The sequence below is a fragment of the Chelon labrosus genome (genome assembly GCF_963514085.1).
Source record: "Chelon labrosus genome assembly, chromosome: 21".
NCBI lineage: Eukaryota > Metazoa > Chordata > Actinopteri > Mugiliformes > Mugilidae > Chelon > Chelon labrosus.
The window spans coordinates 954,375-1,026,463 of NC_140354.1; the positions used below are offsets into that span (position 1 = coordinate 954,375).

The following is a 72,089-nucleotide window of genomic DNA, read 5'->3' on the forward strand; positions in this document are numbered from 1 at the left end:
ACATTGTTGGCTTACGCTGGGACACAATGCGAAAACTTTCCATGAATCCCGAATGGAAAGAGACACAAACAAGTTCATTCACATTGAAAAAAATATTATTGAAGCTGGCTGTTTTTTGTGGAAAAAAATCACACCCAGCTAAAAACAAAAAAAACAACAAAAAAAACAAAGAAAACAGACTAATTTCTCCTGGGTGGCTTAAAAAGAGAAGACTAGTGGTTATGCACTATACATAACAATGTTCCTAACACATTGATATGGAGGTTGTGTTCTTGCTATACCAACCTAAATAACTTCATATAACATGCCTGCCAAGACCAGTGGGAGTGTTGCAGGCACAGGGACCTGGGCCTATCTAAAGCAAGGTTTGTCTTTAGTGTGTCAGATCTATGCCATAGTTACTCTATAGGTACAGTGTAGCTCTGTACCATACAGCGCGGCCTACAGCATAGCCAGCCGTGCAGCTCCCTGTGCGGCGACTCAACAGCACATCACAGTGATGCAGACTACAACAGCTGTTATAGCCGTTTGTCTGAAATGCATTTCCTCGCCCATGTCTCTCAGTGGCCAGACTATCCTCCTTCTGCTAAGGTTGGTGGGCTGGATTCTCTAGGGGCTGTAGTGGTTGCACGTAAAAATAACTGAGTAACTGAACTATGGCCTTATTGTGTAAAAAAAAAAACAAAAAAATAAAAAAAACATTAGTGGTTCTAACTAGGCCGACCTAACCACCAGAAAGTGAACATCATTTAGTTTGTGTCAGAAACAAACCGAACAACCGAAACCGAACTGCACTATTATTATCAAATCATGTACTGTGTGTGCAGGTTTCTCCTTAAGTGTGTGACAGCATGATTTCAAAATGGGGCAGGATATAAAAGTCTTGTAGTCTGAGCCCAGCTTTAGAGAGGGCAGGGCCTCCTGTGGAAAGAAATTCTTTAGAAAGATCTCATCAAGACGCACTCCTAATACTGATGTGTTGTACCTTGTGTACGAACTAAAACGGAACAAGTCAGTCAAACAAGTGGAGACTGTGAAAGCCCTCCTCCCACTCCTCTCTCCAAGCCGCCAAGCCAAGGTCAAGCTGAATAGCTCAATGGTGCCCATGGAAGGGAGATGGGGGCAGAAATTTGTTCCAGACCACCAGACAGACCTGTCCTTCATCAGATAAATCTAAACCACATCCATGAAGCTCTGTATAGCAGCAGATTTTCACTTTTCAAAACAAACCTAATTCACATGCCTTCAGAGCTGTATCTGTAATAACTTGTCTAAGCTGTCAATCTCTGCGGAAGTGTGTGCATGGACAAATGAGTTTACATGTGAATGAAAAAGTGGAAAAGGGCCAGAGAAGACAGCAGTTAGCGTGGGAATCGTAGGGTCACAGCTGGGGGTCGACTCTCTTAGCAGACGATCGCAGCACTCATGGTCTGACTGCAAGAGAGACCACAGGAAACGCAGAACGAGGGACAGAAACTTAAAGCACATCTGCATCACTTCATTCTGACAGTAATGCTTCTCAAAAACTAGCGCACGCTGCACTGACAAACAGACCTTCTGAATGATATGTACAATTATAAGTATGACTGACATGCCGTGATATGGACGTGGCTTTTCTCAAAGCAGCAGCACTGCGCCATATGAGCACCCTGGAATGTCTCCAGAGAAAATGCTACTTCACTTATACCACCATTGCATATTTGTTTGACCAAATTATACGTCAGCCAATTTCATCAAATATATGCCATAGGAATGTAAAGTTAGTTATATTTGTATACATGAGGCAAAACTGTATTTTTAATACAAATTCCTAGCCTACAAGAAGTGCTCTATTCCTGCCCAAATGTTATGTCTATAGCCGCTGCTTTGTGGCTATGACTAAATCACGTGAGCATCAAAATAAACCTCAACAAAGTACTCAGTGAGCAGAATGACTGACTTCAGAAATATATATCGCTAATTTTATTTACTTTACATACTACTGGGTAGGTTACCCTGTAAGAATATAGCATAATTTGTTGATTGCTATTTTATATTTGGAAAATAATTAGTATTTAAAGCTTTAAAATAAAGATCATATTTGCCTTCAAAACACAGAATAGGGGTAGAATAGAAAGCAGCAGAACATGGACATTCTTGGGTAAAGTACTTTAAAACTGTATAGTAATTATATAAGTAAATATACTTACAATAATTACATTCCACAACCGGAAATAATGTAGAAGTAAAGTGAATGGATGGTTTTACTTAAACTGAACAGGCACTATAAAAGCATCATGTCAGAACTGTAATTTCATATAGCCTAAGTAATTCTACAGTCACTTCTCAGCACCATAGACTGATGCTAAATCTGTACAGTAGCTGCCAGCTTCAGCTTGGGAGTCAAAAATCACTTACATAATGAACATGCATCCATTATGATTTCAAAGCTCAGCACACACACCTACAAAAAGCCTCACAAGAAGACTAGACACTTCTTACCATGACAAGAAGTCAAGATCAAGAACAGAGAGAAATACTGACTGTCTAGATAGTTTGTGTTTAAGACGAATATACGTTGTCACTTCTTGTCAGTTCTCGAATGTTGGTGCATTTTGTGTATTGGAGCACCTTCTTTGTGCTTGATATGTCCTTTGTGTATTCTGTCTGGAAGAGGAGGGTTGACACAATGGTGCTGCAGGCTCTCTGTCTGTACCATTTGAAGTCACTGACCTAGATGGACAAAATGACCTCGGGGGAACGTGTTGGGGTTGGAAGGCCACATGTAGCTAAAATCTGTATCAAAAACAGGGAGAAAACCGCCCAGAAAGAAAATGATTCTTAAGATCACACCATTTGCAAACATCCCAACAACTGCCAGTGGTGTACAATTGTTCGGTTATAGGCTAGCACAGACACTTACACACATGCTCCAGCAATTAAGTAGCCAAATGGCCTCAAGCAGATAGGTATCTACCATGCAACTCAGTTAGCAGGCCTGAATATGTCATTTAGGACGAAGCAGCCGAAGGACAAACAGTGGAAATCACATTATCTCTCAATCAGGGAACAACAGACATTACGCAGATGATGTCCTCAGAGATGCAGCAATAACAGACAACGTGCTGGTCTAATGTCCATTTACAAATAAAGCCCTCCTTCTTACACTGACGCCAAATTTAGCCGTTGCTTAAATGGTCCAATCGCGGCACGCTTGCGGTGTTATGGATTTTGCTGACACTGAAACATGCTTTGTGCTTGCTTTGTGCCCTGTTCACGATAAACATATGTATAAATAAATGTACATGTTTGCTTTGTTTTTGTGAGCACCTAATTCATCATACACATGTTTGCTCTTATTTACCAATGTGAAGATGTGAAGCTATTTCGTCTAACTTAAAAAACATGTTTTAGGGTTTTAGATTGTTGCTCGAACAAAATCAAACCGCGAAACCATGCACACTGAAACATAAATTTTCCAGAAACAGACTAATTTGGATTGATTTGGAGATTTAAAAATTCCTAAGAATAAGACAATTCCTCCAAAACAATGCTTCTACAGGCTGTGTATTATCTGTGCCCACTGTCACCTTACAAGATGGTGTGAGGCGGTCTCCTTTGCTAATGGGCCTGTTCAGACCTTGCTTTAAGATGCAATTTTGGCGATCCGATCACATAAAAGACAGGTGTGAATAAACCCAGAAGCCACTGAGATCACATTGGAGAGATCCGATCTCTGACCACATTTGAAGTTGGTCTGGGAGTTTTGCTCATTCATTCGGAAATAAACAACAACACACGACTGCTATTATAAATGATTACCTGAAAAGAAAAAGCAGCCTAAGTAATGTCTGTTCATTTGTAATGAGAGCCTTTTAAAATATTCTGTACATGTAGCTGTTAACTAACTAAATATAAAGTATTTTACAAATGAAAATATTTAATATGAGATCACGAGTGTGATTCTTTGTTAATTATTGATCCAGTCATGTTGATGTATGAGGAGCCCTGAGTGGTTAAGTTGATGTTGGGGTTTATTTGCATACAGAGCGCGAAGCCGATATCGGATCTGGAGACGCAATTGGAGACTTATGTAAATGCCAGGTCTGAACACACATACCTAAAGCTGGTCACTTGCAATCAGAGCAGGTCTTAACGGATCTGAATAGACCCAATGTCACACCTCACACAGTAGGCCCCTCTGCTTCATAATAATAATAATAACAACAATAACTGAGCTTCCCACTAAGAACAGTGCCTGTTGGTCTTTGATTTAGCATTCATGTTGGTGAGTACTACATCTGTAGCCATCCTGTGATCTGTGACTGGGATATTTGGAGTAAGCAGTTCACACTACATTAACTAACAAAGAAAACAGCAGAGTTTAAAGAAAACATTCCCTGTACTGATAAATGGTCATGCAGCTTAACAGATGAAGACCAGCACAGAAGGGAAAAAAAAGCTCTGACAGCTAATGAAAGAGTTCCTGGCAGAAAAAAGGCCTGCAGCAAGTAAGCTCCACTTGTACCAGCTGACATCTGTTACCCAAGAGGAGATGACTTGTCTCTTTCACATTTACAGTCAACACAGCTTCCAGAAACTCCATCTTTTTCTCTCTGTCCTGATGAAGATGACAGAAAAGAGTGGACGGCAGAATGCTGTACTTTGCCTTAGAATTAAAAGCATTTTGCTGGTTAAAAAAGTTTCGGCAAACATAATTTCCTTGGCTTTTCAATGCCTTTTTATACACAATGTTAGCACTCCCAGCTCCGATTTAATCTCTAAACAGAATCAAAGTGAGAATAACTACTGAAACTGCAGCCAGCAAGGCTCAACACAATCTAGTACTGGGCTTTCAATTGACCATTCTGGCACTATTCTGGCATTTAGAGTGTTTCAACATAACCAGCTGCAATGAGCAAAAACCAAGTTCGCATTGGTGATATTAACAATTTAGCCTGCAAGAAACAACCACTTAACATCATCTTTGAATACTTTTGGTAATGAGAACACTTTTCCAATCTGATCCAGATGCAAGGTCAACAACCAGACTCAGGTCATTTTTTGTCACTCTCTAGGTAAGTGCGCTATTAAAGTGCATATGCATACAGAACTGGGAGATATGACTAACCACAGAGATACGTGCTCCAACATCCGTCACCTCAAAACAGCAATTAGCCATCCGCTTGAATGTTGCACATACATACTGCTGCTGCACATGATGAAAGTGTTTTATGGCCAAACATGTTAGGGGGTACATCCACAGGAAGGGCAGGGAGAAAATGAGGCACTAAACCCTCCCATCTCTCCGGAAATCTTCTCAGCCTGCCCTTCCTGGCCGCTCAAAATACAAACAAGGCATTGCTCCATTGTGCTGTAATTCAGGCGGGCTATCCAAACAAATGCAGCCCATATCTCCGGCAAAGCTCAGTTTTAATAACCGACAGTGCTGGGAGCCAGTGCTGACTATATGTGTTCGACAACAGTAAATGCAGGATGTATCAGTGCGAGGTGTGCCTCTGATCTGGTTCCTTTAATTATTTTAGAAGATGAATGCAACCGCATAAGCTTCACAGCAGGTAGCTGAATCACTACAGCTGATGACGGTTCTCGCCGCAGGTCAAGTGTCTGTGCTATGAGTCTGTAAAGCACTGCAGAAGAAGAGCGAGGTCAAGTTTCTGAAACACCCAAGGGGAAAGAATGCAGGGAAGTTAGGGGATTGAGAGAATCTTGCTTTAAAGAGCATGCATGATATAATTACAGGGTCAGAAAAGCGAGAGGAAAAAAAAGATATAGACATCCATAAACGATGGGATGCCATGTTATTTTTTAATAAAACATAAGAAACTGACACGTGTCTGGGAAATAACAACCTGTAGATGTCTGTTGTTTCAGTTATGTGAACTCTGTGCAACATTGTATCTAGAAAACAGGACGGCAGTAGAAACTAAACATTTCCTCTGGGTTAGCAACCCGAGTACATACACTCACAAAGCAGCGTGCTGAATACAACCAGAAAACAATGCAGCCCAACAAAAGACACAGGAACAAACACAGCATTCACACACTGACATATGAGACACCTATAGAATGTGATGTTGGGACAACAAAGTTGTAAAAAAGGTAGGTGACAGTGAACTAATAAACTGTTTACCGATGTCACAACTAACTATAATCAATATATTGTGAGCCCTGGGAGAATGACAGTTCTACAAGAAGTATATCTTCCATTGAAGTGGAATTTATGTATCATTCATAGAAACTAAACGATGGCCACACCTCAACATGTTAATTAAACAATACGTCCATCAAAAGACCTGTCAAAGGCCAAAGTCCGTTCTCTGTAATAGTCCAGAAGTTCACTATCGCCGTCATCAGAGGCATTCCAGGGAAAAAAATAAATAAATAACTGTTTATACTGGTATTTCCTGGAATGTGAAGGGGCTGGACAGGACACACACATTGCCTCAAATGAGCACACAGACTCCAGACATGTTCAAACATGGGTGCATGACTATAACCTCAGTGGCCACAAATAACACGGCTTCACTCCAGCGCTAACAGTAATGTTCTGAAATATGGATTATGTCTAAATTAAAAGTACACATTTGCAAACTAAATTATGAGGAGGTTGCGTTTCCTGAGGTATGAGCCAGCAAATTCCATCTGCCCTGTGCTGTGCCCAATGACACATCGTCCAACACCACAAGGAGTAAGAATAACTTTCACCTTCAGGCATAAACGCGTCTCCTGGAGGTAACTGGGTGTTTTGTCATTCATAAAACAGAAGGCAGCAGATAGAGAAGAAACTGGTTGAAATGTTGTTTCTTCTGAAGGGCATTTTCTGTGCAAAACTAGATCTGGGTGATGAGGCTTGCTTGTTTGCTCCGTCATCAACCTGTATTGATCATACTGTCTGGGAAGGCAGCGCAGTATGACATCTCACAAGGCTCTTGCATCGAGAAAACAAACAAATCAAAAACAAAGAAAGACATGCTATTTGCCTCATAAGTAGAGATGGCATTGATTGAATAATGGCTCATAGACCTGAGGCCCATCACCCTATAATGAGTTTATCCAGTGCAAACCCAACCAAGCATTCTAAACAGACTGTGCAAGATGACGTAAAATGAGAGACAGCTAGGTGTTTCAAAATACTGGCATTGAGAAAATGCGCACTTGAACATTCCTGTTTCTTCATTATGCACTAACAGCAAAGAGCGTCACAGAACGCCCTCTTGGCCTAATTTTGATGATTTTAAAGTTTAGCAGTTGTTCTAAAACTAAGACTAGGTGGAGGTTTCCCTTTTCTATAAACTATTATGGAAAAGGAAATTACAGCCACTTTTGTTTCAAAACCTTCATAAATAAGCAAATATGGATTAATCTATGTTGTTTGCTGATGTTGCTCAATTAACTCCACAAACAAATGATAAAAATTATAATTATGAGTCTATTTAACGACATTTCCTCTTGTTCCTGGTCATACTGTGATCATACTACAAGCTCTGATTCTGAGTGGGTCAGTGGCAGGAGAACAATAACAGATGACAAAAAGCGTCTTCAGCCTCCCGCACCGTGCGCCCAGCGGAACAGCTGAATAAGGCCGGACAAAATACCATAATAAAATCTGCAAATAATACTAATAATAACAAAAGATACCTTTAATAGGGTTAAATATAAGTGCAAACACAAAAGAGAACACGCTTACCGAGCATCTCATTCATAAAAGCCGGCTGCTGCTCCTCTTTTAGGCCCCCAGCATGTCGACAAAGGGGGGTGCATTCATCAGAAGAAATGAGATGCAGTGCGTTCTCCTCAGCTCTTTCAGCTCCAGGCTGCTCTATCACACCGATGACGTCTGCCTTATTAGAGAAATCTAACTGCTGCTTTCACCACATCCTCGCAAACAGTCATTCTGCTCTGAAGTGCAATACTACAATGCATCTTGCCCTGTGCATGTGAACACGCCCTCTTTGCATGGCTCCTTAAAGACACAGGGTGCCAGCATGGGGCCACACAGACGGTGAGGACCTTTTAGTCTCCCCCTTTTGGCAGCGAGGGCGATTACACAAACATTGTCGACGTCTGTGTGTAATCTATGCGTAGTATGTCTCACCTCTGATCGGCTGCGGAATATGTGTCTATTTCTTCATGTCTTTGTTGCTATTTCTGAAAAAGAAAGTAGAATTATGTAGCACAGCTGATGGCTTTGGTTTCTAGAATGTGTTGTCTGGACCGGGAATGTCGCCACTGAGCCCAGATAAAAATAAATAAATAAATAAATAAAAAATAGCTTTTACTAATGCACAAAAGCTTAATCACCATTGTGTGAACTTTGGCAAACAGATCTACCCATGATGCAAAAATTCCAAACAACATATTTAAAGTTTTTTTTTAAAGGGCAGAGTCTCCGTGACATGAATCCAAAGAAATAAAAGAAACCAGGAAAATAAGTCACTTTAATCTGATTAATTACACTATGAGAAAAGCCTCCATGCGTGTCTCACTGTCTGGCATCACTGAAGGCTTTACTGAGTGACTGAACCATTTGTTTGATCTTGTGTATTCCTGGCTGATCTGCTGCCCTCGGTCAGTGACTACTCATTAGTACCTTTTGAAATGGAAATAGTTCAGAAGAAGCCAAGGTACATCCTGGTGCTCTGCATACTCACCCAGAGAATGTGTGAATGGTTGATAATCATCAAAGAGCAAAAGTCACACTACCTGAACAAAATGACGTTCACAGCCATTTCCCACTAACGTCTGCCAATCCATGCAAAATCTCTCTTCTTTCCCTAATGCACTAAGCTGCATGAATGTGACCATCACACACATTCAAAAGTTATTTCCTGCTTTTGGCTACGATCCCAGAATGGCCTGTTCCAAGAGTTGATGGGAGAAAATTGCTGTTTAAGACAAGAATTTGACTGCAGTGGCCTTTTGTACCCTTACCCCAAAAGAATAAATTTCACTGCTGTTATTCTAAATGGCTGACCTATACTTGAATGAATACTAAGTGTGCACGTTTACTGGAAGTTTCCCAGTAAGATTACTCTCAGTCAGTCCCAACATGCTTATTAAAATCTGCTCAAGACAGGAAATTGGATAATATATTACAAACACTGCAATTACGCCGTGACTATAACTCCACATTTATGTCAGTCATCAGATCTTTATCTCAGCCCTCATCCTGTAGTGATGTGTGAACATTCATTCATTCATCTTCTGTACCCGCTTATTCCTGTTGAGGGTCGCGGGGGTCTGCTGGAGCCTATCCCAGCTGTCATCGGGCGAGAGGCGGGGTACAGCCTGGACAGGTCGCCAGTCTGTCGCAGGGCCTGATGTGTGAACATCCCCTTTTATATGTATAAAGAGATATTTAATACAAAATTGCAAACCAGACACACATCAGTTGAATGGAAAGCCTCCTAGTGACATATAGGCAAAAGTCCAAGTAATGGATATGAGGTAACAAAAAAATCAATTCAGTCTAGTGGAAGAGGTTTCAGTTGAGGTCATATATTTCTTCAATAAGTGCAGTAATAGACCTATATCATATTTCTAGCGTTCACAGCTTTGTTAAATGGAATACCAGAAGAGGATGTTGCTTTGTCTTGTGGAGTATGATATACTCTGATGCTTGTAAGCCGTGGCAGTTGAAGTCTGGCTTTTTCCTTGTATCACCATTTCAGACTGGCCATGGTACCCCTTTGAATTTTACAGTTTTAGCAGTCAGGTACAACATGGTCGTATTGTGATGCCAGCAGATCCTGAAGTATTTAGCGCCATCCAGAAATCATTGGTTATTTACTGTCTAAAGACTGTCACTACTAGTTTCACCCTTTTTTTTGTTGTTTTTTTTTTTTTTCTGTGGCCTCTCTCTTGGGTCTGCACCTGCGTAACAAATATATCAACTTTTTCTCAAGCTGACGAAGGTGGAGCCAGTGGGGTGTACAGCTTAAAGGGGTACAGTACATTACTAACTTTCTATTTTGTATTGGCTACTAGCCTAGGGGTCATGACACACTGCAGTTTGCTGGCGTTGGGCCATCAAAGAACATTTGTAGTTTTTGTGGTGCATCTTGCAGACTCCTGATGGCAACTTCTCAGCTAATTCAGCATACTAGACTGCTGACAGAATGTGCCATGAAAAGAGATCCCTCTCAATGAATCATCAACCCAGTGAACCAGTGCAAAAGAAACGGATGTGAATGACGAAGACAACACGCATCGAAGGCTCCTCTCATTTTACAAATCTATCACAACACTAGATTAAAATATATTCAAATGATGTGGTCATCTAAAATTAATAAAATGTAGACCAACTGAAAAGCACGGTTTTGCTGAGGCCAGCTCTATAGAATGGTCCTCTTTCAGTCTCACCCTTAGATAACAAACACAGATAACAACCACAGCTGGAACTGAGAGTCATTTCCTGTCACAGGCGCTAAACACACGGCATGTGCTAGCTTGCTGTTGCCTTAACTCTTTACAATGTTTTCAAGTACAATTTTTTGCTTTATGCACATGTGACATGAGGTGATGTCATAGTCAGCCTTTTTCTGTCCATAGTTCTTCAATGTCAGTTTCATGTATTGGGCCATAAAAGCTTTTTTGATAAGGGACAGTAGGTAATGCATAACGGTCAGTGGCAATGCCCAAACATCTTGGAGGATGGAGGAGGTCTTTGCACCATACCTTTATGCCATACCTTTCCTGCCAACAGTTTCTCTGTGATTGGGAACCATGCAATTCTTGAGTCTTCTAGAGCCACCAGAGTGAAAACCCCCTGAATGTATACTCCCAGTGGAGGGACATTGTGTGCATTCCCATGGGGTGAACAGACCTCAGCAACCCTTGCTGATTGAACAGATACATGAAAATGTGAGCACACTGCCTTGTGGTGAAACCTAGTTAGAGTTGGAATATTCTCCAATTCATTCCAAAAAAACACATTCAGATGCATTGAACCTCAACAATCTATAGGTGAGACCAGGCACCCCCATCCCATAGCAATGACACTCCTTGATGGCAGCAGCCATATCCAGCTGTTTAGGAACAACTCAAAAAACATGAAGAACAGCACAAGATGTTGACCTGGCCTCCAACTTCTCACTAACAACATCCTGTAGCCAGACAACACAAGACACCCTCAGAGTGGTCATAATGTTATGCCTGATCAGTGTATGCCCAAATACATGAGGTAATGGTATCAAGATAAGAAAAGCTATTATTGCGTATGAGTCCTCCTCCTGCATACTCAAACCAATATTAGGATATTGCTATCAGGTGAAAACACATCTGGCAAAAATAGTCTCCTGTTATGTGATATATGTGTGAAAGGGCAACAGCTGATTTGTTGCTGTGGAACACTGTTGGGGAAGAAACTATTTATCAGACTTTTCACATGACCGATCACTGAAATGTAACTCAATAATTCAGTAATATTTGCATCGACATACTGATCAAAGAACAATGATCCACCCACTTAACTTGTCAGTGTGATTTATATTGAATTTAACCGTTTTGTGTTTTTGATGGGGGCAAAAGAATATGTTCCAGCAGCAAATACTATCTGCACTAGATATTTGTCTTATCCCTAAATTCTTTTCAGCTTGTTCCCTCTATTCTTTCTCCCTTTGATTTGTTTAAAATCAATGTTTTCTGGCCTGAAATAAGAAGATTATCCAAGCTGTCTGACCCTCTTCCAGGTTTTTAGCATGCCTGCACCAGATCAAGTTGTTCTTCAAATCTGTCCAACTCGCTGCTCTGCATACCAATCATGTCCCGTTGTAGGGTCGAGTACCACAAATTGCTTTGTATTCCAAAAATATTTGATAGTTGTCTGCAGGGTGTCATACCGTTTCTATTTTTTTATACCATCTATTTATACTGTTACAAGACAAATCTGTCAATCTGTCATACAATTTCCCTGAATATTTGCTAAAATATAACACTACACTATGTCCTACAATATTCTGATGATTCATGAAGACAAACTTTACAAAATAAAATCATTTATTTTAGAGAGCTACCATGTGTAGTATGGAATAGGGCCACACTGTTTCCTTCATGATGTATACAGTAATGTTCACATTGGAAATACGACAGATGGTGTTTCTGGACCTTGAAGACCGTTTAAGTCTTAGTTGGGTCCAACTCCAGCACAGCAATATCTCATTCAACCTTTGTATAGAACCAGCATATTCAAAAGTATTGTATAAAACATCTCAGCATTCCATATGTATACTGCCGTGTTAGCATAGAACATGTTTCCAAAAATCATACACATGGCCTGTTACACTGTAACACGATCAACATACATGTCACGTAAATTAGGAAAACATTCCACAAATAAAAACTATGTTCTGTAGCTGTCCATCCTTAAATAAATATTTTAAATAATCTTAGATACACAGTTTAGCTTCATCGGCTTAATGAGTAAACTGAAATTGTACTGTGGGAACACTTAGGTTCTTCTTCTGAGCATTTTTACAAGTGACCAATTGCATGTCATTGTACCCAGTAATCCTGTGCAGAAACACAAACAAAAAGAAACTGTAGTACTCTTGAAGTACCAGCACACAATCAACATCCTCAGACTACTATAAAGGTGCCACAATGCTTTAATGTGATTCACAACATTATCACTAGTGATGTTCTGAAAATGTTGAGCTTCAAGCTGATTGATATAAACATCTGGTAAACAATATGCGACAAATACATAGTAAACACGTGACGCGGTTGCAACAGTGATTAGGCAGCGTGAGAGTCAAAGGCAACTGAGGGCCAAGGTGACCATGAGTGCCTCTCTTCGAGTTAATTTTTCACTATCAGTTTGACCCTTGGTCAGAAATCACTTATTCTATTTTTTTTCCCCCCATAGGCCAGACTCAGCCAGTCAAATAATCCATTGTCTTTATGGGTCTAAGGTGGTTGTTGCCATAAACTTCTTATATTAAACAATAATACTGTGTTTTAAAAGATTTCATTTTCAGGTTCTGTTCTTCTTTGTTTACATGGTTGATCCCCCAAATAGATATGCCTTGAATTAATGCATAAAAACCTTCAAATGATTGTCTTTTTTATAAAATACATAATACATTAACCAAGCATATGTGCTAAACACAATCATACACACTCTTCACAGAGGAGAAAGCACTATTTAAGATGCCTGCAATGCTAATATTGGGCTACAACTCTGTAAGACAGAGCAAAAGATGAAAAAAAAAAAGAGCAAAATACAAATAAACAAAATAAACAACAACGAAATGAAAACTTGTCCTCATGGTCCTGTTGTTATTTCAAGGAGAGCTGTGTGTCAAACAAATGAGGAGAAGCCTGCGGTAGGTGCCTGAGCGGCACAGCCCAAGCTGCTGGGGGGGCGGTAGAGAGTGTTGTGCTGGCTGGAGGGTTCGGAGGACAGAAGGGAGGGTGTGGGAGTCCGGCTTCCCTTAGGCCTGAACAGGGTGCCCTGGCCCTGGCACTGGGGCTGTGGGGATGGGGCACTCTGGGGGATGAGAGGGGGCAGAGGCGGCACAGGTGGTGGGTGCTGCCGTGACTCTTGCTCCACCAGGGGCTCGGGCTGGGAGTAGCCGTACGCCGGTGGACGAGAGACGCCCTTCTGCTGTCTCCGCCAGGAGTTGTAGTAGGTGGGGTCGCTGATGTAGTGGTTGACAAAGGAGTGGGTCTTCTGTCGGCTCTGATCCATTTCATATTCGCTGTCGCTACCCTGTAAGTCAATCAGGAAAAGTTGTTAGAAGTCACTTCATCAGTAAAAAATACTAATACTAAATGGACATGGGATGTTTACTACAATGGATCACAGCTACATTTACACTCTCAAATCAAGACTAATTCTATTTTCTGACAAACTGCACAACACTGAGTCATAGTACAGCAGATAACATCTATTATCCATTCGCAATTCTATGGGGCAGACAGTTTTCATACGTAGGAGCTCACCCATAGCTCTGCGGAGAACAAACATGATAAGTGTACACAAGAGTCCCCTAAAATTGGAAAGAGATAATGTTTACTTGATTAGTTTGCTTCTCTTGTAATACTCCATAAAGCCATCAATCTTTTAAGGTACAAATGCTGTACATGTGTGGGTAAATCCTGTGGTTGTTCCACTACATTGTACTTGCTGAGAAACACAAACAGTTAAAAAGACAGCAAATTACTCTCACAAGTGCTTGCCCATCCGCTGCTTTATTGAGACACTACAGCTTAACAGATGTCGAGGCACCATTTATTTGCACAAGTGGCAGGTAAACAGTGGGAGGCTATGCAGAGAAAGAATAACGCTAGTCCGTGTCTCGCGGGAGAGCAGTGTTTGCACAAACCAGGTTAAACAATGTTTTGACTGTGCAGGTACCAGACAACTTGTCCAGGGGGATGTTGTGTGAGCGTGGAGCAACAGATGTTCAGAATCTGCTATAATCTGCTTCACTGCCTCTTGAATTTATTATCCCTCAACACTTTTAATCCCTCTCTCTCGCCACCATTCCACCCACGCTGAGCCGTTCCTGTCATCATATAAAAAGGCGAGACCCAGCAGTCCACATTAAGAAATAATTTCCTGTTTGAGGAATATTTATTTGTCGTGAAGATATCATAACACACGAAACACTAGGATTGGTTGTATTTGTCCTTCCCATGAGGGAATCCAGTATTAAAGGATCCAAATATGTCAGCCAAGACTAGGGTAAGAAAGTATATGTAATTTTGAGGATATTTAAATGTTCGCCCGGAGACAAGGTGTAAAGGAAAGTGGAATATGGTATTTTTTTCGTTGTTTGAAAGGGTTACAGCTTCGCCCTGGAGGAATTCAAATTGTTGAATGTATTTTAATTAATTCATTCTTGATGAATTGTATTCTTAAATTAATGTTTGTGGCTTATTCCAGCTGGGGATAGGTTAGGCTGAGGATGCTGCTTACCTGAGAGTCAGATATCTCAGAGGGTTTTTCAGTTAAACTGCTGCTCTCCGCTGGGATTAGATCATTATACTTAGTGCTGACATCCTCATCTGAGTAGTGCAGACTTCCAGGACTGGGTCTTGGGGGAGACCTGCAGGGATTAAGATTGTGTGTCAGTAATGAAAAGCAAGAGGGAGCAATACAGACCTGAAAATGAGATAAGGCTGTAAGGAAAAAGAAAGCACGTAATAATTTCCTTTAGAAACATCCAAACAGTTTTTTAGAACTCTCTCTTTTAGGTGAGCACGTGTGTAAACATGTGTAAAAAAAAAACAAAAAAAAACTTGGTGCTGTGACTGGCACCAATTAAGCTTGCAAAACGGTTATAGAAATGAGGAAGTTTCACATCTCACAGGGCATTCTTAGACAATGATTGCATAGTTCTGACAATGACGGAATTATCTGTGCATTTATGGAAGCCACTAATACACAATGCAGGAAGGACATTATAATTGGTCTTCATTAGTGAGCCTGACAGGGGAAGCCAAACAGGGGCCTGCATATAAAAAGAATAAGTGGACATCCTTTTGAAATGATTCTACATGGTGATTAAAGCTGAACAACTTTACAGACACAAACCTGACAACTAAGAATAGCTTAAACTCTGTGAGTATTACAAATGTCTTACATGGTTTCAAATCAAGTAAAAAGACCTCTTCTTTAAACTCTAGTCATTAAGTCCACGAAGTGAAGCAGAAAGAAACTTCTGTGAAGACAATTATTCTTTTTATTTTTTTTTTTTTGCAGTAATCATTGCTGCTGTATTCAAGGTTTGTTGAGATTGAACTGGATAGTCAGTGAGCCAAAAGTAGTCCTCTTCCCTCACATCAGTGTCATAAATGGCTTCAGTATGCAGCTCAGGATAATAGAGAATTAAGAAACAAGCTTCCTCAGTTGATTTGAGAATAAAAAGACTAAATAATTCTATAAACTAGGCATGGCCACCTGCATGCAGTAATGTGAATATTTAAATGATCGAAAATTGAAAATGTTGCATATGGGGACTGAATAGACAAGAATAAAATGCAGTGATGTCAAGTGTAATACCAAGGTAGAAAGCAGACAACCTTGACAGCCTAGAACAAGCCTAGGAGACACAACATGACAACGGCCATGAAAGGGTTGACACAACAAAGGGATGTCTCCTTTAGGTTAAAGGGGATGATGTGAGGGGGTGGACTGTGAAAAAATATTCAACAAGGTTGAGTCAGAAATGAAAGGATGGGGCTAGATGAGTGGGGAGGAGGGGCAATCAAGATTTAGAGCTTTGAATTATTTAGGAACACTGTATTTTTCCCTTGTCTTGTCTGTCTAATTCATCCTTTTTTTCTACACCCTTTCATATATCCCATAGGGAGCCCTCCCACTCTTCGTCCTTGGTTTACAGATCATTAGCAGCTCTTCCAAGAGAGGGAGCTACTCAAGGCCCTTTGATCCCCTCCTTGGCCTCCGTGGTCAAGGAGAAAATAGCAAGTTCCCCAGTTCTTCAATGCACCCCCGGCACATTCCACCATATTGTGGAAACTGTGTGCCAAGACTAACGTCTTGTTTCTGTGCTGTGACAAGAAGCAGACTCTGAACCCCCATCCCCCAACACAACCAATCAACCATCCACCCAGCCATGACTCACGTCTCCACGCACAAATTTCCCATGCGGCAGAGTTGTGAAATTCCTCTTATCAAATGTTTACATAAACATTAGTCCACCAAAGTCCTTCTAATCTGCTGACCATGAGCACTGTTTGTCTAAACAGTGATGGACCATAGACTGTATATAAATATGGACAATGCGTCCCCACTCCCTTGCACTGGCCGAACTGACGCTACTTTCCAGGGGATATGGTTGGCGCCATCGAGTGCGAGTTTGGAGCCAGAGTCTGTGCAGTACAGAGAGTGGACCGTTGCAGAGCCACATTATCGATGCCCCACCCATACTTCCAATGGACTCACTCGTCTTTCCGTTTGAGTAATACTGTGCTCTTCTCTACCTCCACCAGTTACAAAGAAATGTTGGATTATACACTGTACTTATTTATTTGTTTATGTTTTCCAACCCTCACAGCCCTACAGGACCACTTTGGAGCGGCTGGCATGGCAACTTGTAGTCATCATGATGTCAATAATCTAATAACCAATTAAAACAAAACTTATCAGAAAAATTGACACTTGAACAGCAGCATTATATGAAGTACTTAAAATGTACTATCCTTGAAAAAAATATTTACATAGCATTTACAGGCAGACGTACTTGAATGCTAAATAGCTGGTATTTTGCTGACCCCTTACAGAAACTGTTGTTTCACACAAACACTGAACATAAACTAGATGATAGGAAGGAGGCTAAAATCAGCAGTTGGGCATCTGAACGTTTGGTCTGCTCTCAAGGCTGGCATACAATTGTGTAGGAAGAGAGGAACACAGTGCTACATCATTGCAAAATTACAAGTAACACACTGAACTGAAGGAAGAAATACAGACTAAACTGAGCTAATAATGTGTCTGAGACATGAAATATTTGCCTGTGAGGGAATATTGGTCAGCTGAACACCATGGATAATAATGTGTAAAACAGACTGCATACTAAAAGTAATGGTGACTGACCGGGTGTAAATTCCGTTTTTGCGGCAAAAGGAGTTTTTCACAGACAGGCGTCTGTTGTTGAGCTCTAGGGATGGGAAGCGTCCCTCATCCAGACGTACCATCTCTCCATGGGTCAGAGGCAGCGCCGTGCAGTTGGAGTGGTTGCCTGGACAGGGGTATGAGGAAGACATTATTTGCGTTGTGGAATGCAATAAATGATTTGCAGTCTTTAATGAAAACACTCTTAAGGAGATAAACATGAACAATAAAAACAAAACTAGTTTTCCATAGGTTTTTTTTAATCACACCTCCCTTAATTTAGAGTATAACTGCAAGCTCCTTTATGACTCATTGGCTAGATCACCATCTTTAAAACTATCAGCCTCCGGTAGGATGAACCAGGTTCACATTGGGTTAGGGCCTTAGAAGCCTTATTTGTGTTCTCATACAAATACAGTCCTTGTATGTGCTGGCCAAAGCTCTGTTTACTGACCCCAGTGACCCTGGCCGGTTAAGCTAAAAAGTCACAGATACAAGGCGTTTGGAAGGCTTGACCTGACTCTTGACTTTGTTTCCCAAAACCACCTCTATTCTGCTTCAGTATTCTGTCCACTCCTACTTCTGGCTACTTCCTGCTGCTGCAGTCTTGGACTAACCTCTCCCCCACCCTGTGACGGTTACTTACTACAATTAACAAAGTCTACAAACACTGATTCATTTCCTCTGTGCGTTTGAAGACTATGACAAAGTAGTTTTAAGAAGCAGTAGCATCATCTGCGGTAAATTACAATCCTGAACATTGTCTTGTTGATACAGTGGTATGGCAGCCACTTGTGCTGTAGTTATATAATTACTCTCAGGCTGACTAATGATCTATGCATTGCACCTCTGCCGAGCCATTTATCCTGGTATTGATCCTCACTGTAGTTAAACGGGAACAATAATATTTATTCCTCTGCCTATAACACAGACAACAACCTTTATCTTTTCCCTGTCAGCCAAACAATGTGGGGAGATGTAGGTAATTTGTCCCATTGTGCGGGTCTTCAAATGTGTGGGAAGCCAAATTCTGCTCAATATCTTGAGTAGCATAAGCAGAGAAACTGAAAAGTTTGTCCTACCTGAGTCTGCTTTTTTGGTGTATTTTTTACTCTGCCCTCGGATGATGAGGATGAAAACAAGAAGGAGGATAAAGATGAGGCCCACCAGAGCGATAACGACCAAGAACCACCACTCCTCATAGAAGGGAGACACTTTCTGGGCTTAAAACACAACACATAACACATATCAAGACATAAATAAAAAGTTTTCTACAGTTAAAACAATGATGCATTAACTCTCTCTTCAGCTGAACGCAAACTAACCCGATATGGAAGGGGAGGGGGCACTGGGGGACCCATAGCCATAGTCGTTGACAGCAATAACTCGAAAGTCATAGGTGACTCCGTCTCGCAGCATGTCCAGATTAAGTGTGTAGGACGTCACTTCCTTAGGAATGTCTTTCACAAGGATATCCCACAATCCTTCATCTAAAGTTAAAATGAGAAAACAGACGAATAAAACCAAAGCTGAATGATGGACAGATTGCTATAGATATTTGCTGTTAACTATTAACTGTTGGTGCAACTGGCTCACCAGAAGGTCTAGCCTCAATAACGTATCGTGTGATAGGTGCACGGCCTTGATCACCACTTGTCCAATGCAGTGTCAAGGCAGTGCCATAGCGAGAAATAAAGGGTTCTCCAGGAGGGCCAGGGGATCCTTGTGAAGACACAAATGGTGGATATTTAAAAGGAAAGGCAAGAAATTTCTCTGAATATTATATTACTGACATTAACAGTGGGGGAAAAAGGAGTAGTATATAACAGCTGTAGATTATCCCACCTTCTCCAGGTCCAGTGGTGATGTTGGCCTCCACCTCAGGGCCATACGTGAGTGTTTTGGCCCGGATGCGAAAGTTATAAGTGACACCGTCAGCCAGGTCCTTGATCTTCATCCACAGGGGAGCGCTGCCTTTCACATCTACTGTTACTATCTTACTGACACCTGGAGTGCGAGGAGAGGAGTCTGTACAGGAAACACTAAGACTCTAGATACTGCTTTCTACAAGCACCAAATAGCCAAGCTTTGTGCACAAGACCAGACACAGAGGCCCCATTCAGCCTTGCACTAACATGGGCAATACAATCGCAAGTGGTCAGCTTAAAATAAAGATGTGAACACACCTGGGACACCTTGAAGACATATTTGAGTGATCTGATCTCACATTAGGAGGTGGTCTGTTGCCCATTTGACCGCCTGCCTTTGGCAGTGTGAACACACAACGCCTCCTGACTCACGTTAAAAACCACCACCAAGACAAAAAATACACAACTACTGGTATACATGAAAAGTAAAAACTGGCATAAATTATTTCTGTTTATTAGGAATAAGAGCCTTTTATAATATCATGTCCTTGAAGCTGTTAAATCTAATAAATAAATAACAAATTCAGTGAATAAATATGAGTATGCTGTGTGTGTCTCATCATTAAAAAATTTGGCTAATCATTGTGGTTAAACACTGATGTGATCATGTGTTAGCCTTGTGCTAAATTAGTAAAATTAGTGATTTCTTCAATAATGATTAATGTCTCAGTTTTCTGTTATTACTTGAGATTTTCCTTACTCTACGCTTACACTATCCGTGCAGTGGCAGAGTTTGGAAGCTTCCAGGGTTCAGTTATAATCTGAGCCGGTCTCTAAAATAAGTAACACCAATAAATAAATACGGTATATGGTCTTGTAATTATACTCACTTTACATTCACAATGACACACTGACCCATTCATTCAGAAAAGCACACACACATTCACACACCACATCTGTGGAAACAACTTGGGGATCAGTGTTTTGCTCAAGGACACTTCAGCATGTGGTCCCTGTACCAGGGGTCAACTGGCTAATCCGCCGGTTCGTGGACAGTCTGCTCTACCTACTGAGCCACAGCCACCACATGGTGCTACAACTTAGCACATATGCTTTCAGTGAAAGAGAGACTTTACAGTTTGTTCCAAAATATGTATCATCTCCCTAAGTCTGATACAGCGATAGGTAGAGATCCATTAGAGACAGCATCTGTTTCTAATATTCACTGCAATATATTTGCATACAGATCATTAAAAACATCTTGAGATCAACTCTCAAGTGCTGACTTTGGATGTATGTGGCATTTTAATGCCAGGTGTGACCACATGTACTTAAAGCTGGCCAGTTGCGATCGAGTTACCAAGGTCTGATGTTAATCCAAGGTCTGCAAGGTTAATACAAGAGTAACACATAAGACCAGACAGACAGAGTATGAGATACGTGGACACATTTGCATGTATAACACAAAATGTCTACTACTTTCAGCTGGCTTTGTCCAGACAGAAAAAGATAGCAAGACCTTTTTTATGAATGACTCAGATATTCAGTGTCTTTACTGGTCTGCTCACTTTTACTCTGGGTATGTTAGTGGATAGCCCAGGGACCACAGCAACCTCTGCTCCCAATTTACTTGACAATCTGGTCCAGGCAACCACACTTAGCCAGTTATGAACCATGTTTCTTTCTGTGAGAGTAGAAGCTGTGGGAAATCTCACCAGAGAATTCCAGCAAATTTAATCATGTCATATAGAGTATGTTACTGCAGGGCTTATAGTCATCTGTAACAAATTGAAGCATAGGTTTAAGCGGCATGAGTTAAAAATGAATATGGTTAACAGGCTAGAGGATGTAAATTAATGCCTGAGAAAGCCAGCTGGGGAATGTCAAGAGACGGTAGAGCTGTTAGGCTCCAGGCACAGTTTCTCACCATCAACTGGAGAGCAGGGTTCATAAACCAGGCGGTATCCCTCAATGATACCGTTGGCCTGCTTGGGCTCTCCCCAGGACACATTGACAGAGGTGGTGGTCAACTCACTGAAGTGAATGTAGCTGGGAGCAGTCGGCGCTTTTGGAGAGGAAAGAGGGAAGAGATATGATTAGAGTTGGATCTGAGAAAAAAAAACTACACACCACACTCTGTTGCAAATCTGAAATGTGTTGATCTGGATATGTCACCCTGGAATAAATATTTTAAAAAAGTTTGTGTCAAATAAGTTTTTAGAATAACATAATTGAATTGTAAAAGCATATATTTTTATAGTTTAGTTTAAATGTAGTCCTATTACATTTGAACATGTGGAACAGGTAGTGTGGTTTATCTTAGATTAAGGAAAGAATGAAAAACCTTGCATTACTGTCAGACAATATGAGTCACTAAAAATCAGCATAAAAAGTCAGCGCAAGGGTGTGCAAACTCATTCTGTGACCTTGAAGAAGAGCTTTAGGAATTCTGCCTGCTGACCCAACCAAGATCCAGCTAAGTGTGAGGATTTACCCACAATTCTGCATAAAAATCACAAAAGCTTGTGTTGGCTCACTTCCCAGAAGCCTGTGGTGCAATGAGCCAAAATTCCTGCTTGGGTTTGTAAGTTCTCAGCACTTTGTATCCTTTGCCAATGTCACAGCCTTCAAGGGGGTGGCAAAGACAAGAGAAATTTATACTGTAAACCATTCTTTTTTTGCTGAAACCGCAGTGGAAGGACTCTCACTAACTTGTAAACACAGATGTCTTTGTCAATTGTGCACCCCCCCTCCAACGCCCACTTTACTCTGTGCTCCTCTGTTGTCATTGGGCTTCCACCCGCATGGCTTGTACTGGAGGAGGTGCCAAAAAGCCTCCAATCTCTCAAGCTATATCTCTCAGGACACGCCATAGTAACAACTGCAGTTTGGAGTCTTGTCTAACACAGTGACTAAAGATGAAAGCACTCATTTATTTTTTGTTGGCACAAAAAGCACTACCCTTCACATGATTCACATGATGTTGGCAGAATGCCTTACACAAGGATAAATGGCATTGGCTTTTGAACGAATCACTGTAATATCCCTAGCCACGTGCAGCTTTAGTAACTCACCTGCTTGCTGAGTGCGCCCTCTGGTGGCCAGGGATCGGGGCCCATCCCCTGCAGCATTGAATGCAGCCACACTGATCATGTAGGTGGTGTAGCCTGTCAGGTTTTTAAGCTTTACTCCAAGCTCTGGCAGAAACAGAGTGCGCAAGCGCTCTGTCTCATTCTGGAGCTGAAACTCCCAGAAATAAATCTAAAAACAGAATAAAATAGAGTTGGATGCAGAATTGGCACCATTTCAGTGGATATATATTGTATAAATATGAAATGTATGATGCAAGTTTGGTTCGTTTTCCCGTAATACACAAAAGAAGACATAAATATTGGTACCTTGTAACCTTGTATATCTCCATTCTGTGCATCCAGTGGAGGTGGGTCCCATGTAACATCCAGCTGAGTGGCTGTTGAGGACTGGATGACCACATTTTGGGGAGGGGCAGTCGGGACTAGAATAGGGCAGAGTTTGAATAATTAATAATAAGTTTTAAGCAATATATTTGTTTATTGTATTTTTATTTGTATATGCCCGAATTAAAGATGCCTAGGTAGACTACACACATTCTGCACACAATAAAGAAAAGAAACATACCCGCCTCGCCAACAAACACCTCCTGCGGTGCGCTGCTCGGACCCTCTCCCACTGCGTTATACACACTGAGACGAATCTCATAGCGTTTGTGCTTACTCAAATCTGCAAGGGGACAATGCATAGCAACACTGTAATAGAAGAGTTATGATGAAGGAACAAAAAGAAGTTACTCCAGAGAGACACACAGTCATGCCGACTCCTGTGACAAGACAACATCGCAAATTGAACTAAAAGAAAAAAAAAGGTTGGAATTAGACAGAAAAGTCATGAAAAAACGCAGACGTTGTGGGGACACAGGGAAGTGTTGTCAAGGATTAAAAAGAAAGAAAACACGCTGAAATAATGGTCGGGCAGATTTGAGATTAAAGTCTTGTACACACATCTAAGAATCTGTCTCACAGGATGAGGCCTCTAAGGGTTCCTGGGAGGATGGAACTTGCTGGTATTGTTAAACAAATGGTATATTTTGTAGAAATAAAGAATAGAAGATCAGAATGTATGCAAACAGAGGGGGACAGATGGAGGTGTGAAGGGAGACATAAGACTTACTATCCAGTTCATATTGGGTGAGCGAGGATTCACTCAAGTTCCTGATGCTGTAAGGAGCTGGAGTTTGGACAGAAAATGGCTAGGGTCAGTAAGATAAAGGTAGTTTGCAGAAATGGGAAAAGGTGGCACATTTCTGTTGATTTTTTACAATAAACAGTAGGTCTTGATGAAGTGTATTTAAAACTACACACTGCACAGTTTTCTGCACGTGGCAGCTGATGGCTAAACAGTATATGGTCAACTCACCCGCAAGATCCGCCCAGTTGGTTGAGGGACTGTTTACCGTGCGGACAGTGAAACTGCGTATTCTGTCATAGTGTAATTCTCGGTACCTGACCCTGAACCCCAACAGCACTCCATTTATGTGATCCTCTGAGGGAGGCTGGGAGGAGAGAGGATCTGATAAATGTTCAATATTTAAGAGATATACACAACAACAACAGCTTGTAGTCAATAAATTCCACTTTCATCGTCCATTTTCCCGTTCACAAAATAACTGAACAGTGTACCTGCCAACGGACCAGTACAGACGTGGTGGTGTGAGGTGTAACAGACAGCACTGTAGGGGCCTTGTCTGGGACTAGACAAGATTAAAGGTATTAGCAAACCAGCATAGAGGACAAATGTGCAACAGCAGAGCAAGTATTCTTGTCTTGTGAAAATCCATGTCAACGTTCATAAGTTCCTGCACAACAACAGACACAGCAGCTACACAGTGTTCATGTCTACTTAAAGGTTCTTACCATCTTGTAGTGTTGTGATGGCCTCACTCTCTGTACTGTATTCACTGTCTCCAATGTCATTGGTGGCTTTAACGCGGAACTGATAAGAAGTGAATGGCTTTAACCTTTAAAGCGAGAGAGAAAAGAAAGAGTGTGTAGAGTCTGTATGTGTCCTGAAACAAGAGAACAAAACAAGATTTTTACAGGAATTACAGTGGGCTTTTAGATTTACCTGTCCACTATGTAGGAGTGTGTCTCATGACTGACTGATGCAGAGTGGACAGTCCAGTTGCTGTCTGGCAGCTCTCTGTACTGGACCGTATAGTAACGAACTGGAGACAGGCCATCACTGCCTGGTTCCCATGACAACAGCACTCTGCGAGCCTGAACTTCCTCTTGAGGCACCGTGGGACGGCTTGTGGGTTGGGGTCGAGCTGAAGGGCACACACACACACACACACCCACGGTCCATCTCCGACTTAATATTTGGATTGAATCATTGAAATAATACATTCTAGCTGCAGGATTTTATGCTTACCTCTCTTTTCTGTTGTGACCACCAAAGCCTCAGCAGCTTCCCCCCAACCCTTTCGCGTTTGTGCAGTGAGGCGGAACACATAAACCATTTCTGGTTTCAGTCCAGATGCTGTGTACTGTCGCGCGCTGGGGCTCAGCACGTCAACAGTGGCAGCATTGCTGTTTGAAGAGTTTCGTCTGTGTGTGATCTGATAGGCTGAGGAGACAAACCCATATCAATATAGAGTGTAAAAATAGATCAGCAGGGAAAATAAATCAAATAATAGTACAGATAATACCATATTTATGTAGAAATCGGAAGGAAAAACCTGCTTTGAACCGGCAGTTTACACTTTGTTGCTTCCATCTGCTTTATATTACATTTCATTTGGGACGACAGACTACTTCGTCCAGACTGCACTCTGGCTGCACTTTAAGTTTTATGTTCCTATTTTGGTTATTTATTTATTTTATTCCTTGTGCATCCCATGTGTCTTTTACATTGGTTTATTTTATTTATTTATAAATTATTTTTGTCTAATCTCTAATGCAATTTGCACAGGCTTTTAAATCACCAAGCTGAAAGACGTCAGATAGACACAATTGCATGGCCCTGCTTTTAACTCACAGTATTATTTAAAGGCACAAATTAATGTCTGCCTAATAAGGGTTGTACCAACTAGTCAGCTAGTCCACTTCACTGCTGTGCCATGACGCTTTAAGGAGAAAGTCAACTGGTCACCAGTCATGTGAAAATAACAACATGGATCCCTCCTAGAAGAAGACCGGTGAGGAGCCCAGTGGGTCATTGCAGCAAACTAGCAGCAGTTCATCAAGTGTGTGGAAATACTTCACTAAATGTGAAGCCCATTCTACCGTGACCTGCAGAAAATAGAACAAAAGTACTACTGCAATACACACTGACTCATCTGAAAAGATATCCGCTAACACTAATGGTCCAAACCCTCTTAACTTCACCAAACGTCCCGCAGTAACAGAGAGGAGGCTGCAAATCAACAATTAGCTGGTGAATTTCATTGTCTGAAGTTATTAGACCTTTAGCTGCTATACACGGAACAGGATTCAGAGATTCTCGGAGATAGTACTGTGAAGTACTATTAAATGCTACTGACAGTGCTGATTTATATAGGCTATACATATCTGCAGTGCACAGTATTGATAACTTCTTGTGTTTATGTTCAGTTCTGTTGTGTTCTATCAGTTGACATTGTTGCCGAGCGAGAGCCGCATATTATAAGTGTCAGCCTGATGGTGTTTATGGTGTTGACGTGGGCTACGACCTTCAGTTAGCTTGCAGAAAAGCCTCCTTTGTGTGAGATGGTACAATATGTATTCAGGTCAAGAATATAGATTTCATTGTTGCAGAGCATTTCTTTCTACTGGGTGTTTATGTGTGACGTCATCGACTAAAAGTCAACTCGACTTTCACCACATATTAGTCGACTTTAAAAAATCGGAAATTGTTCAACCCCTACTGCGTAGTGTTAACTCACCTAGTATAATGCCATTGGGCTGTGCAGGAGGTTGCCAGATGAGCCTGACTGAGGTGGTTCTGACTTCTGGGAACAGGATGCCGATGGGAGGGCCTGGTACTGTAATTTATAAAAATGACCAAAATAAATAATATGGCAATACTAATGTAATGGCTTGAAGCATTTCATAAAAAGTATCTTAAAATACAATTACACAGATTACACAAATTTTTAAGAAAAGTTCAACAACAGCAAGACTAAACTGGTACGTTAAACACTTTACCATCATCCAAGGTCCTTTCTAAGATGGATGGTGAGCTGCTCCTTCCATCTCCTATACGAGTGAATGCCAGGACCTGGATCTCATAGAGGACATACTTGCCCAGACCACTCAGCTGGACACTGTGACTGGTGTTTCCCTCTACTGTCCAGAAGTTGGGAGCTGTGTCTGAGTCCTTCTCCTTATACACAACCTAAAAGATGAAGAGTGGTCTATAAAGCTAGATGATGTTTACCGTAGCAGCAGTGATAAGATTAGTAGCACCATGAGTTACTTATAGATTAAGGTGATTCTGAATTATGTTATGAGCTGCGACCTTATAGCCGAGGATTAGTCCATTGCGGTCAGTCTCTTGGACTTCTCCCCATCGCACAAGTATGCTACTGGAAGTGGTAGCGAATGCTGACACATTAGTGGGACCACTGGAGGGCACTGTAGCAGGAGATAACGGACAACATTTAGAACATTTCAAGCTTGCCTGCATAACTTTAAAATGGCATGCGTCTACATATTTCCTTCCTCACCAGACTCCCTGGTCCTGCCATAGACTGCCTGGCTCCAGGGTCCAAAGCCAATACCGTTGACGGCCTGAACTCTGACCTCGTACTCAGTCCACTCTTCCAAGTCCTCTATAGTGAACTCCCTCTCCAGCCGGTCAATGATGATGTGGGAAAGAACTCCCCCTTTGGATCCTGCTTTGGAGTACTGCACGCGGTAGCCAACAAGATCTGGATTGCCATTGTACTCCCACTCTGGAAGAGGCTAAGATAATTTTTTGCTGTTTTTATCCCCCAGTTCTGGCAAGATTGATCATAACAGAGTACATGATAAAGTAATAAGCCATGAGAAGCTGTATGTTGCAATGATTTTACAACAGCTATGATTAAAGACAATGAGAAGCAGTTAACACTGCACAGAGTAGTGTTAACTTTAAAACCTGGTGATTTCATACTGCATTGTAGGAAAATAATAGCACTCTCAGTCTCAGTCAACAGTTAAATTCTGTAAATAATAATAATCTGTATCTTGAAAAGCAATTGAAACATGGTTGCTAAGCCTGTTTTCAGTGCAGTATGTCTAACATGTACATAACTGAGCGTGGCAAGTGAAAAGTGAGATATTAAACACCTAAATACGTCTGCAGGAAGCGTATTTAGTGTGCTTGAAATTAATGTCTTGATTCACGCTAAGCCACAGCCATTAAGTGGACCACAACATTTTAACACCAAGCTATTAAAAAGGGACACAGTCACTGAGCTCTGTCATTAATTTGTAGAGACATATCGCACATCTGACACCTCTCTACTTTTAAATCCCCAAATATCCATCATTTTTAGTCCAGCAGGGGCCAACCAGCCTCTGTGTCTCACAGCTCAGGCACTGGCACAGGCACAGGCACAGGGATGGTAATGGACAGATGTAAGCATACAATGCCTGAACACTGACACAGAAAGCAGCAGGAATCAAGGATACACAGCATGCAACACTTGTATTCATTCATATGGCAGCCCCAGGGGAACAAACATAAGGAAGAAAAGGCAACACCTCACACAGAAGAATATACATAGGAAGCTGTGTTAAACTGGTTAGCTATGAGTCACTTCACTTAAAAGCAAGCTGTTATTAAATGCTAAATTGTTAAGTGCATAATCTTCAAATTATGTATTATATTATGGGCAAAATAATGCCTCATGTCAATAACCCAAAGGCATTTAACTATACCCAACATACTTTCTACCATGTATGGGAGAAGAATAGAAATGTATTCAATATCAATTTAATTTATACATACCAAAATCAGCAGTGGAAAATTCACACAAAAGACCAAACATGCCTACCCTAATTGGTTTAATCAATTCTGAACAATAAAACTAACTAAATAAAACCACTGACTGTGGCAGCACCAATGTGCAATGAGGTGTGACATCTTACCACCCAGCGAAGCCACAGGCTGGTCTCACTTGCTGTGCGCAGTGTAACATTTGCTGGGGAGATGTCTGGAGGTGCCTGCAGGGTCTGGATCTTCCTGGAGGGCTGACTGGGGGGACTGGTGCCCACAATGTTAACTTGACGCATTCTGAACCTATAACAAAGGAAACCAGCTGATGGTAGATAAACCTGGGCATTAAATCATAGAATTCAGGTGATATTCGGAAGCATAAGAGTTGAGTATGTCGAGTATAATTGAGCAAGATGCATTATTATGCAAGCATAGCAGGGCGACAATAGCTGTGTGTGCTCACCTGTAGAAAGTATAAGGGTTCAGATCCTGGACCTCCAGTGATCTAGCATCAGGTTCATTAGCCAGCTGCTGAACCATCAGCCACTCTTCATTCTCTCCAATTATACCAACCTGAAAAGCACAGGGAAAGAATGGAGTATCACCCGCTAAGCAGCTGAAACAACGGTAAAGCTGTGCGCTAATATATTAAGGGAAAAAAAAACAACACACAGTTCTCATTATGTTAAAATACAGTGACAAGTCGTACCTGAGCTTCGACCTGCCAACGGGAAATGGATGTCTTGCCATCATAACCAGGTTTGAACTGCAGAGTGACAGAGCGAGGGCCTATGTTAGAGATCGCTAAGTTGGTTGGAGGCCCAGGCAACTCTGGAGAAGAGGATTAAAGAAAGACAAATTAAAATAAAACTTGAACTTTCACTGTTACGTTTTTCTTATATTCCAAGTAATCATAAATTCTCAACTTAATAGTTTATATATTTATATAATGATAATCATATACAGTACTTTGACCACTGACCTGGTGGTACTCCAGAGGATATAGTGGAAGCAGAGAGCTGGCCCTGGCCCTTGGAAGTCATGGCTGCTACCTGGATGGTATAAGTAGTGAGCGCAGTCAGCCCAGTAACCTTGTACTCTTGAGTCAGGTTGGGTAAATAATGGGTCACCCGGGTATTGGTCCTGTTGAATTCCTCCCAGGAGATGCGATAACCTGAAAGAGGAGGTGATTTTAGTGTAGTGGTACATGATAATAACATTAACACAGCTCAGTCAAAAACTGAGCAAAGCAGAGGAGACATAGTTATCTTTAATGGTTACCTGTGAGAACGCCATTTTTCTCTAGTGGCTCCTTCCAGCTGACTTTTAGTGAGGTGTCCAAGATATCAGTGAAACTAAGGTGTCCCACAGCACCAGGGGCTATCAGAAATAATACAAATAGGCAGTAAAGGAACAGAACAACAGTTTGGCACATTATTTGTAAGTGCTATGTAATCTCTTGACTTGTGACACATACTATCCTCATGAGTGCGTAACTGCTGAGGCGGACTGCGGGGCCCGTCTCCAGGGGTTGTGAAGCATAACACTGAAGTGTAGTACTCTGTGAACTTTTTAAGGCCGGAGATGAAACCAACATGAACGCTGTCCTGGAAGTTGGGGCGCACTGTGACCACAGTGACCTCGTTAGCATGGCTGGGTTCCCATGCTAAGAGCTGGAAATTACAGGAAAAGGGACTGGATGTTATCGTGCAGTCAGACCAGACATTTATTTTATTGACTCAGTAAAGTAAAACTCAAATAAAAAATGTTCACAGCTACAGATTTTATCACATGTACTGAAAATTGGGCTTTAGGCACAATCTGTCTGACAGTTATTGAAATAAGACTGTGACAACTAAGTGCCCTTCTAGCACTGACCACTAGAGGGCATCAGTTGTCAGAAAGGAGTTGCTTACCTTATACCCCTGGTTGATCCCATTGATAAACTGAGGACTGGGAGCACTCCAGGTAAAACGCACTGTGGTAGAGTTGACAGCCTCGACTTGCACATTTCCCGGTGGCACAGTGGGCACTGATCCACAGGAGGAGAAACATGAGGAAGGAGAAGGAGTGAAGAAAAAGGAGAGTGGGGGAGGGACAGGCAGAAGAACAAAAGGAAGGAGAGACGGAGGGGACAGGGATGAGACAGGGAAGGAATAACTTGAGAGTCTACAACAGGCACATTCTGACCGGCCTCATTTAGGGCATGAAAATCAGACTTTTTTCGGCTCATTTGGGGAGGTAAGAACACGCCAATCAAACTGGGTGTGAGAGCGGTTGCCTCAGGCAGTTTCCAGGTGAACCCTGAAGCAATTTGCTTGAAGTGTGCACGCCATTCTGATGTAACACCGGAAAACAGTCAGGGAGTTGCATGTTAATGACGCTGGCTGGCTGGCCAGCATTAGTTTTCATGTCCCAACTCTTTCATTAATTCCCTTTTAATGTATTTGAATGCACACCGTGATTTGCTCTTGTGTCTGTAAGGAGTGAGTGACGGGAACATCCAATTAATGAGAGCTGAGCTAAGCAACATGAACGGCTTGTTCGCTGTTCTTATTCACTGACAATGAGTTGGATGATGAAATTAATATTTATTTTTGCAAAGGAAGCGAAAGAGAAATAAAACTGATGTTTGCCATACCTTTGAGGTTTCGCAAATTTGCTAATTACACAGACTGATCTTTCTTAAAAAATGTGCTTCTTTAGAAATGTGATACACTTGCTTTGTCGCAGATATGACTGACTCTAATCTGAACCTCATCAATGACCCCACTGTGGGATAAATGAAAGGATTATCTTATGTTATCTTATTTAACTTTTTATTATCATTTAACATTATCAGGGATTTTAGGAAATACTGAGTCTGGGCTGTCCTTAACCCTGTGAATGGCATTTGACAAAATTCACTGAGCCAAAAGTGTGACATTATATACATTATCTGTATAAGCTCTGAAAATCTTGCTTAGAAGTGGAGTTTTCTATTTTTAATCTATTTAATTTATACACTGTATGTCAACAACAAAACTGTCTCCAGACATTTTAGAGAAGCCAGAGCCTGAAACCCCAGAGCAAGCAATAACTCTGTCTCTACAAGCTGGGTAGAGACAGAAAAAGAGAGAGAATAGAGGACAGCAGGAGAAGAGAGCAGCAGGTGGAACAAAATGATACATACATCTGAATAATCATACGAGCTGCATCTAAACATGAAGAAGTGAATGCAATGGAAACTGCACTGTGGAATAGAGTGGATGTAAGGAAACCATGTTGGGTGCCACTGAAATGAAACAAGTCCTTGACACAAGAGTTGCATGTTTTCGCATGTTTTTTGGGTTGTTCCTAAACCGTTTTTGTGGATGCGCCTGTGTCAGGCTGCATCCTGCTGGGGATGGCTGCTGCCATCAAGGAGTGTCATTGCTATGGGGTGGGGGTGCCTGGTCTGGTCAAGGTGGGCGATACATGTCTCAGTAACATCCACACGAGTGAATGCCAGGTCCAAATATTTCCCAGCAGAACATTAGACTGTCACAAGATGGTCAATGATATTAAGCCATATAAACAAATTAACCTACACTGGAAACCAGTGTAACAGCCTAAATGACACAACACCAAAAACAGCTGTAAAATTTAATAAAATCTAAAATAACTTCTTAGTCACACCTCTCTAATAACAACTTATAAGCAAGGGTATGAAATGGAATACACAATTAAAGCCCTGACAGTTTTCTTGTGGATGCTCTTGAACATATTTAGAGAGTCTGGTGTAGCAATCTCTCTTCATGGAATGGGTTTAACATGACAGGGATTCAGAGATATGTGAATGCATTAAGCCTTTCAAAGCTTCATATAAAAGTTAAAGGAATTTAAAATCAAGCTGGAAGTCAGTGCTGCATATCTGACCCAGAAGCAATATCCCCTGCCTGGTGTATGACAAAGTGTAGTAGCAGCATTTTAAATAGTCTGTAAGCTATGACTTTGACTTTCAAAAGCAAGGGAAGAAACCCCTTATTCAATCTTCTCGCACTGAAATTGTGGATTAACCTTTCAAAGTGCTGGTACAAAAGCTTTAGCCTACTTTGGAGGAAAAAGTCAGCAGGTTAATGTGCGCTTTAAAATGTTGAGTCACATTCTCAACATTGTTTGCCAGAATTTCCCTTTTTAAAAGTGGAAAATAAAAACAGTAAATGTAAAGAACTAAACTAAATACTGACCAAGAAAAAATGCTTTTCATAGCTGTCAAATTTAAAAGTGGGGTGTGCTGTGGTGAAGACATGTCGGTACAACTCCTAATTTCATCGTTAAAAAAACATATTAAACAGTTACATGGTGTGGGCTTAACATTTAGCAAGTGAAATAAATTCAATCTGCGGAACCAAAAACATGAACTCATGATTTTTAAATTCTAAAGCTGATGCCTGAACACAAACATTAACTTGGGCTCAGCTTTGCGGGAGGGTTTCATTAACACAGACCATATAAAGCCTGGGCATGTCGCTCACCTCCTTGCAAAGTCCACTCAGTGACTTTGTGGCTGTAGGTGCCCCTGCCTGCTCCGTTGTAAGCTGCCACCTCGATCTCATAGTTGGTCCAGATGATGAGGTCCTCCAGTAGCAGGCTAGTCTGGTCTGGGTTAGTGATGTTTTTCATCTGACAATCCACTGGAAGCCCTGACAGACAGTACCTGGCAGCGGAGAGAGCAATTGATAGATAGAGGGAGGGAGAAGAGAGAAGGACAGGGACCACACAGGTACAAACAATATAAATGTATTAGGACACAGATTCTCTGTAGAAATACAGGGTCGGAGAGAAATGCTATAAATGGTTACTGAAAGAAAGGTGACAACAAATTAATGGAGAAAAAGGTACGTATTTAATTGGTACCAATTATTCAACAGCAGCTGTAGCAAGAACGGGGTTCAATGGAGAGGAAGAAAAGGAGCTGACATAACAGTTATTATCACTTCTGAATGGCACCGGCACCTATCCTTGGACAAAATCTGACAGGTTGTCGTGGTCTTCTCTTACCTGATGATGTAGCCCTGGAGTGGACCATTCTGATGACTCTCTGGGGGTGGCTGCCATTGGATCATGATAGACTGATTGGTACGACCACTTGCGATGACCGTCTGAGGGGGTGCGCTGGGGGGTTCTTCGGGGAGGGTTAGGCTGCACAAGCACGGGAAGAAAAAAAAAAGGGAAAAGAGGAGACAAAGAGTGAAGCCATGCATTAATTATCTTGAGTTTCTGCATATTTCTATCCCATTTCATCATAGACATCAAATCACGATAAAGCTGGCTTTTTGTATTTTTAGAGGACCACAAAGGAGAGTTGGGCTGAGTGTGGCTGTGTCTTTGTCCAAAACATATTCTCAATAATACGGCCCGCTGAGGGATAGCTTGCTGTGGCCTGAAAAGGAGATCAAAGAGCCCTTGGTGTAAATGGAGCAACACAATAGAGAAACACTGTGCGCGAGACAAAGATATAAAAGAACAAGAAAGAGAGATCCAGGCAGAATTTTCCCCTTAAGTCAATTTAAGATGACATCTTGATTTCTTCCCAGTGCACCGGAGCACTGCTCTGAAGGAGATAAAGCAGAGTGTTTAGGATCAAAGAGGTGTGCCACCGATATACCTCAGAGAAGCCCTGCACTTAGTGACACTCAGTCACCCTCCTGTGGCGCATTTATGTCTGGGCAGATTCACACAGTGATTCATGTCTGTCTACAAGTGCATGAAGAAAATATTGTGTGATGAGTATGGTTTTCAGTTTGAGGAAGGTCAACACTGCAGGTATGGAAGAAGCACACGGGCTACGTCGATGTGGACAAGGTCTGACACTACTGTGTCTAGGTGGGCTATGATGAGCCAAGAGAGTGTGTGTTGGGGTGAGGGTGTACGACTATGATTATTTTGTCTTGCTTGTCAAGAGAATTAGCTTGAGATTAGAGTCTGAGTTGAGCTCTGCCACTTCCAAGCTGTTCTGTATTTTATTCATGAAATACAGCAAAGGCAGTTAATAGGAGGGAGAGAGATGAAGCTGGGTCAGTGCAGCCATGAAGTCTTCACAAAGCGCTATTTCAGCTCATTCGTAGTTTTATCTTGAAAAGCTGGCTCATCTCTCACTCACTCCCTCAAGAGCGAAGACCAAAAAGAGGACTCATAGAAAATAATCATAGAATTTTCTATTGCACTGACTGCCAAGATGAGGAAGAAGAGAGGGTTGTTTCAGAAGGGTAAAACCCCCTGAGGTGCAACGCGTTTCTTATCGCCATGAAAAGCATTAAATGACAGACTACAAGTAGCATTTTCAATATTCAGCAGATGCTGAACGGCTAATACCCACCGGTCAGTCTCTTTGCTGAACTGGCCTCTGCCCACGTCGTTGATGGCACACAGACGGAACTGATATGAGCGTGCTGGGATGAGGCCACCAACGGTAACACCAGTTGACTCTGGCTCGATGTTGGCCAACAGCACTGTCCAAGGAGCATCTAAAACAGAGAGGGCGCACATAGCCAGTCAATTGTAAATCAACTTGTGAGGCCATTAAGGTCCTCGAGGGAAATAAGATCTATTTAGCTCTTGCAAACTCAAACATTCATTGTTATTTTTGACTATTATCGCACACAATTGTTTCATTTTCAAGAATAATATAGCAGCTCCCGATAACAAAAAAAACAAAACAAGCAATCTATTTTTGTGTACACTCCCTCTAAATATCTGATTGCAATTCAATTATCCACAACCCAGAGCCCATCTGCATCCTAAGATTCATTTTTCTCTTAATGAGCAGTCATCTTTTCAGTTTGTCTGAGCTTCAATGACAAATGGTTGAACAATTTACTCTGTTGGTGAAAACAGTCCCATTCCTTTACTTTTTATCACGTAAAGGGAAGATAATAGCATTGGGCATCAACACAGTTTGGTTCCCCTGATCATTCATGAGGAAGAACACAAGTGAGACAATTGAATTATACTGATTGCACAAGGTATGGCAGGATGCAAATGGCAATTTAAGGGACACAGAGGAAATATAAAATAATAGTAGGGAAAGCAAATGAGTGCTTCTCTGGAGTATAGCGCATCAGTATTGCAACAAGAAATAACAAAATGCATGACACACTCACTGTTTTCTGAGACCTCAAGGATGTAGCGGATAAGGGGACTGTTGCCATCAAAGGCCTGGGCCCATGTGAGGTTGATGGACCTCTTTTCTATGGTACTCAGAACTGCTATTGGGTTTTCTGGAGCATGGGGCAGTTGCCTGTATACGCATGTGTGAGGGAACAAGTGATACAGAAAAAAAAACTAATCAGCAAGAGTCGCAGCTAATAACAGAATCAAATGACAGCTTGGTGTTGTTGATAAGAGAGGAAAGCAGAGATAAACCACAAACAGTAGGAAAACATCTATTCATTATGTCCTGGTCAGATTTGAAATTAAGAATAAAAACACAGACAGCAAGATAAGACGAGGGAGAGATGAGGCAAATATGCAGACCTGACTCGGAGGTGGGCACTGCGAGAGTCGTTGCCCCCCACTGAGGTCACCTTGCAGGTGTATGTTCCAATGTCACCCGACCATGTCTGGGAGATGTGCAGGGACCCGTCAGGATCCAGACGCAGGCGGGGCGACGTGTTCACATCAATCACTGAGCCGCTCTTCTCCCACACATGCCTGGAGGTATGTGCGTGAGCATGTCAGTATGTTAGACGCATTCACCAGGACACACAGGCTCACACTTTAGCAGTCTGTTGTGACAGCAAATTAGTTTTTCTCGCTGCCCTTGTTTCAGTTCATACAACAAACACAGAAGGTGCTGACGCCAATGAAAAGCCTTGTGATGCTGATAGCAAAGGGATTTGAATCTGAAATCATTTCTTTCTTTGTACAGCCTACCCTCTATGCATTTCAGTCCATGGTATATACCCACACAAACATATGGACACCCCCTCATTCAAACACATGCAAATAGACATGCACACACTGAGCTCCTGTGATTAATTGCGACTATCCGGGATCTCAAGCTAATCTCTTCTGTGTTGTGTTTAATTAAAGGCACTGTCTGAAGTTATTACTCTGTTTACATATTCATCTGTTTACCCCCGCAATCTGATCAATGTCGTAGGCCCACAGGTGACAGGCACTCTAATCACTGGGCTCCACAGACATCTCTTCAGTCCCGTACACACACTCATGCTCAAGACTTTCTGAAGGGTGGGGGGAAGCCGTTTACTAATTCCTCCATCTGACTCTAAGAGTTTCCGAATCTCCCCCATAGGAGGTCTTCTAAGGGGGGGATAAACACTACAAGATCTCTTGCTGATTTCATAAACTAATTAAGTATAACATTGATGCCCAAGCCTGTTTTTCTAGACTGCATAGAATTACAAAATACTTATAAATACTGCAAAAAAAAGAAAGAAAATTGCAACATATTACCTCACAGTGACGCTGGGATCATGTGTCACGCCACATGTCATAACAGCCTTGGTCCCTTTGATGACACTCTGGTCTTGTGGTGGTTTAGTGATGCGAGTACGTGCTGTAAAAACAGAGGCTGTTACTCAGGGGCTGACATTGGACTGTTCAGAACTTACTGGAACTGGTCTAATCTTTTCAACTATTTTATCAATGGTGGAGTATTTTGCAAGACATCCAAGGTGGTGATGGTGATGCTAATTGTTCACAGCAAATGACTACACGTATAATCCCCAAGACTATAGACCGGGTTACTGTTGTACTCACCCCAGACCACTAGGTCAGCTGAGGACTCGTCTATGCCACGAGAGTTACTGGCCATACAGGTGTAGGTACCAGCATCAGACAGGTGGGAGGGGCTGATTAACAAGCTGCCCGACTCAAGGAGGGTGAACCTGGGCAGCTGGACCGAGCCACTGGCCAAAACACGTTCACCTGCCAAAAGTGATTGATGGTATGGGATGGAGGACAGGGGGAACAGTGGAATATCGGAGAAATGTCAAGCAAACAAACAGGTGGGAAAGCAGTTCAGCAAAGAAATAAACTTATATTCTAAATATTTTCCACAGGTTTTGTCTAAATCTCGCCCCCGACCACAATCCCCATCAGAACCTCATGCTGTGAACCCACGCACCTTTCTGCCAGGTGATGGCTGGCCTTGGTGCTCCTGAGGTCTCACAATGCAGAATGACTGACATGCTGTCAATCACTGCACTGTCAGAGGGGCCAGCGGTGATGTTGGGAGCTATACCTGAATTGGGAGGGGTCAGCCATACGCACACACGCACGTACACGCATAGAAAGAAAAGCACGCACTGTAACAAAATCAGGTAAGACGGGTGATAATGAGAGACATAAACAGCTTTCTCCCTAATAAAGCATGCGCCGGCTGAGAGCTTAATAGACATGATAGAAGAGGAGGCTGTCAGGTCTCATTCTCAGGGACAGCTCTGAGAATCTGACAAGGCACCTCCATCTCTCCGCTTCTCCTGTTCGTTCTCTGATTCAAAAATAGGCAATAATTGCCAGAGCATCCAAGGTGACAAATCTGTCACTGCAAAGAGATATAAAGATAGATGGGTGTAGGAGGGAGAACGAGAGAAGGACAAAAGAGGATTAGAAATGAGAACAGAGGAGAGTGGATTTAAGAAAGGGAGAAAAAGGGAGGGGACAGAGAATGGAGGAGAAGCAGAAATAAGCAGGAGACAAGCTTTGAAAACATTTTCAAGGGGACGTACTCGTAACAGCTAGGTAGGTGTTTGTCTGGATCTCTCCTGCAAGATTGCGGGCAAAGCACTGAAACATCCCCGTGTCATCTGGCAGGAGACCGTTGATCTGTAGACTGCCTCCTACCAACACCCTGTACCTGGGTATCTTCACCGGGCTGATGGGCACTGCGTCCTTATACCATACTATGTCTGGTTGCGGTGTGCCTGGAGACGGAGAGGCTTTATTTTTAACTTGTCACCGTGACCCTCTTTTCATGTTTTTTGCTCTTTCGCATAGAGAATAGCATGAGCAAACGCAAACACCACTAACCTCGTGCCTGACACGGGATATCCACCACTTTCTCCATTTCTGCACTGATGTGACTTGGTGGTTCTTTTACAAACAGAGGATATTCTGTTTAGGAGAAGAGAAAACATAAATAATTGCCCCATTAAAGTGGTGCTTTTTTTTCCCGGAGCTTAAATATAAAATGGCAACACAATCTCTCTGAAAAATCTCAACATGAGGCCTAGCATAAAAAGGCAATATTTGGATGATACAGGCTCAGTCGTTCTGCGCAAAGTTAAAATGTTAGCTGTGGGTAATTTACCAAGAACATGCAGGTAAGCTCCAGCAGTGACTGAGGGGGTGCTGCTACTGCGGAGTGATGCTTCGCAAGTGTAGTAACCGGCATCACTGACTGCAGGCAGACTGATGACCAATCTACGGCCAAAATCTCGGATTCCTGTATTGATCACTGCCCCGTCTTTCCTCCACGTAATACTCATTTTCACAAGGGGTCTAGAGGAGAAAAAAAGATGAAACAAAAAAGAGAAAAAGAAAGCAAGAGGCATGGAGCGTGGATTTTAATACAGATTCATATTCTGTTTCAAGGTTACAGAGCACTGGAGGAGCAAGGTGATACATCTGTCATTCTGATTAAGTCTTTGAATTGGAGATAATAGTCAGAATTCAGGTCTGAGATAGTGTGAGATAGGAAGAACAGAGCGAAGCCTTGAATCAAAGGAAAGAACGAAGGAGAGGTAGGAAATAAAAGATGCGCAAAATACTTTTCTGTCGTGTTCAAACAAAGGATTCCAAGATTCATTAAAATGACAAAATATCAGGAGAAAGAATGTGGGGGTGTTTTGATCATTTGCGTAGACTGTATCTGTCTGTCTGTCTGGATTTGCATGTCTTTTTCTCTGTATCCACAAGCGTCTGAATGAACGCTTACCTTGCGTTGGCAACACACTCCATGACAGCTTCGTTTCTCCCCACTGTTACACTGGTGTTCTTTGGTGGGATGATGATGGAGGGGGCAATGGGGTCTGCAGGTCCTCCCACATCTATCACACAGATTGGAATGCACAAAAAAAGTGAAATACATCTACAAACTACATGCCTCCCTCAGATCGAGCCTGTGCATCTGCTTCATATATAGAACGGAGCACGACCAGATCCTTACATTGAGACTGACAGCCTGTCACTATCACCAGCAGGTTGCCAACTATTAACACCCTTGTCTTTCCTTTAGATTTTTTTTTGTAGTGCATACAGCATTTTCCTGAGCATGGTGTTAGAATCCATTATGTAACATAATTGAGACAAACACAAAAGGCGATTAAATGCAGCACCATCACTCGTGCATTTCGCGGCGCCTCCAGCCAACCATCGATTCACTGCCCTCAATCAGTGATCTCTCTCTGAATCTGATCTCATTTTCCCCCACCTCCCCAGAGTACAGGTATGGGCCTGTGAACTTGTATGTTCTAGTGATTGCTTGTTCACAGTGTGTTGCATGTGTGTATTGTGTGGAGGTGCATACGCACACGAGTCCATTTTTAGCTGTTAGGTTCTTAATCAAGTTTGTTATTATAATAGTTATTTTGTGCCACCTCATGTTAAGTTTTACCCTTTCATGGCTCATAATTTTAGAATCTTAAAAGTGTTATGACAATTTTATTCTTCCCTGAACAATACTACCAAAATCTTATTTCAATCTTACACTATATTATATAGGTGGCACAGTGTTGTGGTGCTTAGCACTGATGCCTCACAGCAACAAGGTTCTGGTTTCAAATCTATTGGGGCCTTTCTGTGAGGAGTTTGCACGTTCTCCCTGTGCCTGTGTGGGTTCTCTGCCACCTCTGCCACATGCTTGTTAGGTAAACTGGTGATTCTAAATTGGCCGTAGGTGTGAGTGTGAATGGTGGTCTGTCTCTCTGTGTTAGCCCTGACATAGACAGGCAACCTATCCAGGGTCGGTTGGTATAGGCTCCAGCCCCCCGTGACCCTCCAGAGGAAGGGAAGTGGTTACAGAAGATGAATGAATGAACTATATCATATAGTTATTACTGCAGTGCAAAAAATATTAACATGTGAAATACTTACATACACACATAAATTCATAAATTGTTATAACTTATGTATTTATAAATAATTACTGTCCAAGCACATTCGGGTAAAGACAGACGCAGCATACTTTTCATCTTGCTGGCATTTTGCTGTTACATTTACAGAATGCATTTAACATTTTGACATTAAAACATCTGAATTAGCCTCAAAGCATACAAGAACACAAGTTAATTTAGATTTGATAATAGTTGCATAGCCGCACTGAGTATAGAAAAGGAAGTGACCGGAAAATTCACTGTTGAGATGTTTGGTACGTTAAAAAAAAAGACTGAAATTGGGAGCAAAGAGGAAGAGATTGTGAGACTGCAGCTGACTGAAATAAACCATTTCATTATGGCGGTACAACACTTGGTTCATTTTGTTCAGAAGTTATTGGATACTACGTGAGATTAAATTGCCATGGGTCTTATGTTCTCTGAGTTCCTGATAAAGTTTATGGAAAAGTCAATGTGGAGAGAGGAGGGGAAGAAGACTGATGGCGTGAGAATAATTCAAACACAAGTAATTTAAAACTTTTACCACAAAAAGGAAGTCCTGAAAAATCAGTTAACGTATTTCCTAAGGTCGCTAGTTGGTTGAAATATGTGATTCAATAATTTATGAATGATTTATTGATCAGAACAATTGATACTGTTCTAATCAATACAGGCATGCTGATCCAGTAAGAAGCATAATGATTGTTGAACTTGAATAAAGTTGCCCCAGTTAGAATTGCAACAGTAATTTAATGTATATTTGAAGTATATATTATGTTTTACAGCTCTGTGTAAATATACAAACTGAACAGGTTAGCTAATTAAGTCATTTAAATACCATCAAATCTGGCTGAAAATGTGGTCCATGAAAAAAGCATCACATGAAAAACTGTGGACATTTATTTACACTCATCAAAGAGCTCATTTTATATTCCTTGATTCCTTGGCAGGCGCTAATTAATGTAGCCAACTGCAGTTTGTAAACTTTCAATGTTGGGAGCACTTCAAGTGTGTAAGCCTTTAATTAAACGGAAAAGCTAAACAAGGTGGCTTCCTGCATCGCAAACTGTCACTACTAGTGTCACTGTGTTGTTTACGTCTGTCTGTGTCCAAAAACAAACATAAACCCAAGTCAACTGTACTGGATTTCACACACTGAAGAATAAAACTATACACAACATCTGCCTGCTTGGAGTGTTATCCAGTGTCTATTTGCCTTTGACATTACACTCAGGCTATCTTGTGTCATTTAATGCATTTTTTACTGTCAACATATTTGCTAACACACAGCTGTAAAGGAAACAAAAAAAATAGAAAAAAACCCAACTTTTTAGATATAAAATAGTATCGGGTGATCTGCAAGGTCAGATTCAGTGATGTCTGGTCCCCACAGATTGCTACGCCATGCGGTACTGAGCACTGGATTACAAACATTGCATTAAAGCTTTGAAGAGGACATACTGGACTGAACTGATATTGAAAATGGTGCAGCTTCATATGCAAGCGGGTTAAAATCTTCATACAATAGATACAATTCTCATCACATAATGTTACTGTAGTTACGATAGTGGGAATGTTACTATATTATGAGAGATCTCTTCTTCAGCTTCTGGAGATCTCCTTTTAACAAAGATAAGCTGTAAGTAGTATAAAACGATCTAACTTCTATTTTCTTTTTCGACGCAGAAAACACATTTAGTCGTTTCATTGGCTGGCCATGGTAAGCAGTGACTTTGCTTGGATGAAAGGAAGTGAGAGTAGGTCATTTATGGGACTTCAGATAAAAGAAGTAGGTGGTAGGATGTGAAGTGTCAAGTTCAGCTAAACTTAAATAAGACCATGTGACCATGCTGATACCACCAATGCTACACTTCATTTGTTGTGACCATGAGGCTGACCTTCTTATCTGATTGTGTGCCTTTGTGTGTATGTTTAATGATTTTCTCGGTGTCACTTTCATAAATCTGATTTTTTTTTGTGAGGGGCAATCAAACTGAAGGTGCACTTTACGGGCTCGTACATCAAGGCAGTCGGAGAGATGCTGCTGGAGCTTCACCTACAGTAAAACCCAATGTATGACTGCAATTCGTCTCTCAAGACTGAGGTTAGGGGGAGGACTTCAAAACAAGACCGCAACTGTTGCGGTTGAGGTAATTGGGTACGATCGTGTCTGTTTGACAGAAAGAAGAGGAATGAGTGACACGGTGAAGGGATTTCGCCAGTAGAGGGCACTATCTCTGTTTCTATTGTCTATGGCTGGGCCACCTGTTGTATAGCTGCTGTGTTGAATGAACATGCACCATAAGTGGGAAGCTGAGAGGAATACAACCTTTGTCAGTGCAGTCTACCGATGACAGCAGCCTGCTAGTGAGCTGGTGTGTGTATGTGTGTGTACTCACTCTCCACTACAAGACTAATAGGCTGACTGGTTTTGTTTTCTCCATTCTTGTCATTGACTGCTTGGGCATAGTAACGTCCTGCGTCAGGGGCCACTGTGGACAGGATGACCAGCGTGTTGTCTAGGGTGATGGCGCTGAGTTTGCACAAAAAAAAACAAACAAAAAAACAACAAAAACAAAGACAAAAAACACACATTAGTTTAATTTAACCACATTAACATGCATGAATTTCTGCAACGCTCACTTAAACTCTTCACAAACAGCTTTAGATAGCGCTGAATCTAGATGAACTAAATTAGGGTAAACAATTTGGCTTCCAATTAAAAGAGACAACTCCAGTCAACTAGTGTGCATTCGAAAATATGTCCCCAAACACACTTGAAAACATGTATGCATACACCGCACACAGACACATTCTTAGCAAGCGCACAGACACACTGAAGTCATTAAACCAGAGCGGCTGTTTCTCACAGTCAACCTAGAGGGTAGTTGATGCTGAAGGTCAGGCTGAGTTTTATTCATGGAAGCCGTTGCACAGATAGGCCAATTGCTCAGTTGTCTGTTTGTCTGAATATATTAAAACACATTCATTGTTCCTGTGACTGCTAGGTAATGCACTTGGATATCGACACATCAGCTCTGCAAGATGTTACTTAAAGCACGATCAGAGTCCATCTTCATGCAACTTACAGTAATATGAGTGGATAAAGTTTGGCAATAAACACAGATATATGACTTAAAATACCTTTCGCCATTTCAGACACACTGTAATGTAGCAGGCCAGCTAATACAAGAAATTAAATTGTAAAAACCTCACCTATAAATGGACTGGCAATTGGCTTAAAACATGCAAAGTTATCTGTGAATGTTTGTTAGACTAGTGGTCAAACACCTTTGTGAAAATGAGAGCTGATGTTAAGCGTGCAGACAGATTAGGGCTCTTTGTAGCTGCCAGTATCTTCCTTATCAGTGCAGGATAAACAGACAAACTCCTCAACAATTAGGAGGCAAGGCTCTCAGAGTCAACAGACACTTATACAAATGCGCTAGAACCAATACACACACACACACACACAAACACTCACACACACCTGTGAATATCAATGTGGCCTGACACGAAGAGAGCAAACAAACAGCAAATGCAGAGTGTCCTGTCAGAGGCTCTTATTGTCACGGAGCACAGTTTCGCTGCCTCTCTTCTGTTAAGTGCCAGCTGCATAGTAACCAGCTCTGAGATTGGTCAAACATTCATGGAAAGGGGCTGAGATTTTTCCTCATACTTTTCCTCAGTGCATGTACTATGTATTTGAGTCCTGTAGACAGAGGATACATTTATTCTTAAGGAACAACATGCAACATAGGCGACCCCGGCCACCTCAAAATGTGGTCAGAGATTGGATCTCTCATATGCGATCTCAATGCGTCCTGGGTGTGACCACACCTGTCTTTTACATGATCGATCACCCAGAATGGATATTAATGCAAGGTCTGAACAGACCCTAAAAGGTTAAAGTATTCAAGCCAGCCATGACGTTGTAACGCAGGCTGCTGAATAGATCGGGGGGAGAGGGGGGATTACACAAGGAAGACGGCACATACAGATACACAGTCACGCTCTGATCTCCCACTGTACATATATGACCTCACACAGATTTTACCACATGCACATACAATATGCACACACCCTCCCACACATAAATCCACCCAGGGTTGAGAGTTGCCAGTCAAACATACCGTCAGTTGAGACCTTTTGTCCAGTTTTGTCTAATTGGTTCCCCTGGTACCTGCTCTGTTTCCACCCTTCAATCATTCTGCTTGCAAAGTCAATAAGGGTGATATAATAACCTGCTTTATCACGGAGGGGAGATTCAATGATGAACACAAGGCCTTCTTTGGCATTCGTTCATCAACTATTCTGCTCAACTTCACTCATGGGATGCGAGGAGATTGGAGAAAATCTGCGTTTTGAACCTCTTAGAGTTCTCTGAAGTGAGAGATATTCTGCTTCAGCAGCTCAGCATTCACCATCAACTCATATATGAGAGCACTAGATAATACAAGCACAGATACACACATGCATACGTTCTTGGTTCAAACCAAAACCACCAAGCTGGGGTGAATGTCGACTTACATGCGGCTGCTGGGGGGAATCTTACGACCATCTCTGAACCAGGTGATCTGGGGCCTGGGGAAGCTGTGAATCCGTGGTGCATGGATGAGAGCACCTTCGCCCTGAGATACAGTTTGAGATCTCTCACCCTCCACAAAACCGACCATGTCTAGCAGACATGAGAAATGAATGAAAGGGAGACAAAAATAAGAAAAAACAAGACCAGACGATAAATTATTGAAAATACATGCCAGCAAAAAGGACTGAAATAAAAAATAGTCATCACTGTCATTAATGCAGTGTACCATTTTAAAAAGCTTAGCTAGCTTCTATAAAAGTGACTCATCCACATACTGTACATGACAAGCCTTTCACAAACATACTGCTGAGAATACATGGATACAACCCCACACTTACAGGCAACCTGCACTTCAGTACTGCACTGCATTATCGCACCCACTCGGTTTCGCACAATGCAGCGGTAGTGGCCAGCGTGCGATTGGTCCAGCGAAGGGATCAGGTACCTAATGTGCACACACAGCAGCATTAGTGCAATTAGTCATACCAGAATGACAGACATCTTGCCGCTTTTATCACCCACACTCCAGATTCTTAATTAATTGAGATGTTTCACTGAGCACCAGACACACCGCTTAAATGGCATTACACTTAGGCATGAGATGTAATTGTTCAAAAACAGGAATTGAACAAACATGTAGTTAGGTGCTGGTGTAGTGCTGGATGGTCAGTGCTGAAGTAAAGAAAAACAAATGACATTTTAACTCAGAGATAGCTGAGGTCCTGACTAGCAGAACTCACTAACACCACTATTATCCTGTATCTTCAGTCAGTGGAATTAATTCTTCCTTCACACATTTTGAGAAGCCAGAGCTCTGTCTCTTGCCTGATGTGCATACATGTTAAATGGTCTGTGTGAAATACAAGATAGATAACCCAAGAGATTAGTCCCCTTTAACTGGTTTGCTACTGCCAGTTAAGAGTGTGGCATCCGCTCTGGCCATGTTCCCCCTGCACTGCAATTCGGGGCTATGGTGGTGGTGGTGGTGGGGGGGTCTGATTAAATGGATTCCAGTTCTCCTCTTTGATCAGGGCTGGTGAAGAATAACAAGCAGGGGGATGGACTGCAAGGCGGACCCAGAGACTATGCCACGTGAGTGAACAGCCAACTGCTGAAGAAAGACGGGAAAGAGAAGAAGAAGATGAAGGGGGAGAAGGGAAGAGGGAGGATGTGAGCGAGGGGGAAAACGACAAGCAAGCATTCGCGTGTATGTGTGTGCGTGTGTGTGCGTTTGTGTGATGGATTACATGTGTGAAAGTAACCAGACAATGCCACCTGAGAGTGTCCAGGGGTCTAGTCAGAGTCCAGACAGGGCTAGAATTGGATAGAAAGTTACTTCCACTGTGGACTGATGTGACCTGTGAACACGCATGCAGGCATTCTGGAACACAAGCATACTGTATATGTACACACTTATGCATACACACACATCTGACGCAAGTCCTTGTTGCCTCACTCTGTGCTGTTAGTAAAATGTTTCAAAGTTGTGTTTATAGGCTGAAATATAAATCCATGGTAGGGGAAACAGCATGTTATTGCTCCCAGTAACAGAGTAAAGTAGCCCAGCCACACTGTACAAGTTGATGAGAGAGAAAAATCTATTGTACTGTGTGACTTCATTCAAAGAATAATAGCTTCAACAAACAAGAGAGAAGAGAAAAGAGCTATCCTCTAACACCATCATTGTATGTTGATTAGTGTGCAAGATACAAATCGGAATAAATTTGACAATTCCCAGAACACAAGATGTAATGTTTCAAGGGAGGTATGAAACCAAATCAGTCCTGAATAAATCCATAGAAATTAGTTTGTGTAAAAAATGAATTTGAATAAAAATTTGCAATTGTGCTATTAGTTACAATTAAATGCCACTAAAGTGTCCTCATGTAGTAAGATAATTATAACTGATGAATTAAAAAATGGTGATAGAATTAACTATTAACTAATTAACATTCCTCACCTGTATTCCAAGGAGAAACGTGTAAGCTCAGTACCATTGTAGATCCATTTAAATTCCAGAGGCCAGCTGCCCTCAGCCATGCAGGTTAGGACCAGGCGGTTTCCCTCCAGGTGAACCTGGGACTGAGGAGGCTCCATCTTAAAGTAAGGTGGGACATCGTCTACTGGAAATAGAAAGAGAAGAAGGGGGAAAACGGAGAGAGTGATGTGAAAAGGAAAAATAACTATACATGAACAGAGAGAAAGAAAGAATGTGAAGCAGTGGGTGGGGGTCGCTAGTAATAATGACGGTGATTCAGAGATTCACCAACCCCTATGAGGAGACACAACACAATTTCAGATATTCGCAGAAAATGAGGACTTAGAACAAGCCTTTTCCAAATTTCTTTTGCACTGGTCGGGAACTTGAAGGCCAACAGAAAAGATTGCCGAAAAGCAGATGCCAAAGTTGTTATTGCAAAGGCAGGTTTCATTTCATATTTAAAGGTGCTGGCAAAGATGTAGAAGATACCTCTGTGTAAATGAACATACCTCTAGATCAGTAAAAGACAACGAGGAGGGAGACAGGGAGGGAGAGGGAAATGAAGAGATGAGGGAAGAAGGAATAAATAGAAAGCTAATGGAGAAAAATACCCCTAAGAAAAGACTGCAAGCAAGTTAGACGAAGAGAGAGAATGCCAAACTAGGAAGCCATAGGGGGCAGGGTTGGTAGGGGCAGCTTTAAAAAACACAAAGTTTCCCAGTCTTAAACCTCCTTTTCTGACAGGATGAGTTATGCTCTGTGCCTCCCTTCATTTATCTTTATAGTTCCCTAATGCAGCCAGATTATACAGGCCCCATCCGCAACACTGCACACAGCAAGTGCAGCTACAAAAAGCCTTTAAGGTGATACGCTAGGTCCAAGGCTGAGCTTGGAGACAAAGTGCTTTCATTTGAAGCTGATGAAAAAGGCATGATCAGAACTATTGATCTGTCTGCCTCACCAGCCATGGGCGACACTGAGCCGATTGTGCCAGTGTTTGTGGCTAATTAAAGTCTGTATTAATAGTTGCAGTAAGCCGCCAAGGCCTGGAGCAAGCTTGCTTCCACACTGACGTACTGGCTGATTACTGGGGCCTCCTTTGCTCTCCACACACATACAGAAGCGCACATCCACGATTTATGGAGGTAAATGGGGAGGATACCATGGCAGAAGTGGGTGAACACGAGGGCAGCCTCACTGAGAGGGAAGGGGATGCAGAAAATTTAACCTGATTGAAACTGTAAATAAAAGTGTGACTGCGAAACACAGAGGTGGTCATGCCTGACACATAGTATAAGAAGAAATCTGTACACATTGTCACACACAATACCAGGCTGAATCTTACTCCCCTTTCACACCACTTATACAAGGAGGCAAACAAATAACAACCATCACATTACTTTCTGTCTCCAAAACAAGTCCTTACATTTTTATGTCTGGTAGGAACAAAACTCAACTTATCACGTTTTTCAACCAGCCTTCTGTGAACCTTTTAATGAAAAACACAATAGAGTCCAGCAATACTGAAACTTGAAACTGAATCCTTGCCCGGGTCTAAACGTGGGACTACTAAGGTTGCTTCACAGCAATTCCGTCGCTAATGCAATTGTACTTGGCATACACAAACACACACACACACACACACACAAACACAATCCCATGACAGGTTCAGGGTGGCTATGTGCAGTTAGTAGTTCCGCTCCATCAGTAAGGATCAATTAGAGATCAAGACATCCAGACTCAGGTATTGATAGTCTGAGGTGTGGAACAAGGAATGAGCTTTGATTATAAAATTCTTCAACATTTGTCATCTGTCTCACCTTTAACCCTTTAACATAATCCAATTCTGTGCTGCAGAAGCCAAGACAAAAAAGCTCTCTATGTAACACCCAAGTGATCTCTCTGAGACTCTGTATGCACTTAAATGACCACAATAGTACTACCCTTAGACAGGATCCTCTGCACACTAACCTCTGCAATCTATGAGTTTCCAACAGAGAACCTCATGTCTGATCCTGACTCACCATCTTCTTCATTGTGCTTTTGATCTTCACAGTGAAATGCTTAGGTCAAACTGATGCATGTGTGCTTCTGCAATAGATGTTACATGCATAGTGCTTGTGGCAGAATTTTGCTTCAAATGTTTTTCTTGTATATGTCTGTCAAACTTTGTAATGTATACAGTATGTACAGTAGGCTGGGTACACTTTAAAGGTGCCATGTGTAAGAATTGAGGTAAAAATATCCAAAAAATGAGCTACACGCATCAAAAGAATGAGAAGAAATAAGGGCGATGATGCCATTAAAAAAATGACAAAGTATGGTGCTGCAGAGATATTAACCTGAATTAGCATGCTAAATTACTAGCTACAGCCCGACAGTTGTCGTAATACCAGTTTCTGCCATGGGAGGCGGTATGCGGGCAACATAACCGCCAGCCAAACTGCAATACACGAATAACTCGCACGGCTTGTGGGCGTACTTGAACCTGATGTCAATCGTGTGGAAAGTACAGCCCACTACTAGGCCTACATTTCAGTTCAGGGAAGAGAGTGGAAGAATGGCTGAAGCCCTTGGCAAGAGACCCTTACCACCACCACAACCACCCGCTGCAGGGAAAAAAACGCGCTCGGAAGCACAAATAAAATCGGATAAAAAAAGGAACAGATCCCGAGTGAATATTGGCACTGCTTTCCATCGCTGGAGACAACTGATGGACATGAAAGAAATGAGGTTCGACTCCGAACTTGCAACATTTCTTTTGGACTGGTAAGTAAGATGCTGTTAGTATTTCGCTAGAAGTTTGTTTGATATGTTTGTGTAGTTTTTCGGGAAGTTATAACATAAAAATGTTTCGAAGGCTGTTCGGTAAACGTGCTAATGTTAGCGATGGCTAACCGTAGCTGTTAGCGTTTGATAGTTAGCTCTACCCACAGATCCGATCCGGTTTTCACCTGTTAGGCTATCTACCAAGCTGATGCTAAAATGTAACATTAGCTAAGAAGCTTGTAACTTATTTTTTTATTCAAATTTTCTTTCAACAATTACAGTATCAGGGCACATCGTACATATATAGTTAAACATTCATTCTTATATCAATGTCCTTATTGTTCAATGGCAATGATGGTGTCCTCTTCTCGTCTTCTGTAATCAGTCCATTTTTTACATTTATCCTCAAATTGTGTCTCTTGTAGTCTCAGTTTATGTGTGATTCTCTCCATTACAAAAATCTCTTCCACTGTGCATATCCACTGCTCCTCCGTCGGGGGGTCTACTTTGTACCACATTCTGGTAATTGTTTTTTTACTGGCTGACAACAATACTTTAACCAGATACTCATCCTCCTTTTGTATTGTATCTTGTGTTAGATTCCCCAAGTAGAGTATCTTACATATTTTTGGTATCTCATATCCTAGCTAAGAAGCTTGAAATGTCTTCGATGATAATGAACCCCAAATGGACGCACGAAACGTAACGGAAAACATTGCAAGGTGTAATGAGACCGAATGTTTTTGGTGACTAATGATAACTTACTTAATTGCTAGAAGAGGTATTGCCAATGAAAATCAAACTTGATATACATAAAGATCATTATAGGTCCCGTGAGAATCAGTAGTTTGGCTGGCGGTTATGTTGCCCGCATACCGCCTCCCATGGCCGAAACTGGTATTACGACACTTGGATATTTTTACCTCAATTCTTACACGTGGCACCTTTAAACTACTGTGGTGCTGCCAGTAATGTTTCAGGTTGTTGTGTGGTCCTTTAGTGTGATATGGACGCCAAATATGGTTTGTTATGGTATGTGACTTGATGGAGAAAGAAGCCTATTGTACACCACTTGCAGTACAGTACAGTACATAACGTATCTGAATGACATGCTTACTATGGGCGACTGGCTACACTGGGCCATGTTGGAGCAGGCCTATATTTTTTTTTTTTTTTTTTTCCAGAAAACACAGTGATAGAGGGAAGAAGAAAGGCCAAAGCACTGGCCTGGAAGAATTCCTTAATTCCAATGAAGAAAGAAGGAACAGCCGTAGGTATAGTAGTGATAGTATAGTCAGGAAAAGTAAAACTGGAATAGAGTACCAGAAGGCTTTTAATGTTCTGTGGAGAGTGGTGACCCAAACAGCCAACCATGGACCAGCAGAGCTCATTCACCAAAGATATAAAAACACCTTATTTTATCCTGACAGCTGAGGCTGAATGGTGGCATGGCTCCAGCCATGTCCCCTGCTGCCTACACAGAATTGAATGACTGTGGGACAGGGACCACAAGCGCCATGGCACCTTTATAACCTAGTTCCATTGTGCTCTCCAGTGTACCACGCTGGCATGCACTCACACAGATGGTGTTCACATCTGGCTTTTTTCTTGTATTCTTCCTTGCTCATTTTGTGCCTCACCTCCTTGCCCCAACTCCACTCCAGCAGCACTGAGACGTCCCTGTCCTTCGTTTCATCTTGGGACATATGTGTTTGAGTCTATGTATCCACATCCTAGCTAGCACTTTGCAAAACTGTCACTGAGATAATAAAGATGCACAGCAATGATGGATGGTGGGATTCCTGTCTGTTGAAACATTCAGAGGTCCATTTCTTAATCATTCTACCTTCCTCTTTATTGTATCCACCTTTTGTTCTCTTCCTTCACACACACATGCATATGCAAAGCTGCTCTGTTTCCTCGACCATCTCAATTTCTCCTGATGGAGCATCATGTCATCCAGGAACATTTAGAGCTGTCATTTAAGTTCTTCAATTGGACTTTAACATGTGAGATGGGTCATGGTTAGCCTTTCTGACAGGGGTTATTCAACTGTCATGGCATTGACCTTGGCCTAGTAATGGGTTGGAGAGATGGTTCGGGTTGGGGGATGATGGGCATGAGTTTGGGCATATTAAAAGCAAATGAAACTCCTCCCTTATGAATACAGATGCACACAAGATGGAAACACGCACATATATGCACACACACATGAACATAGTAGGTTCTACTATTCATTTGAAAATGAGCTGAGAATATTTGGTCCAGGACATGAAGCAGAACACAAATATAGACACACACACACACACACACAAACATCCTGGGTAATAAACCTCTCCTCATGAAAACTGGGTCTATTCTGAAGGTCAGGCTGATCTCAAGCTGCTGTCACACTGACAGCAGACATTTCGCCAACTTACACTCCATCAATTAGGTGAGCCAGAATGCAGGTCAACAAGAACAGAGGAATTAAGAAACAGAACAAACAAGACAAGCCAGAGCAGAAAGAGAGATGGATGGGGAGACAGGTGGTTAGAAAAATAGACGACTAAATGATAAAGAGAGATTTAGAACTGATGAAGAGGCAGGGTGAGATGAGGACCTGAGAGGGGAGAAAGGGAAACAGAAAGAGAGAGGAGGTTGTCCTCTAACACCAGGCGACAAGGTGAGGAGACCTATTACAATAGAAGCGAAACAGCAGGCCTATAAGACAGGGAGGGGAGATAGAGCGCCTCTATGTACCCCAACATTCATTTAGAGAAATGGCCCACAGATCAGCATTTGCATGGTATATGTGAGTGCCAGTCCATCACAGCTTAATGTGCCCCAGCCTGCCTGTATTTATACCCTCTAAATCACTTTTGTCCACCATTCAGGTTGACTATGCACTATATAATATCTGGTTGTATCTCTGTTATATTTTTAAAAGCTAATACACTCATACAATCATGTTCTCTCCTCAGAGGAAGAGATGAAGTCGGAATATGGATTTCCATGTGAAGTTGTTAAATGTTATTCTTTCTAATGCTGCATCTGCTTTGATGTTGAAGAAAAAGTCCTCAGGTAGTTGCAGTGGGAATCCTGCATGCGTTCCAGCTGTGTTTAGTGGATTGCCATGGGTTAATTGATGTGTAATTGATGTGATTAATTGAGGTGTAATGTACCGTGGTGACGTGCCTGGGATCCCTCTAGCTGCAGGGTCTGTGTTTGTGTGCATGCGTGTGTGTTTAGGTGTGTCTACATGAGGCTACAGCAACAGAATTAGAAGCAGTAGCATCCAGCCAACAAATGGAGATTTAATTAGGAGTGTAGACGGTGCGGGAGCCTAGTCAATGGCCAACAGATTGAATTATCTGGACACACACTCCAGCAGGCAGTGCAGACGAATTCGCAGTCGCACACACACTCAAATGCACACACCATTTCTGTTTGGAATTCTTCTCTGTTTGCCTCACTGCTCCTGAGTGCTTTCTTCCACCTCTCTCCTATGCTCTGCCTGTCTTAAAGTATCTCCCACGTTTTGATTCCCTCCTCCTTTTATCTCTTTCCATCTTGAATAACTTTTCTTTTTTTCTCTTTTCAACGCCACAATAACAGTTTCGACTCTGCATGTCGTGGCAGTCTCTCTTTCTTGGCAGCCTTGATCTCCCCCAATACAGTAGTTTACATACACTCTCTCTCCGCCTCTCATCAGATTCCATCTCTTTCACACATTTTCACTTTACATGTCCCTTCATTCTTAGGTCTCAGGCAAAAAAGTCTCTCCATCTTTTTCTGTATTTTTGCACTACTTCTTACTCTGTATCCTCTATCCTCTATCATTTAGTCCTTAGCACTATTTCTGAGTCACTAGCAGTATATTGTATGGCGTACTGAGGGATATGTCTGTGATATCCAGGAGCCTAATTAGTGAGTCCAGCTCCTGGCAGAGAATGCAGCACACAGAGGAGCACAGGCACAAGGCCTGATGTCAATTAATGAGACCTTGCACACCCACAGCCACCATTTCATGCCCTATGCAGCATCCAGCCTACAGTCAGCTCAGCCTTGTGCAATGAACAGTATGGAAAACCACAGCGGAACAGCTCTAGCTAGATGTAAGACAGTTATGTCTTTAATCATCAATGGATAGTCATAACTTTGTAAAAGCTAAAGCTGGGATTCTTCTTGTCTGACTTTGCGGTGCTCAAATAAGATTTGTGTCTTGTAGCAACGAGCTGTAAACACATCCCTGTAACCAAAAGGTCAATGCCTTGCAAACTAACAATATATTTGTATTATGTATATATATTATAAGATGTGTAATAGTTTTGTCTTAAGGAAGTAACTTGGCGGTCACTTGGTGGTTTGGGGAGCTCTTGGTTAGAGGAATGCCATAGATCTCGCATCCAGTGTAGTGTGACTGTCATCACAGAATTATTTCCCAAATGTGACAGACAGCTTGTACAATTTGAAGGGTGAAGCAAGGTTTTGTACGCCATATCTCAAACACATCTCATTCTGACATTCCTGTTTTCTCTTTTCACAAGGGAGAAGGCAGATGGTAACAGGTTAAGGAAATACCGGTTTTCAGTTTATCTTTTTTTAAGAGACAATAGACAATGTTTGAAACTAAAGAAAAAAAACTAATGAAAACATTCAGATCGGTGGCCAGCTTTATCACAAGGCATAAGAAGGTTGGAAACAGGCCTAAGTGAATTTAGAAAGTGGGGCAAAGACTAACAGAATAAATAAATAAGATAAACACATTGAAATGTGAATTCCACAGGGCCCCGGGTCATTAGAGTTAATACTGTGAGTAATGCCATCTGCTGCGATTGTTTACACTAGACGGGATAATTAGATCCTAATTAGTAGATAGTATGGTAGGGGAAACATTATTTCACACGCACTCAGATGGAAATAATCAGATGCACCTGCAGTGTTCTCTTGCCTGTCCATCCTGGGACCTGTGGGTAACACCGTGAAGATGTAGCTATTAGACAGTTTTGATTTAATTGCTGGATGCTCCAAACACAATCTGGGTTTTTCTGCCTTCCCACCATTAGCATATAGGAAGACTTGTGCTCTTTCGGAGGCATCTTTTCTACAGACATTTTGAAAACCTGTGTGCTACTTGTCTCCCTTCATCTCTCCGTCATATTGTCACGGGTTTACAGGTGTGTCGGAGCATAAAAATGTGTGTGAATATTCTCCCCAGAATATTATCAAGCAAAATGCATAAGCTCAAACTGCCATGTCCCATCCGTGCTTTTCTCCCCAACCGATCCCTTTGAACATCTGAATGGGAGAGATACCACTGGCATGCTAATAGTGTTTTGCTAAGTGCAAGGTATCAAGGCACCTGCCATTATGTTTGTGTGTGTATGTGTGTGGAATAGCTGGTGATTCTGATTCTTATCAGTGTGCCAAAGTGCATGCGCGCCAGAGATGAGTGGCAGGGGATGGCAGTAAATGCTAATGGAACAGAGCAGCTGACAGAAAAAAAGAATTATTATTTCCCTTCATTACATTTACAGGGCTTGCCTGTCTGTCTTTCTCCCTTGACTGTGCTGGACCCAATGCTGAACAGAAATCAATGCTGGCAATGCTTTATTTACCAGTTTTTCAGAAGACAAACACCTTTTTTAGTGTGACTCCATCATCCATTCTAGAATTGGGATCTCAGGAGTTTCTCACACTGGTCACACAGATTCAATTACACGTGAGCAATATCAGGTCTTTGGCAGGAAAGAGTTGGAGGTGATATATGACCAGATCTGAAGAACGTATGGAGGAAGGATTCGATGTTTGTTTCATCTTCTCTTATTTGGTGGAGGTTTGGAGTAGCACAATCATCACCTCTGTGAACAGGGCAGCCAGTGGGAGCCTGTTCCTAATTGAGACCTCTGGAGTGTGAGAGCTGACAGAATGGTGCTTATCACTTCACTGCCTCCCTACACCACATTAAAAAGAGGCCCATGACCACTATTTTCTTCCATCATCAAAGCCAGACTCAATAGTCCTGCTCTGCGATGGTGTGACTCCAACCCCATCACCTCCAAAATAACTTCCTTCAGATAAAACGCTAAGACCTGCCTGGCTCCTACCCAACATCTCTTCAGACCTAAAAGGCCTCCACAAGGTTTCCTTGCCTTGTTTCTCAACAGGAGGGAAAAAAGATTTGTGGTATTATGGCAGCCAGCATGCTGCAAAAAGGCAGACAAAATTAGAACACCCTGACATTACGCTTATCAGAATGTTTGGCTGGTCTGTACATGACTAAACACCAAGGTGTTCATCTCAGTTATCAGATACAGTAACAGGAGCTGAGAACCATGAACCTCAAACAAAGCAGGAAGAAATCTCACTCGGAAATACTAATTGTTTTCCTCTCTCCACATGACTCTCTAAGGCAGTTTAGTGTTCAGAAAGATGACTAGGATGAGCATAATAACACCATATGTGAATACCAGTGAGTGTGAAAATAATAAATCATTATGAGTCACTAATTACGCAGACTAAAAACAACAAGTACATTTGGGCATATTTGTTGTATACATACAATCAAGCTGTGTCCTTTGTCACCCTTCTCTTTTTAAAACCATCCATTCATCTCATATCTAAGGTGGCAAATCCCAAATTTCTACTTGAAAAGATAATTTTTACCTAAAAGTTGTAAGCTGCCTTACATGAAAACAGTACCCTTTAATCAATAGTTCTTACATTACTCACAGCACTAACTACAGCTCAGACCCCGGCGCTAACAATGTGATCTAATATATGAGACTGATGATGTTTTTCTAATTATATTCTGAAGCTTGCATCGAAACATTGCAGTCAGTCCTACGGTGATCTTGGAAGGGTTGTTTTCCTGCATTTCAGATCAAAAAAGCTTTAACTCTCTGCAGTCCAGCCCATCTTTGTACCTCATTTACACACAAGAGAATGCAAGAAAATGTTAAAAGGTTTTGAAATTTCCCAGGTGAAAACCACGGTTAGCTCTATTTCTGACACAATCTTATACATATGGAAACGCTCTTTAAATCCAAAAAAAAAGAATTACAACCTCAGCAGTTTTACTCCTAACAGAATGTCACATATATCCCGGAGGTTATCATTAGATAATACATAAATTTAAATAGGCACACCATATTCCATCAGGTTAATGTATTCAGAGAGATTTTTTTCCCCGCTCTGCTATTGAAATGTTTCCACCACTGGGCTTAACACACCAGTAGACAAAAGTCATGTTGTTAATTCTCTGAACTTTCTCTGCCTCTAAGGACCTACAGAGATGAGGGATTGGTTGTAGTGGGCGGCAACTACACACTGAAATATCTGTGGATGATCGAGCAGTTACAGCATAATGTTACTGGCGCCCAAGCAAAGGCGTGAGTGATTTGAAGACTTAATGTGGCCCAGAGTTAAAGCCTGTGATTTGCATCATAAATGTCTGTTAAATTTCCACTTTCGGAAATAAATATCACTAAATGACAACCTGACAGGGAGCCAGATGGGGGAGGTGGGAGTGACACTTTTTTCACATTTGTATTTTCCACTCATGATGGGACCTAATTCCATATTACTGCATCTAAAAGCCATGCATAAATACACATCAAATAGCATTTTTTTTAAACCTCATAATCCCTGGATAATCTTCATCTACAATACGAGCAGCGCTAAATTGGAGGGAAGATTCACAAATGAACATATTTACACCAGTCCCATTAGTGAGACACTAAGGAGATACGCCTTCTGCTATGAAATGCTTGTAGGCACTTAAGAATTTTATTAGAGCCACTTTGACTTACCATGCCATGGTAAGCAATGTACTTTTAATACACCTATATTGCAGTGGATTACAACTCTAGATATTAATAAACCATCTGTTTTATTTATAACTGTTCTTTTACCAGAGCATGTAAACGATTTTGACGTTTAATCTCTGCCATGAATTTGTGCTTTCCTGCATGTGCGTATTTGTGCACGCGTATGCATTTTTGTTACATCTGTGCAATCTCTTCCATTATAAACACTACTCTTGTCGGAACAGTATCCTAATGGGGACCAAAACCCTGTCCTAATGGAACAAAACAGCATTATTGAGGTCCCAGTTAGCGTCATGTTTTAGGTGTTATGTATGATTTGATCATGGATAATGTTGGAGTTAGGGTTATGGAAAGGGTCAGTTAATAGTTTCCTTGTCTGTGGACAACATATTTCTCATGAAGCATCGGGTGCGGTTGTGTGCATAGTAGGTCCATGCATTTTTTTGCTATTTCAAAAACAAAATCTAAAAAAAGAAAAATGTTATTTGACTTTTATTTTTAAATTCTAAACATGAAAACAATGAAAACAGAAACCTTTCTTTTATTCTGTAGTCCAGAACAAAAGAGAAAGTTAATATTAAACTTCATTTTCTTTCTACTAACATGATTCAGAAAATAAAAATGCAACAAGGCAAAGATGAAAATCAAGGCGTATTTTCCTTCAATTAAAACAGGAAGTAGCCCACATGAGGCATGTTCAGCACATTCTTTTTTCTTAAATTCAGATGACATACATTGAGTCTAAAATTAAATCATATATATCAAAGTCATATGGTCTGTTTTGACCATCAGAAAAGTTTTTCATAGAGAGCAACAAAATCACTGACTGCTGTGAACAACTACTTATTCTTCGCCCTTATCTCCTTCTTCTTCACTTACAATTTTAATATTTTTCATAGAGGATGCAAAGTAAATTGACTTGCTTAGAATAGGGGTTGAAGGACTTCGGATTTTTTTAAAATCGACTAATATATATGTGGTGAAAGTTGAGTCGATGTCAACTACTCGATGACGTCACAGATAAAACACAGTAGAAAGTAATGCTTTGCAACAATGAAATCTATATTCTGGACCTGAATACATATTGTAAAAAGAAGCTACCGAAGCTTTTCTGCAAGGTAACTGAAGCTTGAATAGGGGCTACTGTCGGTCTTTGCAGTGTGACACTTCTAATATCTGGCTCTTGCTCTGCAAAATAAATAAATAAATAAATAAATGTAAGAAAATAACACGCTCTACAACCACGGCAACAATGGCAGCTAATAGAACACAACACTGAACACAAACACATGCGGTTATGAATGTTGTGCGCTGCAGGTGCGTTTGTAAATCAGAACCATCAATAGCATTGAATAGTACTTTACAGCATATTGTAAAATATGAGAATGTAGCCAGGATAAAAATGAGGCTGTCTGTTCCGTGTATAGCAGCTAAAGGTCAAATAACTCTAGACAATGAAATTTACCAGCAAATTGTTGATGTGCAGCCTCCTTCTCTCTGTTACCGCAGGTGAAGTTGTTAATTTACTGCTGTTGAGAGGATTTGGACCGTTCCTCTGCTAGCGTTAGCAGAGGCCTTTTCAGATTGTGCATTGCAATAGCACATTTGTTGTATTTCAGGACTGACTTACATATTCTGCATGTCACGGTAAAATGGGCTTCACAAAGTGAAGTATTTCCACACATTTGATGAACCGCTTCTAGTTTGCTCCAATGAACCAATGGGCTCCTCATCTGTGTTCTTCAAGGCGTCTGTGTTGTCACATGATCGTCGACTAGTCGACTTCCTGCTTAAAGCGTCATGGCACAGCAGTAAAGCCTTCTAGTCGACTAGTTGGTTCAACTCCTAGCTTACAATTAGTTTTGTTCTGTTTTACTTTTCAAATTGAAAATCAAACAAACTCTTATTCATTTTTATTTTAGAGTCTAAAACTAAACTTGAAATTCCAAAGAGTGCACAGACCATGGTGTTCCTCTTTGTACTCATTTAATGATGAATTATAAAGATGTGAACAACCAGCTCATTTGTAGTCAGCTGGCTTGCCCTGAGTCTAGTCCAAGGGGACACAAATGTTGGATTTTATGTTGACATCCACAGAGACGTCTGTATGGACCCTCGTGGACAACATATTACAAAATTGATGTCATGCAGATCCTTGTGGAAACAGAAGGCATCAATTTGTCTTTAAGGATGTGCACAATGAATGGAAGACTGTGAAATTTCCTAACAAGGATAGCTGCACACATGTGTGTGCGTGTGTGTGCCACAGTACCATATATTTGCTGGCTCTTAAATACAGTAAGTTGATATGTTTGTGAAGTTAACATGTAGTCAGCATTTATAATTATTCCTTCTTACACTTTGGAAAATGTGTGTGTGTGTCTGTGTGAGTTTCTAGGTCTCTGGTGAGTTGATCCATGAGAATTTGATTTTTTCATCAGATTAAAGACATGTACATGTTCTCTACACTCCCATAATGACAACCAGATCAAAGCTTATCGTGTTCCTGGCTGAGTGAAGGGGGATCATTAGAGACGGGTCAACAGGTCATCATTAGCGATCATGCTACTCTCGTAGGCATGTGTACTTTACTCATTTTACATGTGCGTGTACCTGTACGTGTGTGCGTGCGTGTGTGCGCGCGCACCCATATTACTCTCTGATCTCTGTACAGTGTGTGGGAGCTACGGAGGTCTCTCCTAGCCGATTTCCCCATGGACAAATGCTGCTCCAGCAGTGAGAGCTAGCCTCATCTATTGTAGCTCCTGCCTCCATCAACTCACTTTCCATCTATTACGACCCAACAGGCTGATCTTCATGGCTGAAGCTCATTGTAAAACCCTAGTCTTGCTGATTCAATACACTCTGGAGGGTTCTGACAATGACCAATTCACTCATGACTATTATTCATCACAAAACCTTTCCAGCTCTCCAATAAAATCCACCACCCACCTTTCCTACTCTGTTTGGTATGCTGTAACAATCCATCACTTCCAAACGTTGCCCCCAGTGACTGTAACATGGACACACAACAATGCGCTCACACACACACACACACACTTTTCACTTATAACTACACTGAACAAACTCTCTCTCACCTCAGAAACTGTTATTTTGGTGCGGGGCTATTCCTTCTCTCAGCAGCTTCACCTAAATTCTTTCTCCCTTTACAAACATTCGCTTTTGGCTCTCTTCTTCCATCCACCCTTCTCAACCGCAAACTGCTCTTTTCCACTGCCAACTCTGTCTATCACCCTCGCTCTCTCACCTTCAGATGCCACCCATCTGCTGCCTCCATGCCTGAGTGCTTTGACAGGCCTGAGACTCAAGCGGTGGGGATTTGATTCCTTGGTGGACTGGGGCTCTGGCAGTGGGGTCCACTCTCTAACCGCTGGACCAAGGGCCTTAGCCACCAATTAAAAAGTCATGAAGGCTTTTAGGGGCATGCAGGGCTCCAGTCTCCCTCTGCTGTGGATTGGCTGCCTGAAAATAGTCTTTGTGTTCCTAAGACAACAGTAGAATATGCACGGGGTGGGGGTGGGGGTTGAGGAGATGCGGGTTTACAGAGCAGCAGTGTGTGGGCTCTTTTGCTCTCCCCTATGCTCTCATGCACCACTATCACGGCCCCTCACGTCCTTAGATTAGATGAAACACCCACTGCCTATATGCATGGTTCATCACTGGTCCCTGTACAAGCATTGTGTATAACCTTTTAAGAGCGTGAGACAGCTAGCAACTTAAAGCACTGGCCTACCACTCCCCTTCTGTCATGCCAACGTCAAATTGGTTCATATAGGGTCTTATTCAGTTTTCACCTTACAACAAAACAATGTTCTGCAATCAAACAAACATCTGGCAGTAAATATACTGTATTATCAGAACCCTCTTTACAGATGAATGAATGGACTAATGAGAATGACTGTACATCATCCACAAGAATAGCTTGATTTCAAAAAAGTGACATACAAATAAAGGCGACCATTTGTCTCATAATGGCTGCAAGGACAGGCTCTATACAACATTACCCATGTGAAACAAGACCATAATGTGCAATGAAATAAGCACTGGCCTCCCAGCATTTGTTCAGTCTTACCAACAGCAACCATCCATACCATTGTCACTAATAACAGCCACACACACTAATGGAATCAATAAAGCCTCGCAAATATTTACAGGACAAGAGAGCCTCAAGACAATCAATTTCAATCTATAGCACAATGGAAGGTTCTACTGTGGCTGTGTTTCAGGTTAGAAAAATCAATAATGTCAGCTTTGGAAAAGGAAGGGGGAAATAAATCATTTTGCATCAGCACCCCTCAGTCTTTCACTCGTCTGTCCTCTCCTTCCTTCCATCATTCTGACCCTTGTGTCGGTTCCCCCTTTTGTCTAAAGTTTGACATCACCGGGTGCGCCTCCCAGCAAGTATTGTGAACCCCACAGAGAGCATACAGCAAGTGTGGTGGGAGACAGCTTTTGAAGAAGGAAGAATCTAGTGGATGTGACAGGCCGTCGAAAGCCTGGGAGATAACAGCATCTACTTCAGGAAGAACAGGCAGAAAGGTAAAGTGAGGGAGGTAACGGAGGGCTGAGAGGGTGCCGGGAAAATTCTCTGCATAATAGCAATAACAATGTTGCTTAATTTCTGCATACATTCACAGGCTACATGTAGGGTAAGCTGAGCGTGTAAAACAGTGCAGAGAAAGAAAAGTGCAGGAATTGGGGTATATTAAAAACAGATTGCTTTCTGCTTTCTCTCTGGGGGTAGATTTTTTATGCACAAGGCTGTAATCCCCAGTTTATGTTCTGTAGTAACTAGCTCAATAAAATACATCAACCCAGCACATAAAAAGTGAATAAAATTGAGTATATAAAAGTGTTTCAGGGCAGCTGCAGAAGTGAAGACCGCCCAGGGTGATTGCTGATTTATTGATGTATTGATGCCTGACAAGTTCAGCATCTTCTGATAAATAGGCGATAATGTCAGGGTTTCCTCTGGCAGGCGCGCAGTTACAAGGCCTCACGCAGCTTCCTGGTCCCCAGCCTAATGAACAGGTAGTTGGAGGGAAAGGATGAACTGAGCAGAAAGAGGCTGTCTCTCTATGCTGCCACTGTGTTTTTGCTCCCTCGTGCACAACGCTCCAAGAGAGAAGGATCAGAGGGAGCTAGAGCAACTGCCAGCGGCTATCAGTGTCTATTTACCAACTCCACAATCCCTCTGTGGTAACACAGGTCTGCACGTGGGAAAACTTGTGGGTACATTAAATAGCCACCCGAAAATCCCCTCTGGTGACCAGCTTTAATATAAACGGATCATTCTGGAGGCAAGTGGAAGGCTGTACAAATGGTGGTTTCACAAGGGCATACAACAAGTGTACCGATAACAGCGAACCAGCAATTCATTTTATATATCACGCTGCATTTGAGTGCCCCTGGTCGACTGCTTCACCACCTCTAGTGTGTGCCTCTCGGTGTGTGGTACAATGCAGATAAATCCGGCAAATATGTGTATAAATCAACTGTTACCGGCGGGTTATAGTTTGCACTCTATGCGTCATGCAGATATGAATACTGCATGGTCCACACTGAAAAATTACTGTATCCCCATCTGATAGATATTTCACAGCATAGCTCAATTAATTTGAATATTTCAAGTGAGCCGTGAGAGATATACGTCAAACAGATCAAACTGAAAATGTGCCTGACAGAAAGTGCGTTTTTGTGAGAGAGAAGAGGAGAGGCACGCGAAGATAAGGAGAGAGACTGACCGCACAACCTTGAGGGTCCACTTGGCAACGAATATATGGTTCTGACTGCCAACTTGCGAAAAAATGTCAATTACTCTCCCTACATCTGAAACTTTTATGAATGCTTCCAGGCGGTATCAAAGCCTTCCACCTCACGAGCTCCATCCAAAATGTTTTCTCTCTGAGAAAATCAGCTTTAATAATTGAAAGCATGGCTTCAAGTTGATTAGTGTTCTTGAAGACTTCCTTCGAATTGCTGTCCGAGGCACTGTATTGCGTATCAAAGTGATCTATTGATTCTAGCACACTTTCTTTGTTGAAACCTGTCAAAAAACCTCAGATGTGCTGCCTACAGTGAAAACACAGACAAGATTCTGGAAGGAAATGAGAAGCAAACAGGAATAGGAGACAGAAGCACAATCCATAATATACAGAAAAGGGAAAACAGATGTTGAAAAAGAATGAAGATACGTCATAATCATAATCAATGTGCAGGTGAAAGATTGGTGGCAGCAGGTGGTCTGTTACCGTGCTCACTTGTGCTCTCTTGTACCCACAATAAAGTGAACCAGCCACAGACTTCACAGCAAAGAGAGCCATAGCTTTCCCAGCAACACATCAGATAGAGAAACAGGCAGCTCTGATCTTTCCAGTTCCATAAGCAAGACCGTTTTAATCCCTTCTGGATCAAAGGAGGTAGCAAGCTTTGCCTCCCTTTCATTAGGGAGGGATAGAAGGCTGCGTGGAAACCATCCCTCATTTTCAGGACGTAACGGCCAGGTTTTATCAATCAACAGCAGTCCACTAACTGTGGCCTAAATGCCCTCACTTTAATCTCCCTTTTCTGAGAAATGGCAGAAGAGTTTGTAGGACCAGACACACTCTTGCCCTGCTTCAACAGTGCTCTCTGACAAGACAGAATTGAAGTCCCATTGCTCAAAACCAAACCATGAAAGACGGAATAGCGATCAGCCGGGCGGATGGAGTGGCTAAGTACAACTCGGCTGCTGTCTGACTTTGCCATTGTTGTTCACTGGAGAAATGTAATCTTCTTAATCAGAAACTAAACCTGCAGAACAATTGACCCGATTTCATCTGCAGCTCCTTATCTCTGAATGCATGCCCATATCTCATTTAGAAGTGTTAGAAATCCCTTTTCAATCTAGGTGATCTGTTCTCACCAACCTGCTTCCACATTCCTCTAATCCAGTCAAATCTAATCCAATGCATATCAGGCAGAGGACGTCATGTTTATATACTGAGTAGGTGGTTCTACTGCATTGTCCTGTCCTATATGTGTTTAACACAGCTGCATCTCCTAAATACAAAAAAAAAAAAGAAATAAGAGAACTTGCCACCTTATTCAGTTTATATATTCACATTTATATTCATATAGTGTAATTCCTTTTTTTTTGTTGCGAAAAGTAAGTCTCTCTTATCATGTTTACCATCACCTCCCAGTGACGTCAGTGGATCTCACATCACACACAACTCTTCACAGGATTTATTTTCAGCACTGATATCCAGTTTAATAAATGAAAGTTAGGATTCAAATTTGAAGATCAATGGTGTATATTCAGGCCAGAATTAATGATGAAATATACAGATTTAAGGTCACATTCAAACTGGATGAAATGGGTGACAAAGGGCCTATCAAGAAAACTAGACAAACTTATTTGGTCCCAAACATCCACATTTCAATGCAGTAAATGACTGGAAGTAATAATTTTCTGTGTTAAGTCTCAGTTTTCCGTTTGAATTTTCTCATATGTTTGACAGATTTTCACTGGAGTGAGTTCGACATCAGCCACAACATAGTATACCACAACATTAAAACCACTGACAGGAGAAATGAATAACATTAACCATCTTGTGACAATGTAATATTCTTTTGGGGAAACTTTTGGACTTTGCATTCATGTGGATGTTATTTAGACATGTAGCACCCACCTAGACCAGGCCAGACAATAACATTCCTTAATGGCAGCAGCCATCCCCAGCAGGATGCAGCCTGACACAGAAAAGCACACAAAAACGCTTTAGGAACAACTCTAAAAACATGAAAAACAGCACAAGGTGTTGACCTGGCCTCCAAATTCACTAGATCCCAAACTGATCAAGTATCTGTGGGATGATCCACAGAGGCCCCTCCCCTCAAGCCATAGTCCAAGGCCAAGTCCATTCTCTGACGGGAAGTCTCAACTGTTTTAGAGGCACAAGGGAGACCTACACAATATTAGGAAGGTGGACATAATGTTATGCCTCATCAGTGTACGTTCTGCAGACGAAAGAGAGCCTCGTCGTCTTGTGAATTTATAACATGGATGAAAATGACCAACTGTTCTGAAATGTCAAACACTGACCAATTTGACTCTGAAGATTCCGAAGATTACTAATAAGGTTATGTTGCTGACTGCTGCTGCTGCTGTTGATAAAGACTGTTACTATGAGTCAGTGTTCAATACAGAACAAGATCCCCCACCTGTTCAGATAATAGCACAGAGGCTGGTGAGGTCAACTTTGCAAAAGGAGCTATTAAGATGGTCAACATTAACAGTGCCTCTACATTTTTGTGGTGGTGTAAGTGCAGTCTGGATTTAAGCATGTGTTATAAACTACACTTAGCACTATGTTACCAAGCATGTCTGTGAAGGTTCTCAAGTCATCCTTGTCATGGTAGATCCACAACACAACACAACACAAGCTAAAAACCAGAGCAACTGAACTTGAAGATATTTCACCACTCATCCTCGTAGCTTCTTCAGTTGTAAGAGACTGGTGGGGAGTTGGGATTTAAATAAAAACATTTGTGGGTGTTACCTACAGAAACTTGAATGACTAGGATCTGTAAATAAATAAATAACCAGCTGAATTCATACATGTATGTAGATAAAGAATACATTTAAACCAGTGTTGTGCATGAACGCATTCAATGAATGGCGTTCATTGAACACTGAATGCATCATTTTTCCAAATGTGAGCGTAGACATAAGTTTCGCTCAGTCTGGAGGGAAATTCACCCCCGTTCAGGAAAAAAAAAGAAAAAAAAAAGTTTTACGACAGCTGTCAGCCGTCGTGCAATTTACGGCATATGGCATGGCTGGTGCAGCTGAAAGAGAATCCACCTCCTGCACCGTAGAAGCAGCTGATCCACACAAACAGTTGAGTTATTTCCTAGCATATACAGTCAATGGTTATTCAAAAAAATCAGTACAGATCCTGGCGGAAAAAAATATGACAGGCTGGGGAAGGATGGGCAGGTCAGTCAGAGATTCTATTGAACAAGAATAGCTCGATGGTGCTCACTAAAAAAAAAAAGAAAAAGAAAAAATTAACATGAAGTGTTCATTTTGGAGTCTATGAAGTTAGTTCAAAATTACAAAAAATGTGAACTAATGAACTTGAACTAGTTCACTTTTACCTGTGCGAACTGAACTTTGAACTAGTTCTTGTTTAGTGTGACTTTGCACAACACTGATTTAAACATTATATAAACAAGAGCACATGGAACTAGGTGATGCATCTAACTATAGAGAGTGGTAACATATTCAAACGCAATTGGCTTCGTTTCAAGATCACAACGTGGATCATCATCTATATTGTGATTTTGTTGCCACGTGTGACTGACACACTTAATTAAGATTAGTGCATGGGGAATGAAAAACCCTGTCCCAAACATCAAGTGCCTCCTTTGTGTTCTAGATACGTCTGCCTTGGGCCCAGATCAACGCCATCAAGCTGCACTCCACGAGAATGTGCATCACTATCCCAATTTGGGTGATATTACACCATTGGAACTTTTTGATATTTTCTTATCAATTAACGCTGCAGACTGTGAATGGTGAACTAGACTAGCATTCTGTGGGACCCTTAGGCTTAACTAAGTGGGCTATTAGGCAGACAACAGAACATTTAAAGTGTTGGCTAAATCTGGCACATTTACATGCTGGACGCAAATGCTCATGTGAATTAATATGCATTCTCTCTCCCTAAATAAAATAATAATAAACATTGCACATTGATTATATGTGTACAGGCCTAGTTTATATAATCCACGCTTGTGTATGATCTACAAAGCAGAAGGATTATGGTGGCAGACTGTTTGGAGATCAAAAAATTGTCTTTTTCATGACTGGATGCCGGTCTCCCTCCCCTCTTCTTCCCCACTGCTGCATCGCTCTCACTCTCTCTCTGTGCATTCCTTCCCAATGAAATGAAATGAGAAGGGACGTGCTCTCTGCGGCATGAGCAATGATGGCATTATTGTCACTGTGAGCTGCCTATCGTTGCAGTGTGTCAGAACGGACACCTACCGTCGGGCTGTCACCATGGTGTAAGGATGAGATGTGAAAACTTTGGTGAATTCATTGAAGGGGAAATAAAGCATGGTGCCCGACTCATTTGAAACCCTTATCTTCATGGTATCAGTCCGCTCAGACATAGACAAGCCAGTCAACTGGATCCAATATGCGGAACATGTGAAAAATCTATTTAAAGTACATCTAAGACTGCCCTTCCACAAGTCCGTATGAAATTAACATGACATAAGAAGCTGATGACAGGCCTGCGGAGGGAGAGAAAGCTTTCATCAAAAGGCCTGACCTACATGAAACAGCTTCTCTTAAACATTATATTGGACAGGGCAACAATACAGTACCTTCCTTTTCCCCTATCTCTCACACGTCCTTTCACCACTCTTACAAGTTTAAAAATCTGTAATAATTCCTGCTAAAAAGTAAAAAAGGAAACCTTACTCTCAACTAAAAACAGGTAATACAGCACAAAACTGTGCATCCCATCTGTTCTTTTTTTAAAGACTTCTGCTTACAGGTCTGCTTACATGTCTTCTCTGGAGCATACACGTATACACATGTGGCCGCTACATGAATCCAGGTAGTGAAGCTAGTGGCTTATTTATTTTTATTTTCTACATCCTCCCAGGGTGTCTGAGCACTGCTCAGGGAGTAGACAGGAGTGAAACCAACAGCTGCTAACCTTTACAAGCATCACATAACAGCAGGGAATGCCTCAGTTTACCTGACTCACATCTTGAAAAGTGCTATTCAAAAGGTCTCTAATGGGTTACCACCTGTGAGGAACAATGCATGTGTGTTTGTCTGTTTGCTGATGTGTGTATCTACGTACCAGGTTGGTATGTGTGGATGTTCCTGTGTGTGTGCATGTTATGTGCATAATATTGTTATACTTATCATCATTACATAAGTCAACAAGGAAAAGAAAATTACCTCTTTGATCGACTACAAAGTATATGGGCTGCACTACAAAGGACCTCAAAGTGAATGTAAAATGTATTAAATAAATAATAAAAACTTTCATGCACATCCTTTAATTTGTAGGAAGCACAAAGCCATTCCAACCTCGTCTGACCACCAGCCTTTCATTATGGGATGCTGAGCCATTTATTAACATTGTTGATGAAGGATTTGATATTAAATGAGCTGCGATAATTTGAATAAACTGCTTAAGTTTTGTTCATGACCATAGGTAGGTAGTGACCGAAAGGATAGCATCACGGTTGCAAGCGGCTGAAAGGGAGGTTCTCCCTTACAAGATAGGGTGAGGAGCTCGGACATCCGGAGGGAGATCGAAGTAGAGATACTGCTAATTTGAATCGAAATCGACCAGCTGAGGTGGTTGGGGCATCTGGTGAGGATGCCTCCTGGGCACATCCAGCTGGGAGGACACCCCGAGGTAGACCCAGAACTTGCTGGAGGGATTATATATGCCGTCTGGCCTGGGAATGCCTCAGGATACCCCAGGAAGAGTGAGGAATGTCTGGAGTTCCTTACTTAGCCTTTTGCCCTGTGACCCAACCTCAGATAAGTGGATGGAACATGGATGAATGAATGGTAAAGTTTTGTTGTTTTCAACCACTGGAAGAAATGAATGTAAAAGGGAAATCAGGGAATAGTGACTGTTTCTGCATGTCTACCTTGGTGTGAATTGTCCTTTGAGTTGTATTTATGCCAAAAAGCAAAGCTAGAGAGGATAATGCAATTAGAGCAAATGAATCTTAATTCCCACAAAATAACCCACTTCTGAGAACCATTTTATCCAATTCCGCAGTAAACCGATCCCACCTCTTCCCTTTTTCACAGACATCAAAATCCAAATCAACAGTGACTGATTTTTTTTTTCTGCTGCTGCTACTGCTGTTCTGATGAACGTGTGACTCACATCAGTAGACAGCGTAGCACTACAACCACTACTACTACTATTCCAAAGCTAGCTTCAGTCAGATCAATAGCAACCAACAAAGTAATATTTCACGGGTGGAGACGGGAAGGTAGACAGGGAGGACAGGAGAGCAGGTGGGGACGTGAACATTGAGAGGAGAGAAGTGGGATGAAATGGGTTAGGGGGGTGGGAGGGAGTGGCTCGGCTGCTATTATAGCTACCAGAAAGTAGGAACTCAATCAGCGGCCAGGCGAGAGGCCCATTGTGCCGGAGTGTAATGGGAACTGTGAGATTTATTAAGAGCAAGCAATTGCATGTGCTCCTCATCAGGGTTTCCATTGTGGCACTGGTGGTCACAATGACGTCTGGGGAAGATAGAAACAAGGTATTTACTGTCTCACATTTGGGATAGTAGACAGCTCCCAGAAATAGGGTTCCACATTGAAGTTAGGGGCTCTGTTACCTATAATTGTCATGGCTTCCTCTTTTGCAGTAACCATTTCAAAAGTATTTTATTCAGTTCCCCTTCTCTTTCTCTCTCCTTTACTCTGGCTGGTTCATTTTTTGCTCTTTCGTTCATCTATCACTCTCCCATACCCCTCTGCATGGCATTGTAGTATACCGTGAAAAATCCACCATGGTGAGTTTTGTCTTTGCAGCGACTGCATGCATAGGAAGCCTGCACTGTAGAGGAGACAAGTGGAATGCATGGGAAGAGGTGTGGGAGAGGTGTGGGAGGACAGCACTGTGAAGGTGTGTCAGCCAAACGTGTCAGACTTGTGATCTAGTGATGGACTATTGGTTTGATGCTGTCAGAGATGGGTTCTTCAGAAAACAGGCTGTACTGGAAATAGAGCAGGGGAATTTGCCCCCAGTCAGTATAGATAACTGCAGGAAAGGAGCTTTTTTTAATTCAATTAAATCCCAGAATTTATAATACCCTTACTGCTGAGACTTGACAGACTTCCATTACGGATGGGTTTGACGTCACAGGAAATAAAAAGTGTTCTTTTCTTGTGTTGTGATCTAACTAAACTATCCCTTACATTACTGTTTAATGTTTTTTGGCAACCAACTTAAAAACCCATTAGATAAGAATGTATTTGTAAAGGGCTCATTCAATCCCTTCCATTAAGGAGAGGCAGTACGGTCACTTTAGGGGATTGGCGTTTCAAAAAACAAAAACAAACAACAATGGCTAATGTGCCACAAGTCTTTGAATTAATTGACAAATTGGGTTGTTTGTTATTCCCTCAAGGCTGCCCTTATCAGGTGATGGCTTAATTTGTCCAAAACTGTTGGACAATTAAATCTAATTAATGATTTTCACTGCTTTGAGTTTGCCTTTCAGACACAGTTTGGGTTCAAATAATCACTTCACAATCAAGAAATAATGCTCCTTCTGTGGTCACCCAAATGCAGTTTCCTTTGCATCGTCAGTACACTGTGCATATGATGAGACAGGATGAAAGGAATATTAGAGAAGACGGGAAAGGCATGGTACTCATCCACACAGGAGAAAAGCCTGTGCTCAGATATATGTTGAAAACATTCAGTCCCACTTGTGAACCACTGATCTGCAAAGACTCTACAAAGGTAGCACTGCCCTGTTTGTGTAATGAAACACAAGAGAACATTGCAGTGCAGCTGGAGGGGCTTAACTCTACAACAACAGGTTTCCGGACCAGCAAAACCGTTCTTCTGTCCAGCAGCATCACTTCATTATAGATGAGTGTTCAAAAAGAAGAAAAGAAGTGGTGCAAAAAAAAAAACAAACAAAAAAAAAACACGCATAAAAAAGCATACTGGGCTCATTTTTTTGCCTTAAAAAATATAAATATAAACATGTTTTTTGCAATATTTTCATTTTATGTAAATGAAACTAGATTTTACCAATGTAGCCATGTCCCATGTTTTGTTAACCCATCAATCCACTTAGCCTCCATACTATGAAGACTGTATTGGCATTTTACTTTAAGGCAGCTGACTTCGCTTATAAATGATAAATGATGTAAAATAAATTTTTTAAAAATAAAGAGAAAATACAAATCTCTGTCAAGGTCCTTTAAAACATTAAAACATCGTATGACAATAATTGCTATTGTCTGTGAAATCACTGTTCTTGTAATAAATTGCTTCAGTAATCCAATCAAAGAAGATGTATTTTCTTGATTTGCGAAAAAGTCGATTCCAGTTACTTGTTCTGATAGACTTTGCAGGCAGTCATGACATATCTGTCAGATGATATTCTGTTAAAGAATGTGCGCTATCGCCACTCTCTGTCCTGATCTGGCTGTATTTTAATGAATTCAAACCACTCCTGCCTCTCCATCACAGCCAATCTGATAAAAGGATGAGAGAGGATATCATGTGTTCCTCACACAAATCCTGCCTGTAATCCGTACATTGTTTTTGTTCTACTTCCCTCACTGTAATCTCCTTGCAAGTCCATTCTGCTCCCCACCCCAC

General features: G+C 41.6%; 2 protein-coding genes across 2 annotated transcripts in view; both read right to left on the bottom strand.

Annotated features, from left to right (window-relative positions):
- cdc42ep4a (CDC42 effector protein (Rho GTPase binding) 4a) overlaps positions 1 to 7,937 on the bottom strand; it is a 13,034-nt gene extending 5,097 nt beyond the window's left edge. The window contains exon 1 of the mRNA XM_084570670.1: positions 7,691 to 7,937. The gene's annotated coding sequence lies outside the window, so the exon portion shown is untranslated. The remainder of the gene's footprint in view (positions 1 to 7,690) is intronic.
- Positions 7,938 to 13,108: 5,171 nt separating this feature from the next.
- Positions 13,109 to 47,232, bottom strand: sdk2a (sidekick cell adhesion molecule 2a). The gene is made up of 44 exons (XM_084570668.1): positions 47,078 to 47,232; positions 45,456 to 45,562; positions 45,060 to 45,207; positions 42,929 to 43,062; positions 39,374 to 39,485; positions 38,747 to 38,937; positions 38,467 to 38,550; positions 38,166 to 38,360; positions 37,562 to 37,678; positions 37,195 to 37,362; positions 36,889 to 36,991; positions 35,947 to 36,123; positions 35,574 to 35,710; positions 34,790 to 34,937; positions 33,472 to 33,612; positions 32,946 to 33,127; positions 30,366 to 30,481; positions 29,927 to 30,122; positions 29,731 to 29,829; positions 29,432 to 29,623; positions 29,159 to 29,280; positions 28,913 to 29,022; positions 28,602 to 28,752; positions 27,194 to 27,431; positions 26,986 to 27,101; positions 26,673 to 26,862; positions 26,411 to 26,509; positions 24,919 to 25,113; positions 24,613 to 24,814; positions 24,402 to 24,505; positions 24,168 to 24,238; positions 23,905 to 24,040; positions 23,659 to 23,715; positions 23,110 to 23,211; positions 22,851 to 22,966; positions 22,527 to 22,713; positions 21,380 to 21,517; positions 19,430 to 19,591; positions 19,181 to 19,306; positions 18,910 to 19,074; positions 18,667 to 18,807; positions 17,567 to 17,711; positions 14,927 to 15,056; positions 13,109 to 13,714 (listed from the first exon to the last, which is right to left on the bottom strand). Exons 1-44 carry the CDS (start codon positions 47,212 to 47,214, stop codon positions 13,304 to 13,306), a joined length of 6,498 nt encoding a protein of 2,165 aa, XP_084426794.1. The 5' UTR covers positions 47,215 to 47,232; the 3' UTR covers positions 13,109 to 13,303.
- Positions 47,233 to 72,089: the final 24,857 nt, after the last annotated feature.

Coding starts and splice junctions, on each gene's coding strand:
- sdk2a (XM_084570668.1), bottom strand. CDS start 47,214: ATGGAGCCTCCTCAGTCCCAGGTTCACCTGGAGGGAAACCGCCTGGTC. Junction 38,551..38,746: donor AGCTTACCTGCATGTTCTTG/GTAAATTACCCA, acceptor TCTCCTAAACAG/AATATCCTCTGTTTGTAAAA. Junction 34,938..35,573: donor CCTTGAGGTCTCAGAAAACA/GTGAGTGTGTCA, acceptor TCTCTGTTTTAG/ATGCTCCTTGGACAGTGCTG.